The 71,025-nt window shown below is 32.8% G+C and overlaps 7 protein-coding genes and 1 pseudogene across 8 annotated transcripts; 5 read left to right on the forward strand and 3 right to left on the reverse strand.

Moving 5' to 3' along the window:
- Positions 1 to 1,146, reverse strand: part of LOC118057233 (cryptochrome-1-like) — a 4,172-nt pseudogene extending 3,026 nt beyond the window's left edge.
- A 10,321-nt stretch (positions 1,147 to 11,467) lies between these two features.
- On the forward strand, positions 11,468 to 13,671 carry LOC118057242 (transcription factor MYB14). Its single transcript, XM_035069761.2, has 3 exons — positions 11,468 to 11,712; positions 12,057 to 12,186; positions 12,709 to 13,671. Exons 1-3 carry the CDS (start codon positions 11,580 to 11,582, stop codon positions 13,301 to 13,303), a joined length of 858 nt encoding a protein of 285 aa, XP_034925652.1. The 5' UTR covers positions 11,468 to 11,579; the 3' UTR covers positions 13,304 to 13,671.
- Positions 13,672 to 17,725: 4,054 nt separating this feature from the next.
- LOC118057252 (malate dehydrogenase) lies at positions 17,726 to 20,807 on the reverse strand. The gene is made up of 7 exons (XM_035069772.2): positions 20,646 to 20,807; positions 19,802 to 19,960; positions 19,491 to 19,666; positions 18,908 to 19,185; positions 18,683 to 18,818; positions 18,489 to 18,600; positions 17,726 to 18,018 (listed from the first exon to the last, which is right to left on the reverse strand). Exons 1-7 carry the CDS (start codon positions 20,686 to 20,688, stop codon positions 17,924 to 17,926), a joined length of 999 nt encoding a protein of 332 aa, XP_034925663.1. The 5' UTR covers positions 20,689 to 20,807; the 3' UTR covers positions 17,726 to 17,923.
- A 5,769-nt stretch (positions 20,808 to 26,576) lies between these two features.
- Positions 26,577 to 27,161, reverse strand: LOC118057263 (uncharacterized). Its single transcript, XM_035069783.2, has one exon. The coding sequence runs from the start codon at positions 27,159 to 27,161 to the stop codon at positions 26,577 to 26,579; it is 585 nt and encodes a 194-aa protein (XP_034925674.2).
- Positions 27,162 to 32,764: 5,603 nt separating this feature from the next.
- LOC118057272 (uncharacterized) lies at positions 32,765 to 40,590 on the forward strand. The gene is made up of 8 exons (XM_035069794.2): positions 32,765 to 33,054; positions 33,175 to 33,270; positions 35,440 to 35,523; positions 36,165 to 36,325; positions 37,464 to 37,581; positions 38,402 to 38,537; positions 39,428 to 39,606; positions 40,157 to 40,590. Exons 1-8 carry the CDS (start codon positions 32,860 to 32,862, stop codon positions 40,394 to 40,396), a joined length of 1,209 nt encoding a protein of 402 aa, XP_034925685.1. The 5' UTR covers positions 32,765 to 32,859; the 3' UTR covers positions 40,397 to 40,590.
- Positions 40,591 to 40,721: 131 nt separating this feature from the next.
- Positions 40,722 to 48,983, forward strand: LOC118057279 (PH, RCC1 and FYVE domains-containing protein 1). The gene is made up of 9 exons (XM_035069807.2): positions 40,722 to 41,617; positions 42,314 to 42,400; positions 43,106 to 43,195; positions 43,337 to 43,423; positions 43,530 to 43,628; positions 44,445 to 46,535; positions 46,663 to 46,809; positions 47,517 to 47,986; positions 48,556 to 48,983. Exons 1-9 carry the CDS (start codon positions 41,570 to 41,572, stop codon positions 48,737 to 48,739), a joined length of 3,303 nt encoding a protein of 1,100 aa, XP_034925698.1. The 5' UTR covers positions 40,722 to 41,569; the 3' UTR covers positions 48,740 to 48,983.
- A 1,806-nt stretch (positions 48,984 to 50,789) lies between these two features.
- Positions 50,790 to 57,628, forward strand: LOC118057288 (putative E3 ubiquitin-protein ligase XBAT35). 2 transcript variants are annotated; one of them, XM_035069818.2, is made up of 11 exons: positions 50,790 to 51,124; positions 51,221 to 51,335; positions 51,540 to 51,620; positions 51,752 to 51,840; positions 51,945 to 52,036; positions 52,227 to 52,308; positions 54,659 to 54,761; positions 54,877 to 54,930; positions 55,143 to 55,228; positions 56,197 to 56,902; positions 57,340 to 57,628. In XM_035069818.2, the coding sequence occupies exons 1-10, from the start codon at positions 51,023 to 51,025 to the stop codon at positions 56,872 to 56,874; spliced, it is 1,482 nt and encodes a 493-aa protein (XP_034925709.1). In that variant the 5' UTR covers positions 50,790 to 51,022; the 3' UTR covers positions 56,875 to 56,902; positions 57,340 to 57,628. The 2 variants fall into 2 exon arrangements, with proteins under 2 accessions (XP_034925709.1, XP_034925717.1); XM_035069826.2 differs by lacking the exon at positions 54,877 to 54,930.
- An 11,179-nt stretch (positions 57,629 to 68,807) lies between these two features.
- On the forward strand, positions 68,808 to 70,224 carry LOC118057300 (protein LIGHT-DEPENDENT SHORT HYPOCOTYLS 4). Its single transcript, XM_035069838.2, has one exon. The coding sequence runs from the start codon at positions 69,451 to 69,453 to the stop codon at positions 70,060 to 70,062; it is 612 nt and encodes a 203-aa protein (XP_034925729.1). The 5' UTR covers positions 68,808 to 69,450; the 3' UTR covers positions 70,063 to 70,224.
- The last annotated feature ends 801 nt before the right edge of the window (positions 70,225 to 71,025 follow it).

Below are 71,025 nucleotides of genomic sequence, written 5' to 3' on the forward strand. Positions count from 1 at the left end.
GTTAAATGATTTGTTCGGTGAAAATCTCGGAGTAATTAAGATCTTGCATGTTCAGTACCTGGTGATTGAGTGCCCAGAAAAACAATAAAAAACATCTTCGAAGTAGAAAAATGTATTGTCAGTTAATTCTCATCTCTGATTGACTATAGGAAACCTTATTGTCTACTTTAAGAAAAATATATAGCATTTCTTTCTACTCACTAATAGGTCAATAATCGGGGAAGACAAACTTCCACCTCTTTAAGCTGCTGCGCTAGGATTTCCTTACAATATAGATTTGAATTTCGTAAGCCGCGATCTTTTTATTATTTTTTGCTGACAAACCAGAGGCTGCTTTCCCTTGTTCGATATGCAACTACTTCAACTGAGAAATAGAATCATTAACATTTATAATCTTCTCAAATCCATTGCGATAAAATTTGACACTCCCCAATCCCCATCACCCCAGCATGAAAAAGTAGAAGAAAACAAAGCCCAATTCAATGTATCTAAAGCCATCGATTAGATACAGTTCACGAACATATAGAAAGAATCAGAAGTTGACATTCTTCATCAAGTTGATTCAAGTGAGTCTCTACGTGTTCAATTGTAGTTGGGACAAATCATATTTAAGGAAACAAAGAAAACATACCATGGCGATGGTTAAATGCCACTGTCGTCGCCCCAATAGTTTCGATGCTGTCCAGAAGAGCACCAACTGTACTATGGGTTTTGATCAGAACGAGTTCAGCACCAAGAGATTTCCAAGGATTGTCCCGAGCGAGCCAAAGACTGCTTCAGCCGACACTCGACCTGGGTAGAACTGTCCTTCTTTAGGGCACCATATAAATACTGGGAAAACACAACCATCCCTTGCAGAAGCAGCTAATGCAGGATTATCCTCAATTCTATGGTCCCTCCTAAACCAAACAATGGTCTTACTGCTACTCATTTTGCAATAATTCGGACCCTTTAAGGATCAAATCAGAGTATCCAATATCTAAAGACTCAGAGTGCGCCATCAAAAAGTTGTCAATATTCTGTTTCAGGAACCTTAAAAATACCAACTCAACTTCATTATGGGACCTCTCTGTAAATATAAACAAGCTGCTAGCTGTCATCAAGATACATAACAGAACTAAGAATTGAAAACCGGGAACTCATAAATTCCAGTTCACCACATTGTAGCAGTCCAACACTAACACTAGCCCTTTGCATCAAAGACGACTTCACTGATCTTTAATCTAGAATCTTGAAGGAAAATTCAAGCAGTGATACGAATGAAGTTAGGTCCTAATTTTATTTTAAAATATTTATTTACCTTAATTTTTCAAGATTATCTGAAATTATATATTCTATCTTTACTAAAATTTTAGAAGGAACTAATGAAACTACACATATACAGAATTATATTGTGGTAAAAATTTAGATTAATTAGAATTTGGAATATATTATTTAAATCGATCAAAGTTATTGATATTGTTTTGATAAATTCATCAATAAGGTGTTTTTTTTTTCAAGCTATTTTCAGCCCAATTATCTCTAAATCCAAATTTATGTCAATATTTTTAATTTTTAAATAAAGTATTATCTTTATGCCAGGATTCTATCAAATCTCATTTATAACTTTCCAATTTATATTTCGAAATCATTAAGAGTTGCTGGAACATGTCATCAAGAAATGCACGTCAAAGCATCTTTTATATGATGAACCTAAAATATATTTCTCCAACTAATTTTTAAACTATGTACAACAACAAGATGAGATAGCATGAAGAATAGAGATCCGAGACACACTAAAATTATTCCCTAATAATTTACATTAAAATTTATAAATTAATGGCAAAGCTTGCTTGCATCGTTGTTGCTCTCTCATGTTATTTTAAATTTTTTGGACGAAAATGAATTGTTTTTCTGGATCCACTATCCATTGTTGTGATATTGATAGTTGTGGGCCATGAGCATGACTTCTGTGTTTTTCTGGATCCACTCTTGTGAATTGGAAGAGGAGGTCCTTCGTCTTCGTCTTCTCTAAAAAGACGTAGCGTGATGGTAAAAAATTTAAAATTTATATAATAAATCTTGAGTTTAAATCAGAATATAAATTTCTTGTAAAACTCTAAAATAACTGGAGTTTTATTTACTTATCTAAACTTAGAAAGTACGCTTCAGAGTTTCCTCGAATCAAATATAAAAAAAAAGTCTTCGTCTTTGAAAACATAATCACAAGAACCGGCCCAATCCATGACCCACCCGTCCAACCACCCGTGTGTGCGTGTCTGTGCCCATCGCGATTCCTTCTTGAAGGCGTTAGCAGCAGACTTTGCTTTTGATTCATCTGTATCTGCTGCTGCCATCGGGATTTTTCTCATTGTTGCAGTTTTTTCCCGGGCTCACGGGATGAAGAGGTTGGATTTTTCTCTTTGTTGGCTGGGATGATCGTGATGCTGCCGTCTGATTCCATGAAACCCCAGGGTCAAGCTAGACTAGGAATAGCTCTTTGGATTTTTGCTGGAAATCAAACTCTTCTCTTTCAGTAATTGGCCCCGGATCTTTCTCTGCCCCCGCTGTGTCTCCTAGAAGGAGGCTCCTGGGGGTGTGGTGGCCCTCTTGTAATTATACCTAGTCAATCTATCATTGCTATGTTCCAAGGATTCCATGTTGATTTTTAAAATAAAAGAAAACAAACACGTATGTGGATATGTTTTTCAGTAGACAGTAGCATTTATTTTTTAATTGAAAAAAAGATGTTTGTTGTTAATAAAATGATAGTGTTTTTTTTTAAAAAAAAGTGGTTAGGGTTAATTAATGTTAATAAATTTATTTAAGAGAATCTTATTATAAAATAAAATAAAATAATCAAGTAAAACAAATAATAGCCATTTTAAAAAATGATCAAGAGCACTGATACAAAATTGAAAAGCCCAAACATATTTTTGCCTAGTAGGTAAGGCTCGTGCGCCTATTTATTTTAAAAAATTACTAATCCTCAATCTAATTTTAGACATAATTAAAGATAAAAATTGCATCCTTTGAGTATTTTTCTCAAAAATAAATTCATAAACAATAAAATTATAATTATTGGTAGCTAAAATTTAGTTACCTAAGAGTTTTCTCTTCCATTTCCTATTTTTTATGATTTTTTTCTTTTTTTTAACAATAATCAAGGAGGACTGAAATACAAAATAAATAAAATTTTATAGTTAGAATATAAAAATTAAAAAGAAGTATCGAATAAAATACAAAAGATGAATTTTAAAGAACCAAATTGATTTTCTTTTGTGCTTTTTTTTTTTTAGTTTAACGTGGATGTCCGGGCCAATTTGTGCGCACCTCGACTAATCCCACGGCCCCTGAAGTTAACGGCCATGTAAGCCTCCAGTGGCTATCATATGAGCAATGTAGGACTCGAACCTGAGACCACAGATGGAGCAAACCTCTTGGTCTCAAGCTCTTACCACTAGGCCATCACCTAGATGGTTTTCTTTTGTGCTTTTTAAATAACATGGTCGTTGTCCTTTTAATTTTTCTTTTAAAAATAACTTGAAATTTAATTTGTCATACCAGTTAAACAAGAGTATACTAATCAAAATATTATAACATATAGAAAACTATGTTGACATAGCTTATAAATAAATAAATTTTAGTGATCAAAATATAAAAAGAAAAAAAAAAGGAATCTGGAAAAAAATAGGTATGAATAAAAAAGTAAGAGAGATTCCACAATATATATAAACATAAACAGTAAAAAATCCAAATATTTTAGTTTATCGTATAATACTAAGAATATGAGTTCATTTCTAGCCTAACTGATAGGTGGCAGTGGCACTCCTCCCAAAAAGAGGAAATCCATACCAAGCATTATAAAATAATAATAATAATAATAATAATAATAATAATAAAGGCCTCAGTTTTTTATTTTATACGCAGACATATTTATTTTGTACTGCAATAGTAGAATTACTATTTTTCTTTTTAAAAAAATTGAGCTGGCATTTAGGGTAATAAATGTTTTTCTTTGGATTCATTGGTTATATCTTTTCAACTTTTTAACTTTTAGTAGAATAGTTTTACTAAATTATCTTTAAAAACAAAATTTATTTAATTATTTTTCAAGATTATTTTAGTGTTTTTAATATTTTATTATAGTAAAATTACGTAATTATCTTTAAAGGCTTAGTTTCTTTAACAGGTATTCAAGGGCTTATTTATTTTTCCATCCTATTTTTTTTATTTGTTTATAATCAAGTAGATTTAGAGATATTTTTGTAATTTATTAAATAAAGTAATATTTTAAAAAACAAAAATTATTGATGTGTACCTTGCACTCATGCAATATCACTCAGTGGCAAAATTCATGCTTTCTTGGCGGCGTTCAAATCGTCCTTGTGGCTTCTCTATTATTTAGCGGTGCAAGTGGGATTTTTGGTTTGGTTTTGTTGACTTTTTTTTGTATTTTTTTGTATTTTTATATTTGACTTTTTAAATTTTCATAGTTTTTTAATTTATTTTTCTTTCAAATTTAGTACATGTTATTTGATTACTATTTTTTTACAAACGGTAATTGCTTAATTTTTATATTTGACCTTTCAAAATTCATGCTTTTTTTTTTTTTTTACAAACGGTAATTGTTTATTAATTGATGGTAACGTAGAAATATAAGATAAGGAGTATTTTGTTTTTTATTTTTTTCACAGTATACGATGCAGTTTGACCATAAAAAAGTTAGCCTACGAAATTGACTTTGACCGCTTGTAGAATGATAGGAGGAGGACCATATAGCCGCTTCTTGCCAGTACTCCACTTGCCACACTCAATTTGAGAGTGGTCAGGAGAGAGAGAACGCCAGGACTTTTCTTCGAAGGAAGAGAAGTTTGTCGTTTTCGAATTTTTTTCAAAAAAAAACGAAGAAGGAAGAAATCCGCGTACTAGTTTGCATTTATATAATTAGTCTGCGGTCTGTATTATCCAATACATGCATTTATATAATAACAGCTGTACTAGTTTTTTATTGCTTTTAATCGGTGCAGCATGACAGTGGTGGTTCAAACCTGCCGTGCGATTGGTTATTTAAAATATATTCTTTTATGTTTGTACTGAAATATTTATTTTATGATATATTATCTTAAAAATTATTGTTTTGATAAGAGGGTTATATTTAAAACCCGAAATCTTTTTAAGTTTTCGATTTTTAATCAACATGCAATTTTAGTATTTTCATTTCTCTTTCAATCGAGAATTCCAGAGTCGGTCATAGCTTCATATTCACACATGTAGCACGAAGATTCAAGGGTCACACACACACACACACAAATATATATATATATATATATATATATATATATATCAAATTATATAGGATCATGCATTTTAATCCTTTGACGAAGAGTGAAAATATCCTTTCACGTATGTACCTGAACAAGCACATCAGGGGAGTTTCTCTCCGCATATCATACTTGGGATGTATAGCATGGCTAGTTTATTTGAGAGAATGATATTGGTTATTTTTTAAAGTATTTTTTACTTGAAAATATATTAATATAAAAAAATTATTTTTAAAATCAGCACATCAAAATAATTTGAAAACATAAAAAAATATTAATTTAAAATAAATTAAAAAATTTCAAAAAATTTTAAAAATACTTTTAAAACACAAAAACAAACGGAACTGAAAAAGAACCTCAATAGAAATGCTAAATGAAAAGCAAGAAATAAAAAATATATATATTACTTTGGCTTTTTTATATATATTTTTCAAGAAGAGTGCTAAGCAAAATATTATTTTTATCATCTCTTGCAAATAAGTTATTCATACATATCTTGCAATATTTTTTTTCTTTATTTTTTTTTTAAATTTATGTTTTTTTTTTTTAGATTATTTTGATTTCATGACATTTTTCATGGGTTTGACGAACTCACTCGTTAACTTGAGTTATTATTTTTATTTTTTTAATTAATTTTTATTCAATTTGAAACTGTTTTTTGCTTAAATTTATTTTTTTACTGTAGAGATTTAAAAAAAAAAATGCCGGCCGGATTGCAGCCCATTTTCGAACAGAAAGTAATTATGCAGCTACTTAAACCTTTTTTTTTTTTTCGAACAGCAACGGCAACCCAGCAGTTAATGATTTGATGGCCAAAAAGGGCAGCGCCTTCTGATGCTAAACAATGTCAATTAGCAACATCCACCATAATTTACTTAAATCACTCCACTTGATCTATCTTCCTTCTTTTGTCCCAGCCTGTTCACCTTCTTACAAAAATACAAAATTGAGTTCATCTTTTCCGACATTTATTATATACTATTATAATCGAGTGTGAATGCTCATGTTCATAATACATGACAATCACTTTCATCTTGATTTTCTTTTTTCCACTTGTTCATGGCTACATGTCACCCTACGAAAACATAAAATGACCCCAAGGAGATTAATAGATTTTAAACGGCCACCAGAGCTTGTCTTAAAAACATGTTCAATTGCCTGTTTTTGAACTGGGGCAGGTATTGATCATGACAGCACCCAAAAATAGACGAACTTCGCAGCATGAATCGGTCAATGTAGAGAGAACCAGTGTGGACATTATCTGAAGCTATCTAATAAAAATATATGAGTAATGTGATCTAGCAATTTGCATGTATTATATTGCAGCAGAACATTACAAAAACACCATCACGTTCATGGACAATATTGCACATCAACAATCTAAGATATAGTTTAACTGGTCAGATTTTGAATTTGCTTCTCAATGATCATGAGTTTAAGTTCTCTCAATACCACTGAAAGCTTACATAATCGTTAATTTTAGGATCCGTGAGATTATTCTAGGTATACATAAGTTAACTCGAATACCTATGTTAATAAAATTAAAAAAAAAAAAAATGTGCATCAACAATGCAATCATGTGCATCGATCCAGAATTTGATCTATGGAGTTTTATAGGTCTCCCCCCTCCTCCTCCTTGCCATGTTAAATATCATTCAAGCCACGCTATCTTGAAATTCATAGAAGAATAATCTTCAACACACCTATAGAATGATACGCTAGGCAGCCATTTGTGACACTACAAACGCTCAGAGTTGCCATTTATTTAGTTGCGTCCTTCGGAGTCCTCTCTCTTTAAAAAATCTCAAGTTGCTATTTGTCGTTGTGTCTTTCGGAGGAGTGTCCCTCCTCTCTCCCTCCAAATATCCGAAACCTCTCCTGCATAGAAAAATAGAAGAAGAAAACAAGGATGTTGACCGGCAAGGTTCCTATGATTATTTGTGCATCGATGTCTGTGAGTGGACCGATGATTTTCATTTTCTAGTTTCGGGATATATGCATTGTCAAGAAAATTAAGTGGAAGGCCTCTTTCTTTGACCTAGAATATTCACCGCGTGCATTCAGATTATGCAGTGCAAGTCAGCAATTGTGAACTTCCTCCTAGATCGTAACGACGACGTCGTAACATAATCACAAGCTAATGTCGACTTGCTTCACGGTGTAACACCTCCATCACTCAAGTATTTTTTTTATTTTTTTTTAGAATTATACAATTAATTAACTCTACCTAAATATTTTGAGGAATAAAAAGCAACAGGAGTAATATTTTTGATTTTATAACACCTCTTATTTATTGGAAAACCTGATAGATTTCCGTTTTCATGCTAGTCCTCTTGGTATTTGCATATGAGATCTTTCAAAGTAAAAACTTCGAGTCGTCGTTGCTAGAGTGTCCCCTCGAGGACAAACATAACTAAAATAAAAAGTCTTAGTATTTGAATATTCTACTTAATAGGTTCATTTATGGGATTTAATCTGGTCTAGCTGGTATAATATTAATTTTGAGGTTTTCTTAATGTATTCACGAGTGCTAATTCGTTTAACTACCGAAGATCGTTGGTATCAAAATAGAATTTGGATCTCTCTTACCATCTTATTAACTTATTGCACAAAAAGTACAACTGCTATCTACTATACCCACAATATACACATGTTTCACCGGAAAAAATTAGTAAATACAAATAGAAATATCAATTGAATTTTGATGATATATTGCAATGATCTTTATTAACATGATTTTTTATTTTTATATCTATCCGTAAACATTTACAAAAAAAAATTTCTTGGAATATACAAATAGAATTGCAATTGGAAAAATAAAAATTGAAAAAAACCAAATAATATAATGACGTGTAACTTTTACATACAACATTATCGATGGTAAAGTATGTCTTTAAATATATCAAAGGAAAAATTTAATCATCATATAAGGAGAGAATTATAGAGGGTATTATAGTGGGATTCAAAGGGACAAATCATACGATGACATGGTATTTTTACTAACAAAATGATTTTTTCAGTAATGTCATCAACGATATTTAATTTATGATATATCGATTGATCCTTATCTCCCCCTCTCCTCCATTTCTCTTTCTTTCTTATGCTTTTTTTTCCTGCAACAAATAGTCACCTCTCCCCCCAATCTAAATGCAATTCAACCTCTCACAAAAATCTGACCACCACAACACTCAGTTTGTCAGCATTTATGTTTCAACTCAAATTTTATTGAAGATTCTCTACTTTAAATAAGCAAATCTATCCTTTTATTTATTTGAACTAAATTTTAAAATGTTGATTATTTTTTTTTTTTTGCATATTTCTTGTAGAATATGTATTTTTTTGTGTTTAATTATTTTATAGGTTTTTATCATACAAATTTGTTGTATGGATTTATGATTTGTATATACTAGGGTTTGTTTTGGATTTTGTAAAATTGTATTTGTTTGTAAATTGATGAAATTTATGTTGACTTTTTTACTTATGTGTTTTGTGATGAAATAATAATTGCTTATATAATGGGTATGTTTTATATTTTGTCAATCTTTTTCTCGAGTTGAATTTTTGGTAAATGTGTAGAAATTTTAAATTTATGTAGATAATTGATAATGAATTAAGAGTACTATTAAAATAGATTGAATAAGTTTGAGATATATCAATATTTTTGAAAATTATTTAGTTAACATAGTTAATTAATACTTGTTGTCACCATTATTTTATATAGGTTTGATATAAGTAATGAATAAATATTTATGGAAATATAGAGATTCACTTCAAGAGTTGCAAATGATGAATTATTGCATAGGGGTTCATGATTTTATTAATTACGCATTATCTAATCCTAGAAATATTAGTGGAGGGGGTATTAGATATTCATACAAGAGGTTTAAAAATAAAAAGTTTCCCAATCTAGATGTTGTAACGATACATCTTCTACAAAAAAATATTTATGGAAAAATATACACGTGTTGATATGCATACGAAGAACTATATATTCCTCACGATACCATGGTAAAAAGATAGTCAGGTCAACTTCTAGTTCTAGCAATGTGTATGAAATTGTAGATGACAATAATAATTATTATAGGAATATGATTATGGATGTAATGAGAATGAATCATGGTTATGCCGGTTAATGTCCAATCGTAGATGAAGAGCTCAATGTAGACGCAATCATGTTTTTTGATCTTTTCAAATATTCTAACAAACCATTATAGAATGGTTGCATAAATCATTGTAAATTATTGGTTGTTGCACAAGTGTTCACCATAAAGTCAGATCATGGGTTGAGTAAAGTCAGTTATGACAGAATTGTTGTATGAGTGAGAAGCATTTTACCTTAAGAAAACAAACTGAAAGAGAACTTTTATGTTGCTAAGTCCATGATGAAACCCCTTAGTATAAGTTACTAGAAAATTAACATGTGTCCAAACTTGTGCATGTTGTACTACCTTGAAAATATAGAGTTGACCAAGTATAGAATATGTGAGCATTCTCGTTATAAACTCATGATTGGTAGGGAAAAGACTCTTTTCACACATAAAAAACTTATATACTTTCCAATCATGCATATATTGTAGAAGTTATTCATGTCACCAAAGATTGTTGAGCATATGACATGATACCAATCACATGATGTGGTGAATGGGGTGATGATGCATCATTCTAATAGTAAAGCCTGGAAACACTTTAATAGTGTGCATCATCAGTTTTCGGTAGAGACAAGAAACATGTGTCTTGGGTTATGTACAAATGGATTTAATTAATTCGAGTCATTTATTGCTCTTTATTCTTGTTGGCCGGTGATACTCATTTTACACCAATTTTTATTTGGCACGTTTTTTCCGTCTGCAAATCTATTGTCATATCTATTATTGACGAACTCATTGACAAACCATAAATTACCGATAAGAATTTTTTTAACAGACTATTTATGTCTGTGTGTCTGTCAGTAACATACATACCATATAGTGCTAGTATAAATACAGATAAAAATTTTTATCTGTAAAATTGTTAAATCCAATAGTTTATGTGACCTTCCACTTCTAGTAAACAAAAGAAGAAGAAAAAGAAGAAGAAGAAGAAGAAGAAGAAGCAGCAACTATAGTATATTTTCCTCAACAATTCATTAATTAATTACATTCAATCGACAATTTGATCCTAATTATTATAATGATCATATTAACTACATGCCTGCAAATGCAACTAGCCTTCATTTTCTTTTCTCAACTTGATCCTGACAGTCGTCTCGTGCCTATAAAGACATCGTGCATTCCATTTTCTTTTATTTTTCGTTTTTCCCTTCTTTGGGTTTCCTTTTCTTTTTATAAACGTTGACCGTGGATCGGGTTTCATGTAAAATGAAGTGATTTGGATTAAACTTAGTCAAAACTTTGTTCTAATTTTATATAAAATTAGATAATAGTTGATATAATTAGTTAAAATCAATCGATTCGGTGAGAATTTAAGTGATAATTTGATTTTAATAAAAAAATAAAATGATATCATTTTAATATTAAAAAAAAAACTAAAATAAAATCATTTTATTTAAAAAATCCCTCTAAAACAACATTATTTTAAATTAATTTTGATTTTAATAACATCAATAACAAAAAAAATATATTAAAACCCTGACCTTGTTACTCTTTTTTTTTTTTAAAAAAAAAATCCCAAATAATTAACAAGATATTTTAAAAGTTGTTTGGCTCTAGCTGCTTGTTAACGTGTGCAACCGCAAGTTGCATAAAAAAAAAAAAAAAAAGATGCTTTTAATGAGCGGTTGAACATCATTAACAAATGTGCTCTAATTTGTATCGCCATTAGCTTACGCTAACCGATCACTACCCAGTAATTATTCATTAATCTCCTTATAATAAAGAATAGTGCAAGAAGGAGCAATCCCCTCGTGTCCTTTTACTTGGTAGCCACTATATGACAATCGAGGACATCTCACACTCTAGTCGGTACTCAAAAGGTGATTTTATAAATTACATTTAAACTAATATAATCTAATATTGCCCCCCGTGTTTTTGACCTTGTGTGTGTGAGCGATGGAGACTCTTGGTTCCTGGAAATTGCTTGTTGCTTTTAATCTTTCTCGTCTTTGGACTTTTCAAGCACGTGCATGCTATTAGAATTTGGTGTATAAATATCCACCAAGGCCTTGTAAGTTTGAGACCAATAAGTGAAAATCATTGTTCTCTAAGGCATCAAAGGAGGATAAGAGAGAATTAATCTGTACTGTTCATTCAAGTTCGTACATAAACCAAAGAAAACGACATGGTGAGGGCTCCTTGCTGTGAGAAAATGGGATTGAAAAGGGGGCCATGGACACCTGAAGAAGATCAGATCTTGATCTCCTACGTTCAGAAATATGGCCATAGCAACTGGCGTGCGCTGCCTAAGCAAGCTGGTAAGTTATTCCGATAACCCTTCCCGGGTTTTCATCTAAAGGCATCTGGAACGTTCTTTTTGATGAATTTTGCTATGAAGGTTAGCCCTAAAGAACGCGTGAAAGGATTCTGTCTGACACTGGAACTTTTGGTTATTTATTTCCGCTGTGTGTGGCCAGCCAAGAGGCAGTCGGTCTCGAGGAGTATTAATCTAAGCTCCATGTCAGAAATTAGATGAATGATATCTGTTAAAGCAAATTTATAATGAGAGTTTTGAACCAAATTAGTCTAATAAGCTATCTTAGTTAACAAGGTCCTGGTTATCTCTATTGCATGGCTAATGTTTTATTTCTCTTCTCTGCAGGTTTACAAAGATGTGGCAAGAGTTGCAGACTCCGATGGGTAAACTACTTGCGGCCAGATATAAAGAGAGGCAACTTCAGCGAGGAAGAAGAGGAAACTATCATCAAGTTGCATGAAATTCTTGGAAATAGGTACCGCACTGCTTGGATTGTCAAATTCTATATATGAAGTGATTTCTTGTTTGCTCCTGGAAACTTCCATTGTTCATTAGATTTAAGTTGCTTCATCACCATTAATTAACTTGATCAAATAAACAATGACGAAATGGCAATTTGTGTTTGCATAGGTTCTCTCTTCTTCATTAATTATTTGGTGGGGTCTAGGAGTTTAATTCACGGAAACAAACGTGTTTTCTGCTTCAAATTCAGTAGGGACTGAAGCTATGTTATCCACAAAGTTCTTTTGTTTTATCAGACTGCAGTATCTGGAACAGGAACCCCACCACTGAAACAGAATTTTTTTTTTTAAGAAAAAGATAAGAAACGAATTATAATTGGAGTTGAGAGCTTCCCTGATTAATTTAGGTAACCACAAGAGGAAATTGTACAGCTCGATGTCAATCATAAGTAGATCATGAGATTGTGTTTTCGATGCAGATCAAGTTACTTGCTGTCCAGCTCATTATCTCACACAAATTTTCTTCCATTTTCCAGGTGGTCAGCAATTGCATCAAGATTACCAGGAAGAACAGACAATGAGATTAAGAATGTATGGCACACCCACTTGCTAAAAAGACTCAAACAAAATGGCGAATCCAAGTCGCAACAACACATGCCAGACTGTCATCTCAATGACAATAAACTCTCACAATCGGCAAATTCGACTATTCCTTCTCTTTCAGGGTGCAAGAGCACAGAGTACGCGCAAATGTCCCCTCAACCCTCTTCTAGTGACCACTCCTCAGTCACGGATACTTCAGCCACCACTTCAGAAACAAACAACACCGGCTTGATCAAGGTTGAAAACATAGACTCGTCAGAGATTTATCCGGTGATTGATGAAGATTTCTGGTCAGAAGCAGAAATGGTTGAGAATTCTGGCATGCCAACATCAAATTTTCTAGACGACTCACAATTTCCATTCCCTTCACCAGACACTATGGAACCGGCAGGATGTAATGGTTACGGTCCAAAGGTTGACGATAACATGGGATTTTGGTACAACCTTTTTATTAAATCTGGGGGAATAGAAGAACTACCAGTTCAATACTTGCAGAGGTATAACTATCTGGCGGATGAAAGAATCTGAATACTATGGTGTCTTGTTTTCGACCTCTTCGACATCGAAAGTACCTGGAAAATCGTGGGGTAGACTTGTCCAAGTCCTAAAGATACAATCATTGGTTGAAGAAGAAAAAAGAAGAGCAAGTATAGATAAAAAAGGGGGGGGGGGGCGATTTTTCCCTTGATTTGCTGCAAATTGAGAGGACACAAAGAAGAACAAAGTGGGCTACATATATAGGAAATTTTTGTATAGTGACGAGGGATGTCTAAAGGGTGGAATCTTCGTTGAACAAATGTTTATGATGAATCTTTTTATTCATAAAACTCTTAACCATTATGTAAATCAAAATAGTGAATTAATGTTATGAATCCTTGATTATTATCGGTTGTGCAGTGAACTTCTGCAACTGGTTTGATCTGTGTGAATTTACTTCATACAATAATTTGTCGTTGTATACCTGTATTACGGTGGAGATCTATAATCTAGCTCTAACGCATCACATTTTATGCTCTCGTGACTGGATTCTTTTCATTTGCCTGCCTCCATGTTGCATTTGATCATGAAAGTGGTTCCTGGATTAATTACTCAGACAGAATGAACCAGTTGATGATGGTTAGCTTAAAATTCCTGTAGTGGTGAACTTGGAACCGCTACAATAACAGTTGATATGCTGTGGACAATTTAGATCGGTGGACAATTTTGGAAGCAAAACATGTTAAATTAAAGGGTATAACTAAAAATCTGAAAATATTAGGGCAAAAATGTAAGAAATTCTAAAGTTTTGGGATGCCATGTCCCCCCACCCTTCATGTAAACCATCCGCTCCTGGGATCAGCCTCCTAGCGAGCTGATACGTCGACCGACATTGCTACTGTCTCTCCTTGTAATCATTACAAATCTTTGAAGGAATTGACTGATGGATCCTCGAAAAAGACTTTTCTTCCTGGATATGATTGTTCTCGAGAAAGTAGCAGTGTGAAATGGATATAATTTCTCCATTCATCTTTCCTCTGTCTTGCTTTAATGAGAATACACTGCAACTAGTCAATTCTAGGGAAAAAGAAAGAGCTTTAATTAACTTTACGTAAGGTCATAATTCATCATGAATGTCCTGTTATTTCGTACGATTTCACTTCTGCCTGTTTGTTTTTCTGAGCTTCATAAGGTGTTGCTTGCTATGGATTCCGAGACCCAAGTAAAGGCTTCACGGACATCATTAGTTAGCTTTAGCTAGGATGCTTCTCCCGCTACGTTCCGGTACGTATTATTTTTTATGTAAAATATTTAGATGGTATAAAGAAAAAAAATTTAATAACTCCGTTATGTTTTTGTTTGGTTAACTAAATAAACTTATTTTATTTGAATCATATTGAAAAAAAAAAAACATTGATAATAAATATATATATATATATATATAGATAGCAATAACATGAAAAAAAAAAAAAAACTTTATTTAAAAGCAAGAAAGAAGTCATCTATCTAGTTATGTTTAATGAATTTTTTTTATTAAAATAAATTTTTAATAAATATTAATACAAATAATAAAAGGAAAAAAATATGTAAAGCTAGACATATTAAAAATATAATAAAACAAAATAAATATTTAATTTATAAAAAGTATAAAAAAAAATTACAGATGAATTATACTAACCTCTTAAAAAAATAAACACACCCAATAATTTAAAATTTAATATTTAGAAAAAGACTAAAAAATAACAAAGAAGAGGTATTTATTAAAGCATAAATTTAAAAATATTTTAAAAAAGACATATTAAAGTCATTGATGATAAATAAAAACATAACCAAAAAAATTATAAGATAAATATAGATTAAAATATTTAATATCACAATAAGAGTTATTTACTTGATTGTTTTTAGTGAATTTGTTTATTAAAATTAATTTGTAATATAAATCGATACACATATAAAACTTATTAAATAAAAAAAAAAAAAAAAAGTATATGAGGCTACACATATTAAAAATGCTATAAAAAATAGAATTTTAATTTATATTAAATATATTTAAAAAATTAAAAATGAACCGTACTAACCTTCTAAAAAACTAAACATACCCAATATAATTAAAAAATAATCTCTATTAAAAAGAGACTAAAAAAGCTTTAAAAAATCAATATAATGATGTGGCTAAAAAAGCAAAGTTCTTGATTTTTCATTCAAAAATCTATTTTGAACCAATATTTGACCCAAAATACCTAAAAAACATTCGAGGAGTCTTGTTAAATCAATTCATGTCCTAAAAAACCACCTAAAAACTTGAAATCAACCTGAATAAAAAATTCTTCTTGAGCTCAAATATATTATTTAGTCATTTTCAGGGGGGGAAACTTAATCTTATCACTCTTATTTTATGAAATCATTTAACATAAAAATATTTTTTTAGTGGCAGAAATTGTCACCAATAACAAATTTTTTTCTCTAAGCTGGAATGCAACGACCTTTTTTTTCTCATAAAAAAACTTAAAAAATAAAGGAAATGAAGTTTAATACCAAAACATATTTTTTGAAAATTATAGGGACCAGTTGTCTAATAACTAAAAAAATAAAGCATAGAAATGAACTTTTCAAAACATATTCAGTATCTGTATTTTTTTCATTTTAATTTTTTCATTTAATTATTCTTTTAAAAAAAATCATGCAATTAAATTTAAATCTGGGCTAATAATAGCCCAATCATTTAAAAAAAAGAATTGAGAATGAAAATAAAAATTTTGAAAAAATATAAAAGAATTAATAGTAGAAGTTGTTATAGTATCTTACCCAACACGAGCTTTAGTTTTTGTTAATATCGTCGTAGATTTTTTCTACCCCACGAGATTATTCACGTGTTTTCTATACTACATCCAGCCCCCTTTTCCAATTCCCTGTGATCCCTTCCGTGATAAAAGAGAAGAGCGACTTCACTATTTTAGGTTGATGTTTACAATTGAAAAATAGTTTTTTTTTAATTTTCATCTATCACTTTCTTTTTTTTTATTTTCTTTTTTTTCAAAAACAGAAAGAAAACATACATATTGAATACAATATTTCTTCGACTAATATTTAAAAGAACATAAAAAATGGCCATAAAAAATTAGGCGAGACAAATAAGGCTTTTTTTTTTTGTGCGATGGATAATTTGAATGTTTTTTTTTTTTTTTTACTAAAAGCATTTATTATAGTCTATGGTTTTAATATCTTAAATAAATTTCTTAGAAAACCGAGGGCCCTTTTGGTACAATTTCTTAGTTTTGGTTTTCTAATAATAGAAAACCAACAATCTTTTTTTATTTTTTTCAAACTTTTTTTTTCTAAGTGTACGGAAGAGAAAATCCTTATAAATATATAATTTTAAAATCCAGTAATATATTATTAGTTAAAAATATAAAAAATAATATATTATATAATTTGTTCACGAGAACAACATGCATGATGACGGTGAAGGTAATGACAATATGATAATAATTAATATGATGGTAGAAATGATAATAGGGATTATAGCAATACAAAGTTTATGACTTTCATTTTATTGGTAAGTATTTTTGGTAGTAATAGGTGATATGATATGATATGAAACTGGTGGTCGCAATGATACGAGTCAAAGATAGTCATAATATGTTTGTGAATTTTATTAAAATAATGATGATAATGTTAAAAGATATGGATGTGTTGAAGAAATGATAATGAAAATAACCTGTAATCATAGTGATGAGAAATATTATGATGCTCCATGATCCACTCTGAAGAATATCTTAATTTAGACTATTTATCTCTTTCTTCAGATTTTTCAGAGCGAGAACGTGGAATCTTTTGAGGAAGCAAATATCAATGATAGTAGTTGTGCGGTATAAAATAAATAAATAATAATAATAATAATAAAACAGAACATATATAATAACCATTTTTGGTTGCTTAAAGGAAATTATTTTGATCAAAAATTGTTTTTTTTTTAAAAAACACAACAATGAAACAAACATGTTTTTTTTTTTTTGTTATAGAAAATGAAATAAGGAAATAGAAAGTCAAAATGATACTGCACATTACCTAAAGTTTTCTATTAAAATGGATCTGGAGCTCAATGGCGTGGAGTTCTTCAATGGAGAGCCATGAATCTACAATGGACTTGGTTGTAGAACATGTCGTTGTGAAGCTCGTGCTTCCCTTCGTATATGAAATTGAGAACGGGTTGGGCTAAGATAACAATCAATCCAACCCTCGCGAACGTGGACAACTCAAATCACACATCAGATACTTGTCGGAAAGCCGGATGATTATGCCATAGAACCACACAAAAGCAAGACAGCACACGGTTATGCCTAGCACAACTTATCATAGAATCATATTCCAAATGAGATGCAAGACCAAAAAAAGGCCATCTTCCGTACAAAATTACCTTGAGAACTCATCATGTATAGGCAGCAGCTATTGAAGTCTCAATCGAGGAAAACATACAACAAAAATTCAAACATCCTCATATTATGTGAGAGTCTTTAACAAAGTAAAGATCCAAGGTGGCAGCTCCTCCACAATTAATTCATCTAGGTATAACAAAAGCTTTATTGAAAAATTAACGCTGCCGGCTGGTTTGGAAGGTGAATGGGCTCTCTGTGTTATTACACGCCAGCGTGTCGGGTGGGGAAAGCCCATCTAAGAGAGACACGAGTATGCAAGAGCCTTCTCCTCAGAAAGCTCATCAGCTGTCAAATCCAACTTCTTCCTTGAGAATTCATCAATGCTGAGCCCTGGGTCACAGAAAGAGCCATAAAACAGTTGTAATACTCCAGGAAAGCTCAAATTCAAGATTAATATGAACTGAAATACTACAAGCTTTTCATACAGAGGCAAACTTGAAAGAAGAACATAAACTGTAGCTTGCTCCTCCACAATCAAGATGAAAGAAGAACATAAACACAGTCTTCTATGCATTTTTCATCACATAAAAATTCACTTTCCTAAGCCTACCGCACAACCAGACCAAGGCAAAGGAAACAAGAGAAAGAGCAGGTTTTTAGAGATCCAAAAATACTTCATAAAAATATATGCAGTCACCAGCAAACACCATAAAAACAATACCAAAATGCCAAAGATACAAACAAAAGAATCTTGTACATTTACAAGAAATAGATAATATCTGACATTATAATCTCATGTCTTGGCATAAAATCATGAAGAGTGAGTGGAAAATGATGGTATTTTATTTGGCAATCCTTACCTTGAACAATTTTCCACTCTCCATTCTGACAAGTTACAGGGAAGGAATAAATGAGACCAGCTGGTACATTGTATGAACCATCAGAGTACACCCCCATGGAAACCCAGGTACCCTACAATAAAGAAAATAAAATCATACCACAATACCAAACTTGCACAATTGAACATCAGAAAGCAAGGCAACCATTGTCAAACCTCAGGAGTTCCAAGAACCCAATCACGAATGTGGTCACAAGCTGAGCTAGCAGCTGATAGTGCACTTGAAAGCTTCCTTGCTTTGATGATTGCAGCACCACGTTGTTGAACAGTAGTGATGAACTCTGCATTCAACCTTCAACCAAGAAATAGAATTAACATTGTGCTCCAAACCTTTCCAAACCAAATTAAAGAGACTTTTAAAACATATACAATCATTAATACCACTCGTCATCCTTAACAAGCTCCCTCACAGGTTTCTCGCCAGCTGGAGTCTTAACAGTAGCATGGTTGACGTCAGGGTACTGGGAAGACGAGTGATTCCCCCAAATGATGACATTTTTCACATCAGAGACTTGGACACTCAACCTCTCTGAAATTTGACCAAGTGCCCTGTTATGGTCCAGTCTTGTCAAACAAGTAATGTTTTTCTCAGAAATAGATGGTGCAAATTCCTTTAAAATCAATGCATTGGTGTTTGCTGGGTTAGCAACAACCAAAACCTGAACAGAACAAAAGGTAACAACAGTCATGAGAATACTTCAAATGAAGTTAAGTCTGTGCTGCTCAAGCAAAGCAGCTCTAAATGCATTCAGTTTTATACACATTGAAAGCAACAGGAATTTCCCAGGATGTCTCAAAATGGTAACAATATATATTACACAGATTTCCAATATAATTCAATAGATCCCATAGTTTTCTCCCAGTACTAAACAAGCATTTCTGTTTCACAATATGTAATCTAACGATCATTTCAACAAAGCATCCACACAGCAGCCTTTTTTGTCTATTTTTTGAAATATGTTACCTTGCAGTTTGCAGCTGCATGCTTCTCGAGAGCTGAAGCCTGTGACTTGTAGATTGAGACATTTTTAGACATCACATCTTTTCTCTCCATTCCTTCCTTCCTTGGGAAGCCACCAACCATTACTGCAACGTTAACCCCAGTGCAGGCCTCCACAACATCGGTTGTGGCAACAACACCTGTAGCAAATTTTGGTCATATTTCATGATTATACAACTGATTCCTTACAATACAACATGTTATACGGAAAAAACATAGTATTCTTCAACAAAAATTTCATTAGCAATTTGAAAAGGGGAATTAAGGGCAGATACCTTTAAGAAGAGGAAATGCGGCATCTACCAACTCCATCTTCACACCATTCAATGCCTCGGCTGCAGGTGGGATATCAAGCATGTGGAGGATCACAGGCTGGTCAGTACCAAGCATCACTCCCCTAGCAATCATGGGAACAAGGGCATATCCAATTTGTCCTGCAAACCCAATTACGTTTTGTTAACAACCAATATCAGTAATTCCGCTAGTTGCAGTTACAAATGACCAACTGGACAAAACAAAAACAGCTCATTTTCCATATTCGCATTGTTACATTGTGGTTTACAGATAAAATAGCTATAAAACTACGAGTACATTCAAGAACTAAAACCACTAAACCGAGAAATAAAAATAATTCTCCAAATTTAACAATTCATAAAAAATAAAAATAAAAAATCAATAATTTTATTTTACGAGTTCAATTCGAACTAGATATTATTACAAAGCACTTGAGCGCTCGTAATCAGTAATATGATTTGAAACTTAAAACAAAGAGACATATTATTCAGTTAAATCTCAGATCTACATGCCAAGATCATTTAAATGAAGTGTACAGTTCAACTACAACAAACTCTAAAATAGTTTCGCATCAAACAGTAACCGATCATCTCGTAGCGAGTAATAGTAACTGAATCAACTAATTTCGCTTTCAAAACTCAATCTATTAGCATCACAAACTTGATAATCCTCCTAATCATGACCAAGTACACTAGATCTATATCAGTAAAATCAAGATCGATGATATTTCAAAGTCTAGCATCAAATCAAGTCAAACCGTGATAGATCTGAGGAAAACTTAAGGGTGAGACTGATATTTTTCTTCTTTTGGTTTTGTGATAGTACCTGCAGCTCCGGTAACGAGAACGCGAACTGGTTCCTTTGCCATTGGTGAAGATCGAGAGAGAGAGCGATTCGTTTAAGATCGTTCGTTGATAGCGAAGGGAGGAGGTAAAACAAATGCAGTGAGAGTGTAAAGAGGCTTTTCTTGAGTGAGAGAAAACACGAATGCAAAGGAGTTATTTATTCGAGGAAATGGCTAGTGCCAGTCAATAACAATTAGATATGTACCGACGTCGTTTTGGTGATCTTTTCTAATTTAAGTGGTGGATATTGATTGTTAGAAGATAGTGCGCGTGGGGTATGACGCATATGCTGATTAGATTCGTGAAATTTTGATAAGGGAGCATTGAGATTGGTGAATTAAATGACGACATGGACCATGCTTGATGGGCAGGTGGATCGGACCGTCACCAGGACGTTAGCTGCTCTGGGTCCACGGTTAGCTGAGTTTGACAGTAATTTATTTTTTAAAATGTTTTTTTATTTATAAATATATAAAATAATATATTTTTTTTATATTTTTTAATATTTACCTATAAAAATAACTAGTTGGATGTCACTACTACATGGCAGGTTTATTTTTTTATTTCTTAAAAATTATTGTAAAAATTTATAATATAAAAAATAATATTTTTTGTAATATTAATAATAATTTTCTTTTCAAATTTATTAATAATATTAATTATAATAAAAATAATAATATCTATAACATAAATAATTATATTAAAATTTTCAATAATAATTACATCACATAATAATATTTTTTATATAAATATTTTGAAGCTATTTATAAATATTATAAATTTGAAAAGACAACCTAAGCCCAGGTGTCTTTGCGTGTGTAGCTCCAGCGCAGAATGCCCGCTTTTTCATGGCTTATAGAGCGTGTTTGGCAGTCAAATAGCTTTTCGTGCCGAAATACATGCAAATGATTTTTTTCATTTTTTAAAAAATTATTTTGATATCAGCACATCAAAACGATCCAAAAAATACAACCGTAATTTAATTTTAACAAAAAAAAAAAAATTTGAATTTTGTCAAAACGCCGGTTTGACAGCAATGCCAAACGGGCTTATAGTCTCATCAAAACTTGTGTTAATCATTTTTTTAATGTCTGAGTCCTAGCAAAAAAAAAAAACCTCATCCTTTGTTTGCTACTCTTGCCCAGCGAAAAGATAATCTTATTTTTTATATGCTATTTTTATAATTTTTTGTGTCAAGAGTTGGGTTATCATTATATTATTTTAATTTATAGGGCTTTATATCTAAATAAACAGTATTTATTATATTACATAATTTAAAAAATTAAAAAATTTTAAAAATATTTTTTAATCATAAAAATAAACAAAGCCAACACACGTGAAACAAGCTCGAACCTTAATATATCCTCCGGCGTTACGATATGGTTTCAAGTCACCATCAACAGTCCTGTGCATTTACTCATCACGGCCTCTTATCATATAATATAAACACTGTGCAATCAACCATCCATTAACACTCATACTCGTGTATATTCACGTCACTTTTCAAACTTTTTAACCTTTTTTGCTTTATCAGGCCTTTTGATGTATGCGCTTTGGTCACTGCATTTTATTTTATTTTTTGTTCTAATTTGTTGACAAAATTTCTCTTGTTACAGTTTCACGTGTTCCCGTGTACATAATCTGGCATGTCTGATATATTGTGATAGAGTGATTCTTATATTACATCAAATATCACAATTACAAAATAGAAATGAATAAAAGAACAAGGCTTAGAAATCAGAATAACAATAAAAAAAAAATAGCCATTTTCTTCATTTCCACTATTGAGATGCACCTTTTTTTTTTATTTTGATCCTGTATTTTTCAAAATTTTAATTTTAGATATAAAACTTCATTTCTCTTATATTTCTCTGCAATTAAAAAAGATGGGATAAACAGAAAGCTCTCGGCGAACTGGCCAAAAAATCGCCAATCTTTGTGTCATGTTCTGCTTTTGATGCCACCTGTCCGCTTCTGTTGATTAGAAATCCTGGCTGTTCTGGTCCCCTGTTGACCTGTCAAAGTTTTGTTATTACTGTTTCAGCAGCTTCATTTCGAATGCTTGCACCTTCCTTTCTTTTATTATTATTATTTTTTATTAATATAAGTGTTTGGATTAGTTTATATATATATATTGATTGATTTTATGAATTTTAAAAATTAATAATCATATAAATTTTTAATAATTATAAAAAAATTCAAACCCATGAAGATTAAAAAAATTTAAAATCTGACCAGAAACTACCAACAATTTTTCCTTTGGTATTGATTAATGATATTACTGCAGAGACGCCTGCTCCAGCGGAGGAGAAACGGCTTTCTACCTGGGGAACTGACGCACTTGATGACTTGGTGCTTGACCTAAAACATCTCACAGAGGCACTTAAGAAGGTACGTAGATAAAGTTGCATAGATTTCATTTTAGCTTCCTCTGTTTTTTTATATATCGTATAGAAAAAGTTCCTTTGAGTGAACTCATGGAGCATTTTCTTAAATTTAATCAAATTCAGAATAATCTCTCTACTCTCTTGTTTATTTTGTTTTTGGCACGAGGATGAGAGAAGGAAGGAAGGGAAGGATGAAAGAAAGCGCAAATATACTGTCAAATGAGATGATGAGGCATGTTTTAACCTTCTACCATGATTATTTTTACCACTGGATTTATTGTCATTCAACTATATCTGTAAGTTTTCTGATTTTATTTCCAGGTCACTGTCGACGAGGAGATAGAAGCATATCGAATGAAAAAGATACATCGTGATGACCCTAAGAAAGATTTTTTTACCACTGGATTTATTGTCATTCGACTATATCTGCAAGTTTTCTGATTCCATTTTCAGGTCACCGTCGACGAGGAGATAGAAGCATATCGGATGAAAATGATATATCGCGATGACCCGGTGAAAGATTTTTTTACCACTGGATTTATTGTCATTCGACTATATCTGCAAGTTTTCTGATTCCATTTTCAGGTCACCGTCGACAAGGAGATAGAAGCATATCGGATGAAAAAGATACATCGTGATGACCCGGTGAAAGATTTTTTTACCACTGGATTTATTGTCATTCGACTATATCTGTAAATTTTTTTATTCCATTTTCAGGTCACCGTCGAGGAGATAGAGGCATATCAGATGAAAAAGATACATCGCGATGACCCGGTGAAAGATTTTTTGCACTAATAGACCCATCGGGCTTTACTTGGGAGCAAATTTTATTCCGCAATTTCCATCATCATGAAGCTCGAGCTTGTTTTGTCTTTCAGCTGGTTGCTGTAATCTTGAAATGCTTAATTGGAATTGTTGGTAACGAACTTCAGATTTCAGAGCATTGCTTTAAACTCTAATTGTATTTTTAAAAGATGTAAATATATTAGGCCACTGGGTAAAAAAGTTTAGTTTATAGCATAAAAAAAATATTTAAGAGAAATCTAGAGTACTATACATGTTTAAATCTATAAAATATTATAAAAATAAAACTCAAAATAAAAATACATATATATATATATATATATATATGCATACTAAACATGTATTCTAGTTTGCATAATATAAAAATTAAATTTTAATATTCATATTAATAATACAAAAAATAAATTAAAACAAATAAGGATATTACTTATTTAAGCATTTTTAAAGGATTGAAACTTTTGTTGTTGTCAAAGATAAATTATTTGTTTTTAAAATTTTTTTCTTATGCTTATTCGTGCAACTATGATGTTTGCAATATATTTTTTTATAGTTTAAAATCACCACTTTAGTTTAGATGCATTTTTAAATTAAAGTTTTTGAACCAAGGTAAAATGATTCAATTATTTTTTAACATAGTGAGCATGAGCCCTTAGATTTCTAGGAGGAAAATCAAAACATAAAAAGGAGAAGAAAATCATTTAAAATAAGGTGAGTAAGAGTATGAAAAAATCTAAAAAATCATTGTTTAATCTTTTCATTCACCCCTTTTTATTTTTATAATAGATTTAAAAGATAAAAAGTCAAAAAAATTAATTATCACATTATCAATCTTTGATTAACTACTATAAATCAAGAATAAATATCAATATAATAATTATAAATCTGTATTTTTTTTTTGTTGAAAAAATTATCTAGATCTACAAGAAAGAGATTATTAACTTTCATGAGTTGAACTAGACAAACATTGAGCCATCTAGTGTAGATTTCAATTGGAAAATAAAAAAAAAAATTTATGACAAAAAAAATATTATTTTACAAACCCACATTCACCCAAATGAATTTAAACTCAAAAGTCATTTTGCCTAGAAAATCTCCTTTCTAAAAGTTTAAGTGTCTTTTAGGCTAAATTTTAATTTTTTAACTATTCACTTTATTTATAAACACTAATAAAGTTTTATTTCTTTATAATAGGAGGTAAAATTCTTTAGAAGGTTTTTGGTTTAACCAAAACATGGCAATTAAAAGTTTTTTAATATTAATTTCTTATTTACCCACTACTTATTTAAATTATGTTAATATTAATTATATGTTGAAGATTAAATTTCAATAAAATTTAGCTCTAAATAAACTTTATTTTTAATTTGATCTCAAATATATCCGGCAAACATGTTATTTAAACAAAATTTCAACTGTAATTACCAACACACCGGTATTATTGTGTATGTGTCAGAATAAATGAAGAGTGCTGCATTGCTCCTGTAGCAGAGTTTGTGTCGATGAACTGCTCTCTCTTCTGGTCTTTTGGTTCAGATATTTTAGGGACTGATAGTTTAACTCAGAATAACTACTACAACAACAACGGCTATTTAACGACAGCGACGTCTATGTAGCAACACGACGTTCCCGTATGTGCATGTACCTTGTCTGCGGGAAGCAATTTTCAGGCGATATTTCATTTGTTTTAACTGCAATGGCTTTAATAGAGAGAAATTATAAACTATTTGAAGGTATTTAAAATAAGTTTTTTACTCACTCTTTTTTGATAGAATTCTGCGACTCCAGACACAGAAATCAAATGTCCTGTAACTTCCAAAGAATTCGCATAAAGTGTTCTTGGAATCGCTTGGGTGATGTCCTGATTCCTCACTCGATCGAATTCCTGAGAAAATGAAGTTTGAATGAAAGAATTTCTTTGACCAAAATCAACCAAAGCAGGAAAAAGTCCTGCTTACAAGAGATGTAAAACCCCGAAGCCAAGCAAGCTGAAAATTTAATCCTGCAACTGGTTAGTTCCCTCCATTCTAAGTTAAACAGATTGGAAAGTTCTCTGAACGATGCTACTTTTATTTGATGAAATAGCACTGTACATTCTCTGATTCCTCTCCTTGCAAACAGAGCAGATGAAGGAGCGCCATGCAATTCTCATAACAATGGACTGGAAAGACTTCTTCTGCAGATTCTATTTTGCCAAACAAAACTCATAGTTCCAATCCCTCTGTTACTGCTGCACATTTGCAGGATGTGCTGCGAAATTCTTTTGGAAACCAAACAGATGAGAAATAAATGATCCATGTCTTTATATATACACATATACATATATGTATATTAGTTTTCTAATCTTTCACTTATCTCAGCCTCTGGGAATCGTTGTCTAAGAAAGAAGAAAAAAGGAGAAAAATATGGTACAATAAGATCTTCAATCTGTTAGAAATCAATCGCAAAATCAAAATTTTTATACCTCAAACCAATCGAATACACCATACAATTTAAAGAAGATGCATAATGAATCCCACACAAACTATTTTCATATCCATAATCACACCATTCTGCAGAACATGTCTTCAAATACGAAAGAAAACAAGAATCTACCTCGAATTATGTACCTAAGACGTCTAAGATCTGGTTCACGCCATCAAATTTTCCTGCTATTCACACTTTCACGCTTTGTTTTGAGAAATAGTATGAAATACCAACATAAAAATAAAGAATAAAATGACTCTCTAGGCACCCCTAGCCAACCTCTCCTCATATTCAAGAATTGATTTCTCCTTTTGAAGCTTAATCTCTTCACGAAATTTGTTTATAAATTCTTCAGCCCTCTCATCCACTGGCCGCAGCTGCGGTGATCTAGCAACAACTTCTCTCCATGCATCTTCAATGCTATACACGGTCTTCTTCCTTGCCTTGTCTTCTTTTCTTGGGACAACTTTCTCAACAGTCACAGCTTTACCTCCACTACTTGTTTCTGCACGTGCGTGGAAATGCCTGGCAGACATCAAACTTGGTTCTGAGGCATAGAGGTTGTCTATGTATATAGGCGGTAAGGTATTATGAAGCAGAGTTTTATTGCTGTAACAATGGTTACACTGGCGGCAGCGGCCTCTTGGTTTTGTTATGGAACGTTTCTTAAAGGGAAGAAAGAGACGGCTAGAGCAATAAGCGAGGAGGCGATCGGTGCTGGTTTTGATGACCTTGACTGCTTTAGAAAGGTTGAGATCATGGAGTTTTGATTGCAGTGTCTTGGCGAAGCGTTTCAGTGCCTTCTTGGCTGGTTGAAGCTTCTTTGCAAGTCTTGAGCGGGACATCATTGAGTGTTGAAATCCCTCAGCTACGTCCACTTATGGTCTGCTATGAAAAAGAAGATCCTACTAGCAGAAGGAGATTTGTAAGGAAGGCTTTACTCAGGTAAACAGAAATTCGGTATGGTGCCTTGGTGTTTATGGAGCGAGGCTTGTGTATTCCCTATATATTGCTCTAGCTTTTCTATTTATTGTGGTGCAAAAATGCCACTCCTTAATCAAGGACGCTAAAAGGATTAACAAGACACAGATGGCTTTGGTAGGGATGATGGCAAGAAATTGACTTGGAAAATGCATGTAATTAATTTCTTAGTCGAGTGAGTCTTTAACTTTCGGCAGTCTTGGTGGCCCTATTGGGAGCAATCTTGGGTCCGAAGATTACCAGGAGATGACTTAAAGCTGGAGTCCTGTAAAAACTCCTTTTTTTTAGTGCAATGCCACTTCAATGTGGGCTCCGACGCCATTATTGTAATATAAAGTGGATAATTTCGTTGTCGATGGAAATAAAAAGAGGTGGTTGTCTTGTAAGATCTGCTAAGCATGTTTCTTAAGGGTATCATGTTCTCTTTTCGGACGATAGTATAGAGACAATTTTTATTTCTATTTTTTAGCAATATTTATTTATTTATTACAAGGCAAATTCATGGGTGAATTATTTACGGATGATTGGTTCCGTCAACGTTGGACTGTATTTTTCGATGGAAAGTTTTCTTAGAAAAGCTCATCATATGCTTTTCATTTTCACGTCCTCTGTTACCGCAAAAGTGTGTGTGTGTATTCTAGCAGCATTTGCCTGTCCTTGACAGTTCAGCAACCTACCATTATTATATAACAAACAATAAAAGTAGAAATTTTTTATTGGTTTGAGGACCATTTTTAGATATGCCGTTTTTTTCAATATTTTTTATTTTAAATTTTTTTTATGTATTGATATAAAAATATTTTTTTAAAAAAAATTAAATATAATTTAAAAAAAAGCTTTAAAAAACAATTATTATTAAATGTTTATTTGAAATTATGGTAGAGGTGATAGTGTAAAGTGTTTTTCATTTAAAAATATATTAAAATAATTTATTTATTTTAATTAGTTTTAATATCAACATATAAAAATAATTTAAAAATATAAAAATTATTTTAAATAAAAAAAATTTTAAAAACGTAATTTGCACTTCCAAAGGTACTCATCAAAATTACGTAACCTTTGTTTTCTAATAGAAAGTATCATTTGAATAGAAAAACCAAGATTATACGGCAAGTGCAATTTCAAAACCAAATAGACATTTAATAAAAAAGGGCATGTCGTTTTCTTAAAAAACTTAATGTTTTTTGAAACCCACGTCAAAAGTACTTCGAAAGAAGCATCTAGAACAGCATTCAGTTGCCTGTGTTGACAAATAAAGGACATCTCATTACAAACACCATTCACTCAAAAAGCAAAATTAAATAAATTATTTAAATCAATCCAAATAAAAAATGATTTTGATCATTTTTAGGATTGTTGATGGAGAAACGAATACCACCGCGTTGGAATCCGACTTTGGGTATACAATTGTATTTGAATTTGAATAATAATGTTGCAATTCTCGTTCGATATTCGAAATGACCCTAACATGGCTTTGCTAGACATGGCCCAGCCATGCGAGGACTTCATTTCTCTCCCCTTTCCCGTACAATTTGCGAGGGTATGGCAAGACGCACGCACGCTATTCTTTCCAACTTGTAAAGAATTGTAAGCTCACCTTTTCCTTTTAATTTTAACTAGCTTTGATACCCGTGCGATGCCGCGGATTTTTTTTTTATATATAAAAAAAATAAAAAAAATAAAAATCTTGGATTTGGCTGCGACGTCTGACCTAAAAGTAATATTTATAATATTAATAATAAAATTAAACTTGTATGACCCAAGTTTAAGTAAACCTGACTGTAACACCGAACTCAAGAATATTGGATATAGGTCTGGCTATAAGGTCGTATCATAAAAGTGTGATAATTAAATAGATTAATTTAAAAAAAAAAGAAAAAAATCAACAAAAAGGAAAAAATAATAAAGAAAAAGAAAAAAAAATTGAATTAATTGGGTTAACCCTTTAAACCAAATTATCCCGTAAAACCTGGGATTTACATCATGAAAGTTTGATAACTAAATAGAAAAAAAAAATGGCAGGTTTACCCAGAATTAACTGGGTTAACCCATCAAACCAAGTTAACATGTCAAGCCCGGGATACGTGTCATGAAAGTTAGATAATTAAATAAAAGAAAAATTAACTTTAACAAACTAAACTAAATGAAAAAAATAACTCATCAAATCAGGTTAACACATCAAACCCGAGATTCGTATCATGAAAATATGATAAACTAAATAAAAAAAAAAATTAACATTAACAAACTAAATCAAACAAAAAAAATTCATTAAAAAAAAATTAAAAAGAAAAAACAAAAGAAAAAAAAAACAGTCATATAATATAATACAATATAATAATAATAATGAATGAAAAAACGTGGGGAAAGTTAAAGCTAAAGCTAAATTCTCAACCAACTCAATATTAAAAAAAATAAATTTAACAAAGATAATTTAACAAATAAACATGTGGGGGAAACACTGCAGCCAAACAAAAATCATGTAAGGAAAACACTGTAGTAATCCAAAGTGTTTTTTTTTTTCTTTTTTAAAAAAGCTACAAAGCTAAATTCTTAACCAGCTTAATATATATAAAAAACTGAGATCCGTATAATAAAAGTGTAATAATTAAATTAAATTTTTTTTTCACATTAACAAATTAAATTAAACAAAAAAAAATTCATTAAAAGAAAAAAAAAAACACAAAGAAAAAAGCAAAAAAAAAAAAACCAAGGGTCAAACGAAAAAAAAAAAAAAGTCAAGTGTTTCACTGTGTGCACAATGATATATTATATGTAAAAAATAGAAGAAACAAAAGCGAGGAAAAAAAAACAAAGCTGCTATAGTGAAAAACCCACGCGTTAAAAAAAAACATGTAAAAAAAAAGCTGCCATAATGAAAAAACATTTTTTAAAAAAAACAAAAACAAAAAAAAAGGAAAAAAAAGAGAGGAAAAACTGCTAAAAAAAACCAAAAAAAAAAAAAAAGCTTAAATAAGTAAAAGGTGTGGGGAAGCTACAGTAGTTTCCCCACGCCTTTTAGTATATTACTAGTTACATGCCCCGCGCGATGCCGCGGGTCAATTATTTTTTGCATTTCAAAAATAGCCAAGATCTAAAAGTGTTGGGTTTTTTTTGTAAAGTTATACCCAAGAGTCTCAGTTTTGGTTACATCACCTGATCCAAGAGTAATGTTTATAATATTAATAATAACATTAAACTTAGGTTAACCCTTAGCATAAAAGTGTCTGGACTACAATACCAGATCTAATAACATTAGACGTGGGTCTGGCTGCAAGGTCGTGTCATAAAAGTGTGATAATTAAATAGATTAGTTAAAAAAAAACCAACAGGAAGAAAAAAACTAATGAGAAAAAAGAAAAAAAAAATGAATTAACTGGGTTAACCCTTCAAACCAGGTTAACCCATCATACCTTGAATTCGCATCATGAAAGTTTGATAATTAAAAAAAAAAAACAAATTAATGGGTTAACCCAGAATTAACTGGGCTAACTCGTCAAACCAGGTTAACATGTCAAACCCGGAATCCGTCTAATAAAAGTTTGATAACTAAATAGAAAAAAAATTTAACATTAACAATTTAAATTAAATGAAAAAAATTAATTAAAAAAAAACAAAAGGCATCAGCTTTTTCACTGTGAACTGCACTATGCAGTCCACAGTTAAAGACATAAAAAAAAAAACAAAAAAAAACTAAAGACATCAGCCGAAAACTACTTAGAAAAAAATTTAATATTAATAAACTAAATTAATTAAAAAAAAAGAAAAAAAACCTTTAAGAAGAGAAAAAAACTAAATATAAAGAAATTTAACATTAACAAACTAAACTAAAAGAAAAAAATAATTAAAAAAGAAAAAAAAAAGCAAAAAAAATTTCAGGTTAACTTGTCAAACCAAGTTAACCCGAGATCCGTGTCATGAATGTCTGGTAGCTAAATAAAAAAAAAGTGAACATTAACAAACCAAACTAAATTAAAATTACTTAATTAAAAAGAAAAAAAAATCCGGGTTAACTCGTCAAACAATGCTAACCCGTTAAACCCAGGATCTGTGTCATGAAAGTCTCATAACTAAATAAAAAAAATTTAACATTAACAAACTAAATTAAACAAAAACATTTATGAAAATAATAATAATAAAAATTGACGGGTTAACCCAGAATTAACTGGGTTCACCCGTGAAACCAGGTTAACCCGTGAAACTCGGGATATGTGTCATGAAAGTTTAATAACTAAATATAAAGAAATTTAACATTAACAAATTAAACTAAATGAAAAAAAATTAATTAAAAAGAATAAAAAGCAAAAAAAAAATTCTATTTTAACTTGTCAAACCAAGTTAACCTGTTAAATCCGGTAAATGTGTCATAAAAATCTGACAACTAAATAAAAAAATTAAACATTAATAAACTAAATTAAACAAAAAAAATTTTTCTAAAAAAAAAACAAAGGAAGAAGCAAAAAAAAATCCCGAAAAACATAAAAAAAACAGCTAAAAAAATTAAGACAACTTAAAAAAAAAACGCCTAAGAAATCAGTGTTTTACTGTGAAAATAAAAAAAATTAATTAAAAGAAAAACCAAAAAAAAAAAATTTAAGTTAACCCGTTAAACTTGGAATGCATGTTATAAAAGTTTGAGATAGAAAAAAAATTTAACATTAACAAATTTTTTTTTTTAAAAAAAATATCCATTAAAAAAAACGAATAAAAAATGAAGAAAAAGAAAAGCAAAAAGTAAAAAAAAATCTAAATTAATTGGGTTAACCCATAATTAATTAAACAAAAAAATTAATTAAAAAGAAAAACCATAAAAAAAAAAATTGAGTTAACCCATTAAATCCGGAATACATATTATAAAAGTTTGAGATATAAAAAAATTTAACATTAAATTTTTTTTTTTAAAAAATATCCATAAAAAAAAATGAAAAAATGAAAAAAAAAAACCTAAAAAAAAAAAACAAAAAGCAAAAAAAAAAAAAAAAAAAACAGGAATAAAGTTGTGATCAGTGTTTTACTGTGGACTGCAATTATATATTACTTAATAATTTTTGCTAGGGAAAAGGCAATGGCCATTATCTCCCTAGCTTGCTTTCCAGCTTCTAGGACTCTTCAGGAAACAAATTTAGACCTAAAAACGAGGTCGTATCATAACAGAAATTCACAAACAGGGTGCTCTCAACAGTATGATTTCTTTGCATGCTCTCGGGTCTATTTAGAATTGTGATAGAGATTATTGTTTAAAATTATTTTTTATTTAAAAATATATTAAAATTAAAAAATTTAATTTTTAAAAATTATTTTTAATATCAACACATCAATCTAAAAGCATAAAAATAAAATTTTATTTTAGACAAAAAAAAATAAAATTAAAAAGTTTAGAAATAGGATGCAAACACACCCTTAGCTATCCATTGCTTACCGACACATTTTGGTGTATTTTTGGGGACTAATAAGAGGTTATCCCAAGCATAAAAATCTACAGCATCCCAGAGTAAACGGTTGCGTTGACAAGGGAAGGAGCGACAAGGCAAAAGAAGGCCACTTATTTGCTTGAAGAAAGAAACAATGGCTTTCTCCTCCAGCACCTTCTCAACAATCCCTGTATTTCTCTACAAAAGCACTCGCCATGCACCGAATAATAAAACAAGGCTTAGACCACCCATCACTGCTACGCTCGCAGAGAAGAAGAATACCAACGCCTTACAGTACAGGAAACTTGGAGACTCTGATCTTGAAATCAGCGAAATCACTATGGGAACTGTAAGAACATTTGTTTTCTTGCCACATCTTGTTTTTCTTTTTCGTTTGAAGTTTGTAATGAAGTAATAGTAAATGAGTTTGCCTGTTTTCTTCATGTTTTTTCCTGCAATGTTGTTTCAGATGACATTTGGGGAACAGAACACAGAGAAAGAAGCTCATGAAATGCTTAGCTATGCGTTTGACCATGGAATCAATATTTTTGACACTGCAGAAACTGTAAGTCCTTTGCTTAACTTTGTTACCTTCGCACTTATGGACATTCTTGACTGGGTCTCTCCAACAAATTTCTGCTTTGTAATCTTTTGTATTGCATAATAATTTGTTTGTTTGTTTCTCTTTTTTTTGTATAAAACTATGGAAGACAGGATTTTCCTGGCTCCCTTTCTTTATTCCCACTTATAAGGTAGGTGGACCTAACCGTGTGATGAATTTGAGCTTTGCTTTACCCATGAAGAGAAATAGCTCAGAGAGTGAAGTTCCTATATCTACTTATTAGGTGCTTCTGTATGCTCATTTTCTTAGAGAAAAGTTAAGTACCCCTTTCGTAATTTGTTGGTATAAGAAAAGTTAAGTTTCCGGTTCTTAAGTAATTCATCATCCATTTAAAATTAAATCAGTTCTTAGAGAGATGGGGGCTTCTGGACACTTTTGGTAAATGAATTGTTCTAGAACCAGGTGCTACCACTTAGTGTTTTTAGTTGATGGAATCTTCAAGATTCAAGAATTGACTGCATATAATGGGGAAAGAAATAATGAAATAGGTTTGATGTGGACTCGTTTTTAAGGCCTGCATATGAAATAGAGAAAGAGGAGATTGAAAAGATGAAATCACAGGATGCTACTTAACTGGGAGCAGTGGATGTCAACTCAGTGTCACTAATGGTAAATGCCACTCAATGCAAACAAAGATTGCTCCATACATATTTAATTTAGTCGGAGGATAACTCCATTCTGATCAGTAAATGAACATGCTAATCTTTTTTCTTTCAAACACAAAGATTGCTCTCTACTAGCGATAGATCTTAGTTTATATAAACTAGGTTGTTACAAACCTTTTCAAGTATGATAAAGTTTAACTTTTTGTCAAGATTAAGAGTACTAGCCTTACGGAAACTGAAACAAATAGAAGGAAGGCTTTGTAATCGTGATAAATCCAGTAGAAAAATAGAATCCCTGAATTCTGTAGAAGACAATTTAAAATAGTCTTCTCAAATTGTGTAATAAGCTTTGACAACTTGATAGGAAACTACTCATAAATCCTCTAGAAAACTATGATGAGTGCACTTGTTTGAAGCACTGGAATTTAGACATACCTTTTCAATGGTATATGGCGTTAGTGATGTTTCAAAATTAGTGGAGTTAATAGTTATACTTCTGAATTTGACCTCAGACTCTCAATATGCACAAAAGATTTAGTCCAGTGGAGGCTGCAGACCAAAATCTTCTAATTGTCTTTAATATGTAAAATCTGCCAAGTGAAACAAACTCCAAGCAAAGAGGAATTTATAATAAATATACCGGATGCATTTGATCAAGTTTAATAAACAAACTCATCATAAGGTTCATACTTACCTTGACCAGGCTCTCTAAATGAAATCCAACTTTTGATCCCTTGCACTTGATAATTCAGTAAAATAAATTGTCCATCTTACAATATGAAGCCTTGAGATTGGATTGGAAAAGTAGATTTCTTCTTTTGTTGTACAACTTGGATGGATATCGCTTTGACCATGTGCAAGCATGATAATCATGTTTCATTTAAACTTATGGGTATTGTCTTGTCCTCATTTGATGGCATCTAAATCCTATTCGTATGTGCATCTAAATTAGACATAACAAATGTCCATGTGAATTTTTCCCTAGGTGCGAAAAACTTTGCAGATCTCAACATCATGAGCTTCAACCCTTAGGAAAGATCTTAAATGTGTTTTCATTGTGGATGCGGTTACAAAGGGGAAAAAAATAAAGAAATTGCTGTTCTCTTTCTAATCCAATTTCAAGGCTTTGTTTTGTTAAGGCGGGACATAGTATTTTAATGAATCATCAAGTGCCAAGGATAAAAGTTTTTTTTGTCAATTCTTCTTTGCATGCAGTTCCTTTTACTTGAAAGATTTCTCATGTTTTTTTTTTTCTTCTGAAAGACGGATGCTCCTACAAGTGTAAAAACAAACACTAAAATGAGAGTGGCCTTTGCCAGATACAAAGTCAAAGTTTAATAGGAGCATCTCTAGCAAGCCACTAGACTCAACCTTTTCTGCATGTAAGATTATAAGGTCTTTGTTTTGAAGTTACGTGTCTCTAGTTTCTGGAGCTTGGTGTTATCTGATCTGTTTTTTTATGGTTTTATATATCATTTGAACTAGATGCATACATTTTTTCTTGCAGTATCCTATTCCGGTGAAGAAGGAGACACAAGGAAGAACAGATCTCTATGTTGGTAACTGGTTGAAGTCTCAACCCCGAGACAAGGTACTTTGTTAAGAAACATTACTTGCCAATGTTTCCTTTTTAGAGTTCACGATAGGCCCCCCTGATCAAGATTTTAAATGTTCTTTCGAATTCCAGTTTCTTCAATCTCATTAAGTACTTCAATTGATCAAAGCATGATATTCTTTCCTAATCCTTTGCTTGAATTGCCGTGCTTACTTCTTAGCTAGTGGCAGCAGTTAATTTTCAGTATGTCTATGCTTCTAATGGTGCATGTTTTTATGTGTGCTACATTCAATGTCAATGGTAACCGATAATGGTAGATAAAGTTGATACAATATTTGCAGTTAAAAGCTCGAAGCAGATCCATGGTCTTAATTTATGCTGAACATTTACTCCAGAGTTGCTAATTTGATTTGTGATCTGTCCCGTGTTAATTTGATTCCTTTTGATTAATGAGTGATTTTTGTTTTTGCGGTGGTAGAATCTGGAGCTGTGGATAAATTCATGGATTTGTATGTCCGGGTTTAATTAATCACCGAATTTAAAGATATCATCAGTAACTTTAGTTTTTTCTTCACCACACATCTTTCCTGGTCACCACTTGGTTGACTCAAGCTCAAGTACCTAATTTCTTAGTACTTTCAGATCAATGATATATGGTTATCTTTCATTATGCATAGGTTATTTTGGCTACAAAAGTATGTGGGTATTCGGAGAGGTTCAGTTATCTTCGTGGCAATGCTAAGGTTGTGCGGGTTGATGCTGCTAATATTAAAGAGAGTGTGGAGAAAAGCCTCAAGCGCCTTGGCACTGATTACATTGACCTGTTGCAAATCCACTGGTAACTTTGCGTGTTTTTTTTTTTTTTTCGTTTTAATGATTACCCTAGCATCTGAAGTTCAGATTTCCTATGACTGGAGGTAATTTATATGATTGACCTTGTTGTTTTGACCCCAAAAGAAGATTTGCAATTACTTTTGATTTAAGAATACATGATTAATTTGCTTAGAATATAAACATATGCTGATTACATTTTCACAAGATCCTTAACTGTCCTAGGATATATATTGTGGGATTCTTAACTACTGAACCAGGAATATTTTTGGTTTCCAGCTACCTGGAGTCTCACACACCATGTATTGAAATCCCAATAGAACTGGGACAGCCAGTTAGGTTCTCTAGGCAGACTAGGCCTTAGTTTTTAGTTACTTGTTACATATTTATCATATTGGCTAGTCAATCATTTAAATTTCAACTTCCTATATGCTGCTGATTAATGATAGTATGAAACTACCGGATATGGTACTCCTATATGATCACATCTTCTATGAATACATCAAGAGAACTTATGGCAACAGATTTTGCTCTGCTTATATCACTGAAGAGGTTGTACTTTGTCTTAATAAAGAAATTAGGATCTGGGCGTCCCTACAGAAACCGAGTCACTGATCCTCTTATGTTATAGTTTCTTTATTTCAAAAGATTCATAATGCAATAGAAGCCAAAAGCTAGTGCATTTAAATAACAAGGACACATAGAGGAGTACCATCTAAAAGGATCCGCAACATGACATTGTATGAGCATTTTTGCTTGGCCAAGAGCTAGTGCATTTAAATGCCAAGGACAAGTAGAAGAGTACCAAAAGCTAGTGCATTTAAATATCAAGGAAAAATCAGGTATAAAATGGCTTTGATCAAGATTCTTAATGATCCCAAGTGTAAAGTCATATTTTTCCTATATTGTTGGAAACCTTTTTGTTGTGTTGGGATCATTATGCTGTAAAGTTTTATAACAGGACAAACAGTTGACCCTACTAATTTTTTCTTCTCTCTTTACTTTCCCTCCCTGATGTATCAACTGTTTGTCCTGTCATATCACTAAGGAATTTCTTATTATACTTGCCAGTTTTCATTCAGAATAAAAGCTATATACGAAAGGAAAACTCTCATCAAATGAGTTGTGGTTTAACTTCAATACAGGCCTGATCGCTATGTAGCAGTGTTTGGTGAGTTTTTGTATGATTATTCAAAATGGAGACCAAGTTCGCCATTTGTGGAGCAACTGAAGGCCTTTCAAGACCTGATTGATGAAGGAAAGGTAACTGGTTGCTATACATTTAACGACTTGTATCTCCCTGATGTGTTAAATACATATATTATGGCACTGTTTTTTGGATAATATGGTGAATTTATACTCTTTTCTTGATGTAATACGGTGAATTTATAAATGATGAGTGCATCAGACATTCAAGGAACACTATAAATGAAAGAAATCTTGAACTGCATTCTGAAATAATAGAAAGGGAAGAGATCACATGTTCAGCTAGTATAAAAGAAATCACTCAAACTGATTATCAGTTGAAGACACTCCTCAAAGAAAACTATCCTGCAGCATCCCACAACAAAGTTAAGAAAACTATCCTTCCTAACTTATAAAAATTGTTGTGAAGTGAGGCAATTTTTAAAGAATCTGGACTTCTGCTCCATCTTGATGCTCCAAACAAGTGGAGACATAGCACACCTCCACTGCATGCCTCCTCCAAAATCTGTAAACTGCTTCCGAAACAAGTCATTGACAGGTTCCAGAAATGGAGATAAAGATCTTTGTGTTGGGGTTTTACCAACAACAAAATAGATAGAGAGGAAGAGAGTCTCACTTACTACCAGTCCTTCTAAAGTCTAAACTGCACCTACACATCCAGGACTCACTGCTGATGAATAACAATTCATGTTATAAGCACTAATCTACTGGCCTGGGAGAGAAGATGGCTCTGACCTCTGACTTTTCTATCTTAACACTTAGCTTAATCACATGGAGGCAGGTCTTTGTATGATTTATCCCTGTTTTATCTTGCATGAATTTAACATCAATATTTTAGTAACTGCTTGAGAATATGAATGCCTTTGAAATTATTTAGGTACGCTATATTGGTGTTTCAAATGAGACTTCATATGGAGTGATGGAGTTTGTTCATGCAGCCAAAGTTGAAGGATTGCCAAAGATCATCAGTATCCAAAACAGCTATAGTCTGCTAGTTAGGTGTCGTTTTGAAGGTAATTGGTTTCTGTTCTTCATATAATTTCAGGTGGAAATCCAAAATGAAGCCCTTTCTGATCTGACGCCTGCTGCCATTATTTTCCACTTTCATTGCTGCATCTAACATAAATTTTAGAATAGAAGATCCTGTTATCTCACTCCAGCTTTTCTATTTCACTATTTAGTACTTATCACCTTAATTCTCTTTCTCGGGCAAGGCATTTTTGTACACGTAGAACCCAATTCTTCCTCACATGTCTAGTATCATGCCCTCTGTAGCTCTAGAACTTGGTTACCAGTTCTCATTGATGTCCGCTGGACTCTTTTATCTGTTATCTGTGTTAAGTAAATTTTTCTCAATTGTTTCTCGTAGTACTTTTTTTCCAGATTTTCTTCATGCCTTTAAAGCTTCTAGAGAAGCCCTTAACGGTTTTGCAGTTGAGGCCAATGCTTTTCTAATTTCATCAATAATGCTTGGGATGCAAACTGAGCTTTGAGCAGCAAAAATAGTTTAGAGGACAGGTGATTACAAGAGGAAGTTTCATGACTGAAAGTATTTGATTGTTTATCAGATAACCTGATGTGCACATCTTGTTTCAGTAGCTGGCTACAATGTCATGTTGCTATGCTGGGATTGAAGTTCAATGCCTCACAATTTGAATTTGTTCTCAAAATTTTAATTCCTTGCTTTAGGCTTTGATTTCATTCTGATAAATAATTAATACATGTCACGCTGTGTTTATTCTGTCCCTTGTTTAATAAACTAATAAAGTTGGTAGAATTGGGAGTTTTCCCACCCACTAATAAATTAATTCTAAGTTTTACTTGGAGAAAGCAATAGACAAGTTGTACTTGTTTGGATGCTTGTTTGAAGGCCAATGTAATTATGTCTCCTTGGTTATTGCAGTTGATCTCCTTGAAGTCTGCCACCCAAAAAATTACAACATTGGCTTGCTTGCTTACTCTCCATTGGGTAGTGGCATGCTGAGTGGGAAGTATTTGGATATTAACTCTGAGGCTGCAAAGAAAGGAAGGCTAAACCTCTTCCCTGGCTACATGGAGAGATACAAAAATTCACTCTCCAGGGTATGCTATAATCTAAATGTTTCTATAGATTGCAATGGACAGTTTTGAGCATGTTTCGGACTCGTTGATATACAAATGCAGAGAAAGCACGGTTGACTCCGTTGTTAGGGCAGAAGCAATCTCTGTTATGAGAAACTAAGTGGTCTAAGTTCTATTGTGTCAGAAAAATCAGAAAAAAGTATTAGTGGCACTTTGTGTAGGAGAACTAGTTGAATTGTTGGACTTTGTCTTTTACAATCTTGTTTTATTTTTAGTTTTACTAGACTAGTTTACAAAAGCATTGCTCTTTGAGATTTTTCGTGCTCTTGGTAAAAAAGATCCTGAACAATGTCGTACTTCCACATATACACTAGAAGTCAGAGGGCCATCAAACACACACACACAAATAGAAATCCATGAGCAGGAACATTTCTCGCAGGTTATCGTATATTTAAGATGTATGACTATTTTGGAATCCCTTTTTTTACTGCATTTAGTTGATTGCTTTGAACATCAAGTTGAATCTATTACAGCTAGTTTGTTTTTGTGCTCAATGTTCCTCGTGTCTCAGGAAGCAACCGTACAGTATATTGAATTGGCCAAGAAGCATGGTCTAACTCCAGTTGAGCTTGCCCTTGGATTCGTTCGAGACCGTCCATTTGTGACAAGTTCAATCATTGGCGCAACTTCTCTTGAGCAACTAAAAGAAGATATCGATGCTATTATGACGGCCCCGCGACCTTTGCCAGCTGAAGTAACTGCAGATATTGAAACTATTTTCAAGAGATACAAAGATCCGTCCATCATTTAACTGTTGTTGCCTTAAGAGTCTGTTATAATCTTTAAAGATTAACATATATTGTCATATTATCACTATACAAGCATTTATCGAGGCCAGGGAAAAAGAACACTTGATATGAAACAATCGAGTATTAGCTCAACGAAGCTTTCTACCATTTTTTCTCCATACGTTAAGAACAATAACAGGTGTTTAATATTTATGAATTTAACTGTGCTAACTTAAATACAAATATGTTTATGCTAGCTTGCGGGTTGTCTGTCTGAGCTCGCAGGTATCTGGTTCGCGTGGGTTAATAATTGCGGGTGTTGAACAGTCGTGAGTAATCATGCGCCATAAGACTTGATAAACATGACCTACTTGTATGATAATCCTTCGAGGGTTTTTTTTTTCCTTCAATGGCCGGAAAAATCTTCAATATTTTAAGAAAACCTATTATTCCATGCTTCATTTATTAAACTATATTGACAATTGTATTTTAATTTATATGGTTTAAAATATGAAGAAAAATGAAAGATAGTATACAAAAAATGAAAATGAAAATATCAATTAGCACATTTGAAAAGCAGTTTAACCAGTCAGGGGACGTGGCGGCAATCAAAGAAGCGCGCCAATATCTGACCCAATTGCTTTTTAGCTACAAAACCACCTTAACAATGTGACACGCTGCTTCCTTCCCTCCTATCTCGCCTCCACTCCCTCTCCCTCCCTCCCTCCCTCTCTCTCTCCGGTCACACAAACAAACGTTGATGTGCTTCTTGATCTGATTTTTCTTCATGATCAATTGACAGAATCCATCTCGCCCAAAGAAAAAACTGAAAAAAAGAGAGAAACATCACCTTCTTACATCCTGAATCAGACATGGGTCATGTTCTCTGAAATCTGCAATGTGGGTCAATATTCTTGTGATATTTTCAAGATGGGTTAATGATTTGTGCGTTTTGAATCGTTGAATGTGATCCGATATACACCCTTTTCTTTTCTTTTCTATATATATTCTTCCGCTTGGTTTTGGGCAATCTTTAGAAGGTAAAAAAAAAATAAGGATAAAAGGAAGGTTGATGAGAGGCCAAAGTAGAAGAAAACATATGCATCTATGAAGACTGAGGCACAGAAGTCGCCACGGCACCACCTGATGCAGTTGTTGTCGGTTGAGCTTCTTCTTCAGCAGAACTTTCAGATGGAATGGCAGATCTTGTTAATTATGGGAATCCTGAGCGTGACATTGAGCAAGTTAGTTCTTTACCCTTTCCGTTGCTTGCAGCTTTCTTTTGTCCAATGTTTATAAAAATGCAGGCAAACCAGGGGTTCAATAAAGAACAAAAAATTAAAGCAAACTGTTCATTGGGTTTATTAGGTTCAATTCACAGGCACTTGGTGTTTTCCTGGATCCCTAACAGATACTGGACGCGCAAATACAGTTTCTTTTATACTTGCAATGTCCCTGCCTTTTCTGCACAATCAAGTTAATGCAAGATTATGTTGAACCCTAAGACATACCAAGATACATATTAGGTTAAGAAATTATGAATCCAAATATGCTAATAGGCGATGATATCCCTGTAAACAAAGAGAAAGCGAGAAAAAGGTGTTTAAATTTTGTAGTTATGAGATTTGAAAAACTTGTGAATCCAACATTTTCATTGTAGTGTTGGTCAGGTAGTTTAGAAGGTAGACAAGTAAAGCTATAAACAAGAGCAAAGCTTATTGAGTGGTCTGTGGAAATCTTCTTAAGTTAAATGGTTAACTGGCTCTTAGAAGTAGCCCTTCAGGAATTCTAGATGAATATACTGATTAGATGGAATAAACTGCTGCAGTGTTCTCTTTATGAAAAATAGAAAATTATAACCTTAGAATTTCTTCTGGTTGCATTTTCATCAAAGCTTTTCGTTTCTTGATGCTTTTTTATCTTCTCTCTTAATTTTGAAGGCACTAGTTACTTTGAAAAAAGGAACTCAATTAATCAAGTACAGCCGCAAAGGGAAACCCAAGTTTCGCGCCTTCAGACTTTCTCCGGTATGTTATTTACCATTTAGCTGACATGTCTTTCAGCTTTTGCTGTGGTCCTGTGGAACTTTTTGGCACAACAGAACAGAATGTTGCGTTGTCCCCAGAATTAATTTGTCTGGAGAATTTGAAATCATGTAATAACCGATTTTCCCCTATTGGACATGTGATCGAAACTTTTCTTTTCACATAGGCTGTAAGATTTAGTTTTGTTCTCCTAAGTAGGGACATGTCTATAAGCACTGTGGATTGGCAACAGTTGTTAGAAAACTGAAAGTTAGGGTGCCTACACAGTTCTCACAATAAAGTAAGTATTTATCAGGTTAACCTAGTTGAGGATCCTTCTCTTATAATGTGATTCAGTCCTCCTCTACTTGGCCTGTCCTCCTTACTTAATGTATGATCTAAGATGATATCTTTCATCAACATACTGGATTTATGTTTACAAATGAGCGTTTATCTGGATTTCCATATATCATCGAAACTGGTTATTCTTAGATGCATGCTTTGATAAACTTTTTGCAGAAAAAAATCATGTCTTTATTTATTCCCTTGTTTCTGCAATGTCCTGCAACCTTGGCATTTTTTCTTAGACACATTTCATGGCTAAAGTAACTTGCTCAAATATCTATATAATGACCCTCAGAATGATTCTGGTGCATCTCTCGTTACCCTCAAGGTTATAAATGATTTCAATTTTAGTGCTATTAACAGGATGAAACATCATTGATCTGGTTGTCACATGGACAAGAAAAGAACCTGAAATTGTCTTCCGTATTGAGAATCATCCCTGGACAGAGAACTGTGAGTTGAACATTTGCTTTGGGAACTAGATGTTGATATCCATTTCATTCATTTAACCTTCAATTATGTATAATACCATTGAGATTCTTATTTTGAAGTGTCAAAGTCTAGACATTGTTTGCTATGTTCTGATTTATACAGGCCGTGTTTAGAAGATACTTGCGCCCTGAAAAGGATTACTTGTCATTTTCACTTCTATATAACAACGGTGAAAGATCTCTTGATCTGGTCCGTGCCAGTAAACGTTCACTTGTATTTTTTTCAGATTTTGATTTATCTTTGTACTACTAACAATTTCAGATCCAGTAATTACATATTTACTTTTTATCCATAGATCTGCAAAGAAAAAGTTGAGGCAGCGGCGTGGCTTGCAGGCCTCAAGGCATTGATTGGAAAAAATCATAATAGACGTACAAGAAGCAATATTTCAGATGTGAGTTATCATTTCAACAAATGTGAAGAGTTATTTTTGTCTTTGATACCTTGGCATGAATAACCAAACTGATTATCCGTGACAATCCTTTTAGCTATTATCAATGATTTTACAGGGGCTAAATTAATTTTTTTTTTAAAATGATCTTTGATTGGTTAAGTCCTCCCAAAATCAATGGAATTGATTGAAGGGTAGATTTTGGAGTATAAAACTATGAGAAGATCATAGTAGAACATTTTGAAACAAATAGGATAGCTTGGAAACTCCACTATAAAGCAGTATTCTAGTCCTCTTTAAAATGCTAAGCTTATTTAAAGTACATATCTTTTTAGAGCTCTATAGCGGATGTTTCTGAGGCTAGGTTCCACACCTGCTAGATAGAACTTAGAGCCCCTCTTATTTGGATTCACTACTTACCTACTGATTACTAACAAGCTTACCGCCTTACAAGTTGGTAAGTTCTACCAAGAACTTGCATGACACCCATCATCATTAAATTTTTTTCAAATACAAATCATAGTAAACCTCAATTAAATTATTTTTCTGAACTAATTAACCAGGAACGGATACTATGATAGTCATAAAGTTACATATCCATAGTGATAATCTGAACATGTTCCAGGGTTAGTGATTTCAAATCTTGCATGTGCACGTTGACCTATGTTCGATGATAACCTTACAATGTGTGACAATGAGCACATGTTCCTACTGCATTTAAGGGGAATCTGAAAATATATTTGCTTCTTTCTTAACTTGATGATATGTTTGTTACAGTTTATTCCTGAGACAACCTAAGTTTGTTTCTTGATATTTTAGTTTCAGCTAACTGATGGTGAGTTATATCAAAATGGTCGTCCTTTTGGTGCAACTCTAGAGTTCACTTCAAGTCTTGCTCGTGGCAGGGTGTCTATTGATTTAGGTTCTCGTGACAATCCTTTGGATTTGAGAAGCTCAGATGTGTCAGAACGATCAAGTATGCAACTAAGAGCAAGTACTGGAGGAGATTTCCGAATTAGTGTTTCAAGCACTCCTAGCTGTTCGAGTGCTGGATCCGGCCCAGATGACATAGAATCCCTAGGTGATGTTTATATTTGGGGAGAAATATGGAGTGATGGGGTTTTTCCTGATGGGTCTGTGAGCTCAGTTCCTACAAAGAACGATGTGCTTACTCCTAAGCCCTTAGAATCAAATGTAGTTCTTGATGTTCATCAAATTTCTTGTGGTGTACGTCATGTTGCTCTTGTGACAAGGCAAGGAGAGGTTTTCACCTGGGGAGAGGAATCTGGGGGGAGACTTGGTCATGGAATTGAAGATCACTTTACTCATCCTAAACTTGTTGAGTCTTTGGCAGTCACTAATATTGATCATGTTGCATGTGGTGAGTATCATACATGTGCTATATCTACATCTGGTGACTTATTTACCTGGGGTGATGGGAGCAATAATTCTGGACTTCTTGGTCATGGCACTGATGTTAGCCATTGGATACCAAAAAGAGTTTCAGGTCCTTTAGAAGGACTTCAGGTTTTATCCATCGCATGTGGAACGTGGCACTCAGCCTTGGCAACTTCAAACGGAAAATTATTTACATTTGGTGATGGAACGTTCGGTGCATTGGGCCATGGAGATCGAAAAAGTGTTTCAAGTCCCAAAGAACTTCAGTCGTTGAATGGGCTAAAAACCATAAAAGTTGCTTGCGGTGTATGGCATACTGCAGCTATCGTAGAGGTAATGAGCCAAGCTGGCTCAAACATTTCATCTAGAAAACTGTTCACTTGGGGTGATGGTGATAAGCACCGTTTGGGCCATGGAAACAAGGATATTTATCTGCTTCCCACCTGTGTCTCTTCCCTTATCGACTACAACTTCCAACTGGTAGCATGTGGACATACAATGACTGTTGCCCTCACTACCTCAGGTCACGTGTTTACCATGGGTGGCTCTGCATATGGTCAGCTAGGAAATCCAAGCTCTAATGGAAAAATCCCTTGCTTAGTACAAGACAGATTGGTTGGTGAATTTGTTGAAGAAATTTCTTGTGGGGCATATCACACTGCTGTCTTAACATCAAGAAGTGAAGTGTTCACTTGGGGGAGAGGTGCCAATGGACAATTGGGACATGGAGACATGGAAGACAGGAAACTTCCGACATTGGTTGAAGCACTGAAAGAGAGGCATGTCAAGAGTATATCATGTGGCGCAAATTTTACTTCCAGTATATGCATCCACAAGTGGGTTTCTGGAGCTGACCAATCAGTTTGCTCTGGTTGTCGACAAGCATTTGGTTTTACTAGAAAGAGGCACAATTGTTACAATTGTGGGTTGGTGCACTGCCATAATTGCAGTTCCAAAAAAGCAATGAAGGCAGCATTAGCACCAACTCCTGGCAAACCACACCGTGTGTGTGATTCCTGCTATGCAAAACTCAAAGCTGCTGAGTCTGGAAATACTTCTGCTATTAATAGGAAAACTACTGTTCCTCGCCGCTCCATGGACATAAGGGAAAAGATGGAAAGGGGAGAGCCCAGGTTTTCAAGAATTTTACTCTCTCCCACAACAGAACCTATAAAATACCTTGAGATCAAGTCAGGAAAGCAAGGGGCACAATCTGAGGCTGCTTCCATAGTCCGTGCTTCACAAGTTCCATCACTTTTACCGCTAAAAGACGTTGCATTTCCAAGTTCTCTAAGTACTCTTCAAAATGCATGGAAGCCTGCTCCTCCAATAGTGCCTCAGCAGACTGTTAACTCCTCTCAGCCCGCTGCCAGCTCAAGACCTTCATCACCATACTCAAGGAGACCAAGTCCTCCACGCTCTGCCTCTCCAGGATTCTCCAGGGGTGTGATTGACAGCCTCAAGAAAACAAACGAGATTTTCAAGCAAGATATGACAAAAATGCAAAACCAAGTACTGCTTCAATCATATTTGTAATTCTTAATTGCATGCTTTGTTTGATTTGATTGCTGATCATCTCATGAATCTCAATAGAGAAAGGAATAACTCTTGTCTTTTCTATTATCCTTGTTGGCTGCAGATTAAAACTTTGAAGAAAAAGTGTGATAACCAAGAATTGGAGATTCATAATCTAGAGAACCGTGCCAAAGAAGCTGCTAAATTGGCAGCAGCAGAATCTTCCAAGTCTAACATAGCCATGGAATTTGCCAAATCCATCACAAAAGAGGTATATTTCTCTCTATTTCGATGCTGCACTCCAATTCAAATAATTCTCTCCACTCTTGCAAATATGATCACATTATAATATATATTCAACAATAACTTTGTAGAGGAAACCTCCCAAAGCCCCAACTAAGTGACCAGCTCTGATATTTTTTTATCTTACATCAGGCAGAATTCAGTGTAGAAAAGCAGCCTTACTTACTGTTTTTATCTATTTATTTATTTTTGTGAAGAATTCTTCACTTCAAATTGATTTAGAAGATTTATATAACTACAATTAATAGATAATGAAAAGAAGAAAGAAACAGAAAAAAGAATTTGAAACAACAAGCTTGTGATGACTAATATAAACAAAGAAATGTTTTGTTGAGTAATGTTATGTAAAACACACCTGTAAATATAAGAACTAGATTGACAATATGTCATGTATTGATGCTCAAGACATTCATGCATCATTAGCACACTCATGCAGTAGTTACTATAACCAGACATGTTTTAACTTCTAGCCATCTTAGCTCTTTTTTGTGCAAGTTCGAACTCTTTCTTTTCCGTACTCGTTTTCTCTTAAAACGAAAAGCTCTTTCGTTTCATTCTCCACAAACCGTGTGGCCACTTATCTACCGTTCAAAGTCCTTTAATATGACAAGTTTGTTGGTACATGTTCTAGATCTTGCTAATTTCCCAATGCGTGTTACCTTTCTTGTGATTTAGTTGAAGGAGATGATGCAGCAGCTGCCTCCTGAGGGCCGAGAAACTGACACCTTGAAAGCCATTGATTCTAAAATAGAAGCTGTCCTAGAAAAAATTAGAGCATCTGAAAGTTCTTCCTTGCCAGAAAGCGTAGGGTCTGAGTACCAAAATGCATCAGCATCAAGTCATTTGACCATTGACTCTTCTAACTTGTTGGAGAAAAGGATGGAAGGCCAAACAGATACTGTGAGAGCTACTGCGATGTCTCATACTGATGGAAGTGTTCCTGAGGAAAGCAGCAGATCGTCTGTTTCTCATTCGACAGAGGCTGTACCTAGAGTAAGCTCAGAAAACGAGTCCAGAACACCTACAGCTTCAATAAAGAGAACTGAATCACAAAAAGAAATTATCGAACAATTTGAACCTGGGGTTTATGTAACTGTCATTCTACGTCCCAATGGCGTAAAGATCTTCAAGCGAGTCAAATTCAGGTATGACAACATGGTTGATCCAATTGAACTTCATAATACTAGTTTGCAAATATATTCATTGTTGTCAAACCCTTAAAGTGTAAAGCAACAAATACCATATAGAGATGGATCAAATAGTTGTGCAACTTATCATATTTTGCAGCAGTGGTTCACCATTAACTGAAACTGCACCCTAATTACCAACGCTTTCATTACTGTAAGTTTCCAATGAATTGTTCAGGTTTTTGTCTTGTATTCGGGATTTCTAAAGCCTATATACATGCCACGGTGGTGGCAAATTGGAATTGCAGGCTTGAATGAACAAACTCAGCCAAAATTAGAAAAATTAGTCTCCTCATCACTGGTAATGAAATGCAGACTTCGGAATAAATAAAGTTGGTGGTACAGATCAAAGATCTTTTATGCTCTGAATAACTAAAATTCATATGCATCTCTATGATCACCAGTTTCCTTCGTATTTGTGAAATTAGCAACCATTCTTGAGCTCAAAAAACAGTTGTTATGATGGCTTCAATATCTTCCACTTCCTTGTCTCAATTGCTTATACCTGCCTCCTTCGTTTTCAACAGTAAAAGAAGGTTTCAGGAGCAGCAAGCGGAAGTATGGTGGAAAGAAAACAAAGATAGGCTGCTTAAGAAATACAGTCCACCAACAATAAATGTCAGTCTGGTCGGAGGACCATCGGCCCCGGTTGGATCATCCTCTTCTCCGGCTCCTACTGAGGTAAATGAGGCAGGACCAACAGAAACATAGTTTCAGAAAGTAGTCTTTCGCGGTACAAAGTAGAAAGTTGAACGTAGGATCAAGAAGTTGCTCTTCAACCACTTCATTAACAATCCTCTAGTTGTCAGTGCCCTTGTTATTAAAAAAAAAAAAAAAAGCATTAGAGGAGGGATCTTCTTTTTTTTCTTCCTTCAGAAATTTAATGGTAGAGCAGGGATTTTACTTACTGAAATTACAGTTCAATATTTGACACGATGAGATTGGAATGCAGAAATACTCAATTCTTTTTCTTGCTTTGGTTTTTGACCTGCTTTTATGGATATGCAGAGCTATATCTATATCGTCAACATATCTCAAATAATCAAACAATTCTTTCGTCTCAGTTGGATCTTCAAAGTTTTTTATGAATTCTTCGTTGTGTAATACCCTCAAAAACTATAATAACAGATAAAAAAAAGACATTTGGTACAAAAAAAGGGGCAACCACAGTAGAGGAAGCGGAAGCTGCCCTGTTCTTCATGTTTTGAGGATCACTGTGGCTTTAGATCTCCACCAGTTGGTAACTGAACTGATTGTCTACTAATCAGAGTTTCAGGTCGGATGAACTGCTGCTGGAAATGTAATCGTTGCTGTTTTTTTAAATATTATTTAGAAAATATTTTAAAATAATATTATTTATTTATTTATTTATTTTATATTATTATATCAAAATAATTTAAAAATATATAAAAAAAATAATATTTTAAAACTAAAATATTTCAAAAAAATTTAAAAATATAGTTTGATCACAATGTCAAATATTATCTTATTTTGATAGCGTATGCTATTATTATAGTGATTGTTTTTAAAGTATTTTTCTTGTTTAAAAATACATCAAAATAATATATTTTATAATTTTTTTTACACAAGCATATTAAAAAAATTAAAAAACATAAAAAAAAAATATTTTAAAGCTAAAGTATTTTTTAAAATTATAATTGGATCACAATGTCAAATTTTATTTTATTTCGCTAGTGTTTATTATTGTATTAGCAATTACTTTTCAAGATAATCATCACCTAAAATTATATTTAAAAAATATTTTTTATATCAAAATAATTTAAAAATATAAAAAATAACTTAAAATAAAAAAATAAATTTTTTTTTTAAACAATGCATCATCGGAAAAGACAAACTTCATCTTCATGAATTTTCCTTGGTTTAAAGCCCATATGTTGTAATAAGCTGGCACGTGGTTTAGGTGACAACTTTTGAGGTTTTTCTTTTTTTGGAATTTGTGCTTTTGTTTTTCCTTTTCTTTATTTTCTATACCCACTCAATAAATTGATCCAACCAGCTTACATTACACACTATTTATTTATTATATTTGACTTTTAATATTGATTTGCAAATTACTAGATCTCACCGTTACATATAATTTTTACAAGTCTACAAAGTATATTTAATATTTTATTTTTAATTATTTTATTATGAATCTATTTATTTTTATGTTTCAAAAAAATTATTTTTTTATTTAATTTAAATTAATTTTTTTAATATTTTCATTTCATTTTGATATATTAATATTAAAAATAAATTTTAAAAAATATATTATTTTAATATTTAAAAAAAAAAAAACACTTTACCTATTAAAGGTTTTTTTTTTGCTTTGACAGTGTTTTCAATACCATTTATCTTAAAATTTTTAAATACATTAATATAAATGTGTACTTTAAAACATATATTTAAATTCAATAATTTAATAAAAAAAAATTAATAGACTTTTTTGCTTTAAAAATCTCATCTTATAAAAAAATTAATATGTATCTAGTATTGTGATATAAAATATTTTTTATTTTAAATTTTTTATTATTATTTTTAATATCATCACATTAAAATTATATATATATATATATATATATAAAAGCACTAAAAAATATTAATTTAATATTTTTAAAAATAAATATATTTTAAAAAGACTTTCATAATACTGTGAAAACAAAAATACCAAACAGCTAATTAAACATTACCGTTACCAATATTATCTTTATTAACAAAAACCATTACCGCTATCATGATGGTGGTTTTGGTCCACGCGCTCTCTAACCCGCACCGCAAATTTAGAGAGGTCACGTCAGATCAGCTCAACGGTTCCTCAGTCCTCACCCAAATTAATTAATTTCCCATCTAATTTCCTTCATTTCCCAGGAAAATAATACTAATTTACTCGTAGCTTTCCTGGAAAGCGCCAATCCAATTTTCCTCTAAATAATACAGCAGGAATAGAACGCAATCCATCCTTCATTTGTTCTTTTCCAAAAAAGAAAAGAAAAAATGGGGCAACAGCAATCGAAGGACGAGTTGCTGTACCAGCAAGTGAATTACGGAAATATAGGAGGCATCAAGACTCTTTGCAGCCAAGGCGCTGGCCTCGAGGTAGGTCCCGAATAATTTATAAAATTCTTGCTGCTGCTGCTGTTGTTGTTGCTGTTGTTTAAAAAGAGATTTTAACTGGTTTTGTGTGTGTTGCAGTGGATTGATAAAGAGGGGAAAACACCACTGATATTGGCGTGTTTGAATCCTCAACTTTTTGATGTGGCTCAAACTTTGATTGAGCTCGGTGCTAATGTCAATGCTTATCGCCCTGGTATGCCTTGCTTTGATTTGCTTCTTAATTGTTAAATACTTCTTGCTTTCTCTATCTCTCTCTCTGTTTTTTTTTTTTAACTATTAATTTTGAGTTAAGAGAAATGAGATTCATGCTTAATTATTACTCCAATGCATGAGCGAACGGGTTGATTTTTTGAGAATGTGTTGAATTCTGTTAATTATTATTATTATTGAGTTGCAGGTCGTAATGCGGGAACTCCCTTGCATCATGCGGCGAAAAGAGGTCTTGAAAATACCGTGAAGTTGCTTCTTTCACGTGGAGGTGAGGTGTACTGTCGTATATTGCTGTCGTTTTGGAAATTTCATGTGCTTGCTGCTGTGTAGTTTTTTTTTTTATTTTGTGTCTCTGGTAGTTTAACTTTAATGAGTGCTTTTTTTCTTTCGAATTTTCAGCAAATGCATTAGTGATGAATGATGATTGTCAAACTCCTCTAGAAGTTGCTAGGGCGAAGGGGCACAGCAATGTTGTTCGTGCAATTGAGGTATGCGTAATGCGTCATGTTGTGATGTCAGTGTAACTACTTTGTGTTTGGACAATGTGGAAAAATAATCTGTGACTTACCATGTTCTTACTATTTCTTTGCAGAGTCATATTTGTCTATTCTCTGGTTGGTTGCGGGAGTTTTATGGGCCTGGATTTCTAGAAGTATTGGCACCTCGGTTGGTTTCAAGAGACGTGTGGGTATCATTTCCATGTGTTCATCATTTGTTGTTTTTGCAACTCCATTTTAAGTTGTGCGATGTGTCATCTAGGAAGTTTGAAATGGCATGTGTCATGTAACATTTGCTATTCTTTATTTGTGATACATCAAATTGTTCTTGTGAAGCACTGGAGTTCTCATGCCTGTTAGTGCTGTATCATTTGCAGATGGGTCGTCGTTTTACCTACTGGTTCTCGTAATCCTAGAAGGCCTTACAAATTGGAGCTTGCCATTTATTCTAGATTGCAGGTATGCAACTAAAAGTTTCTAATTTGCAAGAAATTGGAATACTGGATTCACATTCACTGTTGAAGTTTATAATGATTTAGGCCTTTGCTTTTGTGCCGCAATTGAGAGTTATTTTTTGGTTTTAGGCTCCACTTCAGTGATCCTTGCATTTGTTTTTAAGCTCTGGGAATTCTTGTTTGACACATTTCTAGTTTGCTTTGGTGGTTTATCTTTATTCGTGTCTATACAGTGGTTGACTTTTTGGTGTTGTTATGAGAACCAAAAGGAAAACCTTCTACTATCAAATTTCTCTGGTTATGAATCCATATAGTCTGTAGCTATCCCTGTTAACCTTCCATGCACTGATTTTCTTTAATTGGAATGCTAAAGGCTAGTGAGATAAAACTTGCTGTCACATTTTCTTAACAGCTTTGAATTAATTGGTAGGATTTGGTGTGGATTGAGTGTTGCATAGGTTTGTCGAAATAAAGAAATTGTTGATAAGGCTCTAAGTTGTAAGTAGCCACATGTTTGGATCTGATATATTAAAGACTGCAATGTTCAAAACAGTATCAAAGACTGCTGAGATGATACTTTCTGTTAGTTTTCCTTGCAGCTTTTACTTCCTTAGTTTATAGGATTTTGTATGGATTGACTCTTACTTAAGTCTATCCAATTCAAGAAATATTCCTGATTGAGCACCAAGTGGGAAAGGAGACCAAAGGGTTCTTAGATTTGGACCTTAAAATTGAAATGAACAAGAAATGCACTTTTTCCATCCATAATCAATTGTGGTGGTACTTGTGACTGGAGCAGGAGTGTGGCATGTGTGTTATTTTTAATGATCAATGGTTAATTTCGTTGGTAGTTGTTGCCTGAGCTTGAGCATGGCATGTGTGTTAATTCTTCATGATAAATCAATCCAAATTTGTCATGGTTCAGACATGAGTATTTTTCCTGTACACCTATAGGTTGTGGTGTAGCTTCATAAAACTTCTTTTTGCTTCCAATTTTAACTGGAGTAATCTTAGGAGACTTTCTTCTTTGTACTACAATCTGGTATTGGAGCAATCCTTCATACAGCCATTTCTTCCTTCCTCCTTGCATTATGAAGACATAAGAGTTCAGAAGAGACAAGTCTCCATAACTAATGCTAACTTTACTGGAGGACTCTTAGTGAAAAGTCTCATCCATTCAGTGAGCGGTTCCACTTGTCACTCTTCCAATGGATGAGATTTGTGGGAAGTCATAATTGAGTTACCAGTTCTGCTGAGGTGATGGGCTTACTTTCAAGTTCAAGATCTAGCAGTAGAACTGAGTTGCCAGAAGTTTACATATTCAATGACACTGATAAACTTACCCAAGGGTGATGGTAACTGCATAGGAAGTTAACTGGGCATGTATATTAGTCAAGGAGATGCCCGAGTTGATGGCGAGCTTGTGGTTTATGAAGCAAGATCTCTGCCAGTTCTGCTCTGAATTTAACCAATTGTAGAATGTGGTGAGAAACAATTAATGTTGTTTGGGTAGTAGCTCATTCCACAAGTAGAGGTAGAAGCTAGATGGGCATGTATATTAGTCAAGGAGATGCCTGAATTGATGGCTGAGTTAGTGGTTCATGAAGCAGGATCTCTGACAGTTCTGCTCTGAATTTAACCAATTGTAGAATGTGGTGAGAAACAATTAATGTTGTTTGGGTAGTAGCTCATTCCACAAGTAGAGGTAGAAGCTCAGGTGGAGAGCTCTGACTAATAATCTCTCTCTAAAATCCCATGTGAGTGAGACACGGGATATTATCCTAGGTTGAAGTCTACCTGTTTTATTTAGGAATCCAAGCACCTGCAGTACCGCTACTAGCTTTGGTGTCAAATGTGCTGCTATGTTGTTCTTTCTAGCTGTTTTTGTGCCATAGAAATCTTCCTTAATGATGTTCACAAATGAGATTATTGCTGCATGAGAGGTGGTCATGATTTAGATACTGCTCCCACATTCAGATTTTTCATTTAGTATGCTTTGTATCAACTGCCACTTGGGACATTGTGGTGTTATTAGGACTTTGCAGCACATAGGTTGCATTTTGAAATGAATCACTTTGTACTGCTTATTAAAACAAAGCAGACTTGGTTCATGAAGCTGCATGAAATGGGACTCCAACTCATTTTTGAAGAGCTCTTCCGTTGATGATAGTTTGCTATTAGGGAAGAGCTCTTCCTTTTAGTTTTGCAGCCCTGTTTCCTGGTTTGAATGAACATGCCAAATAGTGTTTGCAAATGCATGTTGTATTCCTACATTTAAAAGTGCTATGTTTTCTTCTCTTTTAAGCAATGAGTTTCTGGTTTTAGTAATTTTCTGACATATCAATGAATGCCAGGATGCACAACCACGGACTATTGTCGCACTGTGGAAAGCAAATCTGGAAGAAATGAAGTTTCACCACTCTGATCCATCTGTGATGATTGTTGATAACTCCACCAGTAATTTCTTAATGATTATAACTATTTGTGAATCTTCTGTTGGCCTTCTTTGAAATTTATATTATGTTGATTTCCTAGTCCCTACATTTACTCTGGATTTTATGTCCATGCGTAGCCTCAAGAGGCAGGAGGCGGAGACGAGCGAGGTGTAGGTCTCTAAATGTTAGGCGTAAGTATGATAAATAATCCTGACACCATAAGAAATTAGATACTGTTCAAATTACTCTGGCTATAGTGTGCCTCGCCATGCTCCAGCCTCCAACATGAAGTAGATATAACAGATATATAGCAAAAAAAATTGACAATTCACTGCATCAAAAGGAACTTACATTTGGTTAATACTATATTGATGATCTTAAACCTGAAATGTTTTGTTTTCAGAAACGCAAATTAAACTCGCACCTGCAAATGAAAGTGACAAGCAACAGCTTCAGTGGTTTTGTGATGCATGCAAAGGAATACAGCAGGTTTGATTCACCCTAGTATACAGTTCTTCTTTGGTCAAAGAGCAATTGACAATTACTAGTAGACAAGATGTTTTTTCAGCTGAAAAGTATTTGAATGCCTTTTCCTTTCTTTTGATGAAACCATAACATCTTTTAAGGAATCCTTTTCTTATAATGCTATAATTTTCAAGACTATCCAGACTCCAGCATAACTAATATTAGATGTTATAGCCATATAAGAGGCCTTCTTGAGAATGGGGTTGTTCGGGAGTTCCTTAGATCCATTTAGAAGACATGAAAATCCCTCCTTAGGGTCCATTCTAAGCCTTCAAAAACAGTAGGTTTCATGCTGTCAAAGGATCTTATTGTGGGAATTTTTTGGCATAAAGTGGTTTTATCTTTGGGTTATTATTGGTTTTCATGTCAACATGGTCAAAGTGAAAACTCATATTATAGAACCATACATACTTTCTTTTCATGTTGGGAGAAGTCAAAGCTTAAACGTCTTAAAATTACACCTGTTTTCTTGTTCCCATATATTTGTATAGTAAATAATGTACTACTTCCCTTGAGGCTCATAGCCCCCCTCGAGTTATGAGCCCATGCTCAAACATCCCTTGTAACTGCAATGCAGATTGGCTAAAACAGATTGAAGTTCCTTTTGCACCTGATCAGCTATTTTATATTATGTTGTTGATGTGCTCCCTTTTTAAAAAAAAATGGTTTTTATTTGATGATTAATTAGAAAAGCTCCTAATGTGACTACAAGAGTATCCGTTTGATGTGATCTGTTACTTTAAGTTCCGATCACATTTCAAGTGTGTTTCATACCCTTAAATTAAAATTCCATTTGTTGTTGTTTGCATATGTATGCATAAAGTAGGAAATTTCAATATAAAAACTTGCATGGTAAATAAGAGCTTATATCATTCAGACTGACTTTGTTCATTATAAGAGTACTTGGGGCATGAATGCTTATAATGTTACAGGTAACGCATCCTCCAGCATTTCTGCATAATTCTCAGGCTCCAGTTGTTCAAGCAACTGCCCCATCGTCTGCTGAAGATATAGAGATAGCAATGGCAATGAATGCCTCCATTCAGTCTGCAGCAGAGAGACCTATTTTTGACCCCCACTCTAGCACTGGGGCAAGTTCATCCACCAGCTGGAGTTACCCTGTGAATACTGGCAGTCAAGTTGCTCTGGAAACGCCAGCAGCACCTCCTCCAAAAGTAACTAGCAGTGAATGGGCACTGCATGAAACTGGAGCTACCAGCAGTTCAACTCAGCAAACCAAGATCCAGAATAGCAGCATCGCTGATGTCTGGTCAGCAACTGATGCCCAAGGTTCAGTCCCATCAGCTCCACCCATTGTAGATGAGATTGTAGAAGATGGTCCCATTCACTACCCATCAATTGATTCCAGCCCCATTGATACTTCTTCCCTGTCTGTTGAGAACTTACCAGAAAACACGGGTGAAAAGAGAGAAGATGGAGGTTCTTCATCATGTGTAATATGTTTAGATGCTCTGGTTGAGGGCGCTTGCATTCCATGTGGCCACATGGCTGGATGCATGTCTTGTTTGAAGGAAATCAAAGCCAAGAAATGGGGTTGCCCTGTGTGTCGTGCCAAGATTGACCAGGTTGTAAGGCTCTATGCTGTTTGATTATTGCTGAAGAATGAAGCTAGAAATGGTAACTATTTTCTGGGCCCCTCAGAGTTATGTTTTCTTTCCTATAGAACAATACATAGCTGTAACCTTTTTTGTGAATTATTTGAACAAGCCTTTGTGTTTGTGCCTTCTGTAGCATCACTCGAATTCCCTATTTTTGGAGTTACCGGTGTCCTTCCACTGATGTAGATCACATGCTTGCAACATTTCAGATTAACTTATATTGGAAATTAGAACTATTTTCTCAATATCTGAATTATATGAAACTATTAGAGAGTGGGTAGGATTTTTATTGAGAATAGCTGGACACAAGCATGAACCTTTTGGGAGTCAAGTGATATACTGTGAAAAAACATGGGACTCTGTTGATCTGCTTATCAATTTGAATGCATGATCATGAAGAGAAGTAAAATTTACAAGAAACAGAAAACGCTAAATGGCTGGCAACCATTTCTGCAGGCAAGTTTGGCAGCGCAAGGGAATTGACAATTGCAGTACCAGCAGCTGGATCCCCTTGTTTATGGGTTAGTAACTTCTTGGAACATTCAACTCGTGTACTTGTGAAGTAAAGCTGAAGCTGGTTATTGTTAAACCATGTTTGGGTATTTATATGAGCCTTTGTGTATAGTTTATTTGTATGCATAATATTGTTGTATATTTAAGTCATTTATGAACTGCATAAAAGGGATCCAAAGTATCTTGCAATTTTCAAGGTTATCCTTTATGAAAATAACTTGTTCGTGCTAAATCAATGTACATGCATTTGCTTCAGAAGTGGTTTATCAGCTAGCCTCATCGGGTTCCTCCTTAATGGAGCTTGCAAATCTTTGATCTTTAACTATTTTTCCCCGTGAATGTCTTTAACCATCTTTCCCAATTAAAGTACCTGGCAATTTATACTCCAACTTTTGTGTGTAATCACCAGTAGATGGTAAGTAACTTGGAGAAATTTAAGAAAGATCAGGTTGGGTTGGTGTTTCGTGTGCGAAGGGATGAGAAATTAGCGGATCATGTGTTGTTTGTGCCATCCAACATGTCCTGCAAATTTCCGTGCCTTACCTTGCATGTCAATTTGTGAATTGTGAGAGGTGCAATGCTGTTTTCTAATTGAAAATGATGTGATGTTAGTTATTTGATGGTTGCAAATGTAAGTTTAAGTAAAAAAGTAAACTTCATTTAGTAAAAACTGTTGATATGTGTGGCATCCTCTCCTTCCTTTTTCTTTCAAGGTGTTTTAGATTCTTATTAGTTTGTCTGTACACGCTGTCTTGTGGAGGACTCGATTTTTAAACATAAAACAAATGTACAGGTTTCAGGAAATTTTTTTGGGATTTTGGGATTCGAGTTTTTATTCCTCAAAAACTAAACATAATTTAACCTAAAAACACCTAAAAAAAAAATCAAATGGAGCTTAATAACTCTATTTCTAATATAAAGAAATCATCTAATCAATCTAAAAATGCAAAATCAAATTGAATTAAAAAAATTGAAACCCGATACATTTTTTTTGCTGGCATGATGAAAGATCAATTTCGCCTATATTGAACTTTTTTTACCAGGATGAGGCCATTAACACCAATATCTGAAATGAAACCGATCCAAAGCTTCTTTTTTTTTTTTTCTAGCGATTTTCTCTCCTTTCTGAACTTATAGACTTGAAAGTGTGGGGGAAATAAAGTTTAGGATTGAGATGTAAATACCCAAAACTAAAGGGACCAAATAATGAGAATATGAAAAGTTAAGGGACTAGAAATGGACTGTACTTGAACCACGAGGAGTAAATATGAAAAACATCAGAGTTATATTGACTATAATGGAGTTTAACTAAAATAACATGGAACAAGTAATGAAAATCCAAGGATTATAATGGAAAATATGAAAAATAGAGGAACTAAAATGGATTGTATCTAAAACTAAAAGAACCAATTTGGGGATCAGAAACACAATTCACTGTTACTGTTCGATGAACGGTAAAAGCACATTGTGTTTAAGTACATTAGTTATGAGAAATTTAGGGATGGAACTTGAGTGTTGGTATATTAGTAATTTTACTTTCCAGGTCTTCCTTTTTAGTGCGTGTCTTGTATACATTTTGTAGTTGCTCATCCCCTTGCAGTGTGAAGGAAGTGGGACGGCACAATTCTCATCTTGCATGTGCAGGCTTCATTGCCCTTCTCAGTATCAGCCATGGCGGATGCACTGCTAACATTTGACCATCCCACAAGCGGATGGCAGGTAGATTTTCTCCTCCCCTTTTGGTAAAATGGGTGTAACGTGGAGAAAAAACACTGAATAGTGGAGCTATGCTTTCCTGTCATATTATTCATTAAAGTGAATAGTTTTTTTTTCTCGAAAAACCAATGCAGTTACTTGTTGTTTTCATTTTCTTTTCTTTCAACAAAACAGTGCAGTGAATTTTAATTCACGTGAATAGTTTTTCTTTTTTAAAAGTCAGTGCAGTTAATTGACTTTACTTGTATTGTTAACATAGACGTGAACAACAATTATTTTTTTTAAAAATTAGTTTAAGGGGAATTAAATCTACTCGTACTATAATCTTAATTTTATTCCTGATATTATTTTATCTAATTTTATAGCACACTCAAAAAATCATGAAAACTGTAGTTCTTGTCGAATGAATTTTATACGTAATGAAATTGTAAATAGTTTAATGGAACAATAAAAAAAATTATATAAAATATGATTTATTTCATGATGTAATAGCAATAGTTAAATCTACAATATTTAAATTAAAAACCATCAATATTAATATATTTTTAAAAAATTATTTTGTAACCTCAATTTCAAAAGTATTCTTAACCAAATATATTAAATTACTTTTTATTCAATTTTAATTTCAATCATAATTTTAACCAAACATATATTTTTTTAACTCAATTTTAATTAAAAAAAATATTTTTTAAAATCATAACTATAATAATTATCACAATAAAAAACACATCCTTTCCGAACTGAGTGTGTGTGTGTTATACATCATTAGAAACCCTTCTCTTTTATAGCTACTTACAAGATAATGTTAAAAATTATTCCTTCAAGTATACGTGCTTCGCCATTATTGCATATTACGTACACATTTCAAATACACAGATCGTGACTCATCTTGATGGAAAATACCGAAACCAACCCTATGTCTCAATGGTGCTTCGCTTTTCTTAAGGAAAAAGAAAAGAAATTTACTAGAGTACTAGCAAATTAGCCTAGCAATTAGGCATAAATTTAAAAAAAATAATAAAAAAAGGGGGAGGGGGGAAGGGAGACGGATTAAATCCAAGTGTCAATTAGACGAGTCACTCTGCCCGCTAGTAGTCCTTCATTTCAGTTGTCTCAAAGCACAGAAAAATCAAAGGTAGATAATAGAGTACTTGAGGGACTAATTAGACCATCTTATTACAGAAACATGGAATAAAACCGATGATTAAGAGATTTGTTAGCATATAATCCAAGATATTCCTCTGGTTTCTTTAGAAAAAAGAGAAAGAAACAGCGAATACGGATTCTTGTTTTATTCAATTGCAAGTTACTGAGATTGATTCCACACTCCAACTCCACAAAGCATGTAGGCTTTTTTTTGTGTCCTCACCTAAATGCTGTCGACATCTTTTTAATTTACTTATGTGACCTTAACAACTTTTTCTGCTCTCTTATGTTGATCTTTGTCTGTGATAACAAGTCTTAGAAGATAATCGCATGCTTCCAATCAACTATCGCCACTCGTTAATTGAATTATGCTTTCCATTAGTAAACAGTGCTATCTTGTTAAATTAATATATGTTTTTGTAAGTACTTGAGGTCTTGGTCCAGTAGTTAAAAGGACTTGTTCCTCTGTATCCTAAGTTCAAACCTCACTATGCACGTCTGTCACACCCGCGATACCTTACATATTCACTAGGTTTGCAGGATGTTCAGTGAACCGTGGGATTAATCGTGGTGCGCGCAAGCTGGTCCAGACACCCATGTAAATCAAAATATATATATATATATATATATATATTATATATATATATATATATATATATATATATATATATATTTGTAAGTTTTGTGGATGAGAACTGTATTTGGAGACAAAAGGAGGGATCATATCATGTGACCTTGCTGGTTCTTGACCCACGGAACCTCACAGTACAAGGGATTTTTTAGAGCATGTTTTGCAGCCTAGTTATTGTTTTTTTTAAAAGTATTTTTTACTTAAAAATATATCAAAATAAATCCTTTTATATTTTAAAAATGTTTTAAAAAAATTATTTTTAATTTTTCAAATTAAATTTTTTAATGTGTTTTCTAACTACTTTGATTTAAAAATAACTTTCAAAAAATAGTATTGTTTCTATATATTTTTTAATAAATAATATTTTAAAATATAATCACCATCACAATCTACCAGCTGGCCATAGTCGGACTTTTCAAAACAGGATTGAAGGAGGTATATCATTTCAAATAGTGCTATCTTGTTAAGCTATGTTCTTGTAAGGTTTGTTAGTGAAAACTATATTTGGAGACAAAAAGAGGGATTATATCACGTGACATTGCTAGATCTTGAACCATTATGGAGGAATCTACAAGGAATTTCTTATTCTTACGCAACTACTTTTCTTTTTTTATTTTAAAAGTATTTTTAAAAAAAAAAATTATTTGTTTTAAATTTTTATTTTTTCATATTTTGATATGTGGATATTAAAATTATTTTAATTTTATTTTTCAAGTAAAATATTATTTTTCAAGTAAAATACATTTTGAAAAACAATTTTTATTATAATATCTAACAAGCTCTCGGTTAGCCATAATCGAACTTTTCAAAACAAGATTGTAGGAGGTATATCATTTTATGTGGAATGATATGGATATATTTATAGTTGATATTGATATTCACAAGTCCAAACCTAAAAAAAAAAAATTGAACATGTGAAATAAGTTAAGTGATAAAAACATATATAATTTTTTATATGATTATTGGATTTTGTTGAAATTTTACAATCATATTTTATAGACCCGGTTCTGTATAAAGTTAGCTTGTTATAACCAGCTAAGATTGTTTTCATGTTCAAATTAAAAGTTTGTTTAAGAGTGTAGTATGGTGTCGTTGAAATTGCATTTCATTTCAACCATGATTTTAAAAGTGTTTAGTTAATCAACACACACCACAATTTTATATAAATCTGGCTAAAAAACTCTCTCTTGGAATCTTGATTAAAATAAAGGGTATAATTTATCATTTTCTTAAACTTGTATTTTCAAACCGCAGTCACGAAAACTACCACAATATCAAGCATACACTAAATTTGATTTTTTTTTTCCTATAAAGATTAGGTCTTAAGTATAGAACTAGTATAAATAGAAATATCTAGTTTATTTTTCATAATATATTTAATTACTCAAAAACCATTAACATCCAGAGTATATTAAATTAGAATTCTTTCTATATATTTAGCTACAATTTTAGAATTTAGGAAACTCATATTTCTAATTCAGTGTGTTATTTCTAGCATCTCTGTTTATACAAGGAACACCAAATTCTATTGCTTTTTTAAAAAAAAAAATCTAATAGAGAACAATATAATTCTCTACAAAAACTCACTAAATATAAATAGGAATTTGATAAGCAAATCAACGATTAATAAACTATTATCCAATCCTCTTATTTTTAGCAGAACAATTGTTTAATAGCTTCGATTTTAAAAAACTTTATACTGAATCCACAGATTATTATATCATATTACAATTAAATCAGCCAATTTTGACCATTTCACCTATTGACTGCTACAAACAAAACCAAAGGGGCATATAAGAGGGAAATTTGAGAAAAGATATTGTTTAGAGTAAAGATGTTAGTGATAACATGATAGGTCACGTGCAGAGGTGAATAATAGATTATATATGGAAGCTAATCGATTGTGTTACAAGAGGTTTATCAGTTGGCAAAGGTTGTCGGGATATACAAAATAGATGGGGATGATCTTGTGTGATTATGCCAGAAACCCATTATTTCTAACAAAATATCCTATTGATCCGCCAATAATTACGTTGGAAAAAAAATTATTGATGAAAAATGAATCTAATAATTATTATTTTTTTGAAAAAATGTATTTTTAAAATATTTTTTGGGGATATATTCTTTTTTGTAATTAAACTAGAAATTGTTAGAAAATACGATTTGAATTAAATAAAAACGTATTTTAAAAAAAAATATATATTATATTTTTCTTTGTAGATATAAATTAAATTATATACTTTTTTCATTTGGATTCTATAAAAAGAATTTAAAAAAATCAATTTCTCATTATAAAAAACAATTAAAAAAACAAACAAACCCACATAATTATAAACAAAAAAAATTTGCACGTTTCTTGATAAAAAAATATATTTTTTTATCATCACGCATAATCTTAAACAACATAACAATAACAACAAAAAAATTAGAAGAAGAAAAAAGGATAACAACACGCAAATAAGATAACTACAACATATAAAAAAAAGTTAACTACGGCATTTATCAACATAAAAATTAATAATAAAAAAAACATGAAAAGAAAAGAGAGAAAAATATATAAAAAAGAGAAAGGAGAGTAAAGTTAAAAAAAAAACGATAATTAAAAGAATTTGAAGAGACCAAAAATTATAAAAGGATATTGGATGAGCTTGTTTGATAATAAAAAGAATAGGAAAATACAAAGAGAGAGATGATGGAAATAAAATAAGAGATGGGTGTTAGAATGAGTGAAAGAGTAAGAAGCTGCATCCTAGAAAATCAAACTGAATAAAATAAAATAAAGTGAATATTTAATTATATTCAATTAATTAATTCTATTTAATTCAAGAATAAAAATTATTTTAAAATAAATTTAAAAAAAAAAACAACAAATAAAAAGACCCGAGATAAACCAATTGAATAAAAAACAGAGGATAAAACAAAATTCATAGAAAGCAGGGAAACAAATAGAGCCCAATGACCAATTAAATAAATATGAAGGATAAAATAAAAATAAAAATCATTAGCTTTTATTAAAAAAAAAAAAAAAAACAATCATAGGAAAAACCTCATGAAGCTGGGTTGATTTCCAAAGTTTCAACTTATGAAATCGTAAACACAAGCTTGACCAAGAAGCTCAAATCTAAATCAATTAAATATTAAAGAATGAAATCAGGTAAAAAAATATCAATCTAAAAAATATTGCAAAGCAAAAAAAATTGAATGATAATAAAATTAAAAAAATATAATTTCATGAATTATTTAAAAATAATAATAATCAAAACAACGAAACCAAATTAAAAGGAAAAAGAAGATTATGGGCTGATTTGAAAAATCAAGGGGTGGGATGCAAAAAAACCAAGGAAGATAGAGGAAAGAAAGAAAGAAAGAAAAATGACAACCAACACCAAACTATAGTTTTTATCGATGCACACACAACAAACTAATAGAGGAGACGCTGAGACAAAGCAAACACCATGCCGGAATGGCATTTTTGGCCACTAGAATTAGTCGTATGCATCATTTGAAGACAACATAGCGACTATTGCGAGCACGCGTCAATAATTTTTTTTATTATTATTTGTTTTTATCTTTTAAACAACCAAACTATCCATAACCCAGCACAATGGCATTAAAAAAAAAAAAAAAAAAAAAAAAAAAAAAAAAAACCTAGTTGTGCAGTGACTAAAATACTTTCCGATCATGGCCTGAGAATATAAACTCTGGAGGCAAGTAGGTACTTTTACTATATTTATATAAGTGATAAGATAATAATAATAAAAAAAACCATAGTTAGTTAATTTTTTTCTAGTTCTAATGATAATATAATTATTTTATTGTGCTCAATCAAATAAAAATACAAAAAATACCTAAATATAAAAATTTATAATAAATATCTTACTGGATAATGAATATGCCAAGGATATTGTCAAACCCAATTCAAATCTAGTCTAAGATATATATATATATATATATATATATATATATATATATATATATTATGTTAAATAATAAATAGTACTAGAGTAATGAATATATGAAATTCAATGAATAGGGCATTAATATCTAAATTTTTTATTTGATAAGTAATAAATAGATTATAAATACATTGAAAACTCCATGAATATTTATTGTAATCCCTACCTTCAATATTGATTTATCTTTACATAGTGGTATGATATTCTCGAGGGATTCTTTCCTAGAATCCAAATGGCTCTATATGTTTAAATATTCAAGGGTTCTTTTATAACTTTATGATAGATAAGCATTACCTATAAAAGATATTAAACATCATCCTCTCATCAAAAAAATCATTTTATGATTTTCATAAAGAAGTGAATTGTAATACCTCACGTCAGCGGATAAGGGTTTGGTAACTAGCTTTATTAATAGTGTTGGTTGTTAACATGTTATACTTGTTTTGGGGCGTCAAGTTTAGAAATTGACTTACATTACTAAAAGCAAAACCATGAAGGCGGTAAGGCTCAAAGTGAACAATATATAACATGTTGGGTTGGGCTATTACATTTGGTTTAGAGCTGATCTCACTGGCTATCTAGTTGTGCCGACAAGGTCGTCGGACCCTTTAAGGGGGGTGGATTGTAATATCTCATATCGACGGGTAAGGGTTTGATAACTACATTATTAGTAATTCTGGTTGCTAACATGTTATACATCTTTTGGGGAGTCAGGCTTAAAAGTGAGCTCGCGTTACCAAGAACAAAACCGTGAGAATAGTAAGACTCAAAGTAGATAATATACGACATGTTGGGTGAGGCTTTTACATGAATTAACTTAGAAAATCATTAAAAAAAAAAACACAAGAATTAACAATAGTTTTATGTGTTTTTTTTATAGATTTCATGTTTAAGTTACATGAAACATACAAGATGCATGCAAACTACACCTCTCTCTCCATATATATATAAATCAAAAGGTCACGAGCATGAAAAAAAAATTTGTTAGAATAACACAAAGCACTACTAGAACCCAGCAACTACTCTTTCCCTGTGCACAAAAACATGCGCTGTAGCATATACTACAATGATTCAACGTATTATTTGCCAGAAACAGAAATCATGGACGGATGGATGAGGGAAATTACAAGTACATGGCTCTCCCAACCCAGTCATTGAATTTGTAAATTAAATAATTTATCGAGAAACACAATAACACTTTTTGGTACAACCAACCCCCATCGTCAAACTAAACGGAGGAAAAACCAGATACGATGATACTTCTAGGCCATGTGTTTAAGTTTAATTTATCCAAGATTAGTACAGGTTCTTGAGATATAACTGGCCTTGATTCAATTAGAGATTGCAAGGATTGGCTAGCAATTCTCTTGGTCGCCTGACATTGCAAGTACGGTTTACCTCGGAGGCCAGAGCCAAGTGACCGTGAAACAAGGCTGCAGCTCTTCACTTCTCGGGCCAACAATTGTCGCTCTAAACATTTTTTCATGATCTAAATTATTAGGTCTTGGAAATTAAAGTCTTAATTTATGTGATTAGATAGGTCATGACTGTTGGGAGATCTCCTCCCCCTCTCGGCTTTCGTTCTTGACTAAGGTTATCCTAATATTTTCTTGACATGTATTATAGATTTTGAAGGTTTTATTATTATTTGCGACTGTTTAGGGTAATGATGGTACCATTATAAAGTTGCCGTAACTCATATGATTAAAATAAAAAAAATATTATTTTAATTAGAATATTTTCAATTAAAAAACATAATGCATTGCATTACTAAAATCTTATAATTGTTATCTATGAGCATCAAATATTCAAGCAAAATCATAACTTTATATTTGTCAATATATAGAGATGAATAAAAATGATGAAGGGAGTGGAGTGAAAGGATTAAAAAGAGAAATGTTGGATGAGTTATTGTTAATCTAGTGTTTAGTTAATAGAAAAAAAATAAAAATCAATACTTCAAATCAAAACATTGAGAATTAAACAAGAGTAGAAGGACTGGAGTCAATTTTAAATTAAAATGAGCAAGGATTATAAGTAAAATCCAATCCCTCTTTGAATTTTTAATACCATTCATGTGAAATTAATGTATACAATTAATTAATTAAAGGAACGGAATTTCACAAGCAAAGTACATTGTTTTTTAAGGGTAAAAAAAATGCTAGTTCACGTTCAGTTTTTTATAAAGGGAAACGGTACAGATAACATATAATTATTTACCAGAAAACGTATGAATCAATAATTTTAACAATTTGTCTGTCTGGACAAAGAACTGTAGAAGCTAGTGACTCTCTACTTTTCTACCCTCGCAACAAAAGGGCGGTAGGATGGAAACAGGCACATGGCTAAAAGATTTACACAAGTATGCTCAGCCTAGCTAGCAAGATAGCATAGCTAGGCAGCAAATTTTAATACACGTGGAGATGCCTGGTTTAGTGATGAGTTTTTTTCTTTCCATTTCAAAAAAAAAAAAAAAAAAAAACTTCAGTTTTATATCAATATCCCTCTTCTATTCGGATTTCTCTCTTTTTTTTTAATCTTCATAGTTTTTTTTTTAACAGTTTCAATGCTATCTCTAAATATTAAAACTTTTACTTTTCAAATTTGGGTTTGAGTTTTTTTTTTAAAATGTTTTCGCATGTTTTTTGTGACATATTATATTATAATATATATATATGTATGTATGTATGTATGTATGTATGTATATTGTGTGTGTGTGTGAGAGAGAGAGAGAGAAGAAGAAGAGAAAATAGCTTTTTTTAGTTAGTTAATTAGTAGTAAAAAATAAAATTTAAACATGTTAAGATAACAGGGGTAACACAGGAAAATTTTAAACTATAGAAATAGAAGTAGAAAATTAATAAATCTAGAAGTATAAAAATATATATAGTTTACTCAAAGACACCATGTCTATCACCACTGTATTCACACATAGTGTTTATTTGGTAGTATGGTGTATACATTTTTTAAAATAATTTTTTATTTAAAAATATATTAAAATATTTTTTTAATTTTATTATTTTTTATATTAACACATCAAAATTATCAAAAAACATTAAACAAATATAAATTTAATATTTTCAAGCTAAATACATTCCAACATAGTTCCAAATATAAAAAACAAGCCCTTGTTAAAATATCAAGGGGTAACACAGAAAATTGATAACACAGAAAATTTCAAACTATACAAATAGAAGTGGAAAATTAATAAATGTTGAAGTATAGAAATATAGTTTACTCTAACAATTACAATGACACCATGGCTTTGTGATGTAAATATTTTTTTATTTTTAAAATTAAAACATCAAAATTATTAAAAGAACACTAAAAAGACAACAATTTAGTATTTTTTTAAAACTCAAATACATCTAAACACTATTCCAAAGTCCAAACACAATAACAAACGCCTTCTGGAATCAGCACTGCAGCAACTATCTTTTCTGGTGTGGCATGCTGATAGACAACTCCGTCCCTCCGACAGTTCTGTGCGTAGAGAGCTAGCTTGAGGTGCTAAGCGAAGCCACACGACCACCGCTGCAAGGTCCAAGGAGGGATTCAGGCAGGTTTGTTCAAAAAAGAAAGACGGGAGAAAGCTTGATCTTACTGCTACAGTGGAGAAGCACTGTGCTAAGCAACTGTAGTTGACATATATATAGGACCCATGCTGTCAATTTTGAAAATTTGAGATGCAAGATGTTCCTGAAAAGAAATCAGTGGAGGGCAATATGGTCATTGGCAAAAAGGTCTTGTCAATCAATACAAAAGGGTGTGAAGAAACAAAATCATGTTATTCCTTTGTATATTTTTTTAACCCAGTGCCTTTTTCCTGTCTCCATCCCACCATCTCTCTCTCTCTTCCCTCTCCATCTCTGCCTTTCACTGTCAACCTCTTTACATTTCCACAAAAGCCCTAAAACTGGCTCCTGCCACTTACCCATTTGCTTTTACCGCCCACCCATCTCTCTCTGTAGGACTAGCTTGGCTAGGTTGTTTGGAACTTGCTTCGCCCTTTTAAGGGAAAAATATCCGCTGAAATTCACAGATGTCTTCAGATTACAAAGTTAGCAAAAGCCTACCATCATCATCAGCCTTTCATAAGGTTTCTAGGATTGGTAAACAATAGATTAAAAAAGAATCCTCAAAACCACTTAAAGAAGATCAGTAGCTGCTGTTTCTTTACCCTATATATCATCACCTCTCCACCTCCAAAATCTCACCACTACTATCTTTCCTCCCTAGCTCTCTCATGGAGAGTAGTGGTTTTCATAGTCATGGCGTTCTTGAACCCTAGATATACGAAGCTCGTACATCTTTGACATACCAAACCCCTTTTAAGCTATCAATCTTCTTGATATCTCAACAACACTTATTGAAACCCCCTTCATCCACATCTCACACCTCTTTCTTGCACTGAGAAGTGAGAATTAACAGTACTATACCTTAATTCAGTCTATGTGGACCTATCCATATATCTATTTCTCATGGGATCATCAAGTTCCTGTTGAAATCTTCTAGTAAAAAAACACCATCTTTTCCAGTACTTCAAGATAGTTATTAGTAAAGACCTTGATTAACGCTGCCTAGAAATTAAGCCAAATTAAACACATGGATTCTGTTCAAGATTTCAACAATACCACAACAAACCCAATAATCACACTCCCCCTCGCCACCACCAACACGGCCTCCCCCTCCTCTTCCTCCTCCCTCACCACCACCACCTCCCCCACCACTCTCAGCCGCTATGAGAACCAGAAGCGGCGAGACTGGAACACCTTTGGGCAATACCTCCGGAACCACCGTCCCCCGCTCTCACTCTCCCGGTGCAGTGGAGCCCACGTCCTCGAGTTCTTGCGTTACCTTGATCAGTTTGGAAAAACCAAAGTCCACACCCAACTCTGCCCCTTCTTTGGCCACCCGAACCCGCCTGCACCGTGCCCATGCCCGCTCCGCCAGGCCTGGGGAAGCCTCGATGCACTCATTGGCCGTCTCCGTGCTGCCTTTGAAGAGCACGGAGGCAAGCCTGAGAACAACCCTTTTGGGGCTCGTGCTGTTAGGCTTTATCTACGTGAAGTTAGGGACTCGCAGTCTAAAGCGAGAGGGATTAGCTACGAGAAGAAGAAGAGAAAGAGACCACCACAGCAGCAGAATCCTGCTTCACTGATGCCACCACAAGCACCACCAGAGAGTACTACTAGTGCAAGTGAGAATTATCAGTAAGAAAAAATTAAGCTACTGTCGTAATCTAGCTATTTGAAATTTGGATTTTAAAAGAAAAAAGATCAATGAGTATATTACATAACTCATTACAACTTGATGACGATCTCTTAAAAGTATGTTTGCTATGAGTGATGAATTTCCCATCTAGCTAAGGGTATTTCATTTTGTGTCGTTAATTAATTTGTTGCATCGCATGTGTAATATCGGATGTTGGGTTTAAGGAACCATTGCTAAGGTAGTCAGATTGCATTGTTGGATAATACAGGGATTTTGGTTCCTAGCTATTAGTAGTGAGATCATGAGCAGTAGCTACTAAAATATGTCTGTGACTCGGCATCCAATTTTCATAGAAGAGGCTTTATGACAAGTAGTACTACTGGAATTGATTTGGAAATCTAGTTATGTATCTTTTCTCCACTTTTTTTCTTTCTTTTTCTCTTTTTATTTAGGGTTTTATAATAATACTGAGGTATTGGCAAATCATTCAGACAATAAAAAAGGTTCGTGTCAGATTTGTCAAGTAATATTTAGGTATGCTCGTTTTGGCAAATCATTCAGGCACTAAAAAGGAATTGTGTCAGCTTGTCAAGCAGTGCCTTCATAATATACGTATTTTTACATATAAATGGTATTATATTCTATAGACTCTGTTAGTGTTTGCTTTTCCTCCTGCTTCCTGTTATTGCTTTTGCTCACACCTTGCCATGTTTGCAAAACTTGTACGGATATGTTAAGAAGATCGTATAGGACAACCCTGTAAACTTGATGCCAGGAGTGGTAATTTAAGCTTAAAATGGAGTTTCTGCATTCAGATTTTACATCGCTAATAAAAAGGTAGAAGAGGGACATTAGCATATACATGTTGCGGGAACTAGCTATGAGGAGGCAAAAAAATAATACCTATTCACCTCTCGTTTCTTGTGTTATATAGCGTGGATGGAGTCTTATCGGGTGTTTATTTTT

Source organism: Populus alba, chromosome 8 (assembly GCF_005239225.2).
Source record: "Populus alba chromosome 8, ASM523922v2, whole genome shotgun sequence".
NCBI classification, from domain to species: Eukaryota; Viridiplantae; Streptophyta; class Magnoliopsida; order Malpighiales; family Salicaceae; genus Populus; species Populus alba.

What these genes read in the sequence shown, in the direction of transcription:
- LOC118057242 (XM_035069761.2), top strand. Translation starts at nt 11,580, where the DNA reads ATGGTGAGGGCTCCTTGCTGTGAGAAAATGGGATTGAAAAGGGGGCCA. An exon ending in TGCGCTGCCTAAGCAAGCTG is followed by an intron (nt 11,713 to 12,056) that starts GTAAGTTATTCC and finishes TCTTCTCTGCAG; the next exon opens with GTTTACAAAGATGTGGCAAG. An exon ending in CATGAAATTCTTGGAAATAG is followed by an intron (nt 12,187 to 12,708) that starts GTACCGCACTGC and finishes TCCATTTTCCAG; the next exon opens with GTGGTCAGCAATTGCATCAA.
- LOC118057252 (XM_035069772.2), bottom strand. Translation starts at nt 20,688, where the DNA reads ATGGCAAAGGAACCAGTTCGCGTTCTCGTTACCGGAGCTGCAG. An exon ending in TCTCGTTACCGGAGCTGCAG is followed by an intron (nt 19,961 to 20,645) that starts GTACTATCACAA and finishes TTGGGTTTGCAG; the next exon opens with GACAAATTGGATATGCCCTT. An exon ending in CGCATTTCCTCTTCTTAAAG is followed by an intron (nt 19,667 to 19,801) that starts GTATCTGCCCTT and finishes AATTTGCTACAG; the next exon opens with GTGTTGTTGCCACAACCGAT.
- LOC118057263 (XM_035069783.2), bottom strand. Translation starts at nt 27,161, where the DNA reads ATGTCCCGCTCAAGACTTGCAAAGAAGCTTCAACCAGCCAAGAAGGCA.
- LOC118057272 (XM_035069794.2), top strand. Translation starts at nt 32,860, where the DNA reads ATGGCTTTCTCCTCCAGCACCTTCTCAACAATCCCTGTATTTCTCTAC. An exon ending in AGTCTCAACCCCGAGACAAG is followed by an intron (nt 35,524 to 36,164) that starts GTACTTTGTTAA and finishes CATTATGCATAG; the next exon opens with GTTATTTTGGCTACAAAAGT. An exon ending in GACCTGTTGCAAATCCACTG is followed by an intron (nt 36,326 to 37,463) that starts GTAACTTTGCGT and finishes ACTTCAATACAG; the next exon opens with GCCTGATCGCTATGTAGCAG.
- LOC118057279 (XM_035069807.2), top strand. Translation starts at nt 41,570, where the DNA reads ATGGCAGATCTTGTTAATTATGGGAATCCTGAGCGTGACATTGAGCAA. An exon ending in CTGAGCGTGACATTGAGCAA is followed by an intron (nt 41,618 to 42,313) that starts GTTAGTTCTTTA and finishes TTAATTTTGAAG; the next exon opens with GCACTAGTTACTTTGAAAAA. An exon ending in TTCAAGCGAGTCAAATTCAG is followed by an intron (nt 47,987 to 48,555) that starts GTATGACAACAT and finishes CGTTTTCAACAG; the next exon opens with TAAAAGAAGGTTTCAGGAGC.
- LOC118057288 (XM_035069818.2), top strand. Translation starts at nt 51,023, where the DNA reads ATGGGGCAACAGCAATCGAAGGACGAGTTGCTGTACCAGCAAGTGAAT. An exon ending in CCATTTATTCTAGATTGCAG is followed by an intron (nt 52,309 to 54,658) that starts GTATGCAACTAA and finishes AATGAATGCCAG; the next exon opens with GATGCACAACCACGGACTAT. An exon ending in GATTGTTGATAACTCCACCA is followed by an intron (nt 54,762 to 54,876) that starts GTAATTTCTTAA and finishes GTCCATGCGTAG; the next exon opens with CCTCAAGAGGCAGGAGGCGG.
- LOC118057300 (XM_035069838.2), top strand. Translation starts at nt 69,451, where the DNA reads ATGGATTCTGTTCAAGATTTCAACAATACCACAACAAACCCAATAATC.